Source organism: Manacus vitellinus, unplaced genomic scaffold, assembly GCF_001715985.3.
Source record: "Manacus vitellinus isolate BGI_N305 unplaced genomic scaffold, ASM171598v3 scaffold_79_pilon, whole genome shotgun sequence".
Taxonomy (NCBI): Eukaryota; Metazoa; Chordata; class Aves; order Passeriformes; family Pipridae; genus Manacus; species Manacus vitellinus.
Genome location: NW_021940812.1, coordinates 101753 through 173841, shown reverse-complemented (window position 1 = coordinate 173841; position 72089 = coordinate 101753). Strand labels below are relative to the sequence as shown.

At 41.0% G+C, this 72089-nt stretch overlaps 1 protein-coding gene across 1 annotated transcript; it reads right to left on the bottom strand.

The window, feature by feature from the left end:
- Positions 1–28549: 28549 nt before the first annotated feature.
- ACTR3B (actin related protein 3B) lies at positions 28550–55279 on the bottom strand. Its single transcript, XM_018084950.2, has 12 exons — positions 55148–55279; positions 47715–47770; positions 45775–45899; positions 44683–44793; positions 44233–44328; positions 43963–44070; positions 42555–42698; positions 41777–41950; positions 39092–39184; positions 30621–30746; positions 30101–30184; positions 28550–29491 (listed from the first exon to the last, which is right to left on the bottom strand). Exons 1-12 carry the CDS (start codon positions 55189–55191, stop codon positions 29396–29398), a joined length of 1257 nt encoding a protein of 418 aa, XP_017940439.2. The 5' UTR covers positions 55192–55279; the 3' UTR covers positions 28550–29395.
- Positions 55280–72089: the final 16810 nt, after the last annotated feature.

Sequence of the window (72089 nt, the reverse complement as noted above, 5' to 3'; positions counted from 1 at the left end):
TCAATACAATTTTAATCTAAAGCCAAAGAAAGCAACAGTACACAGCTCTGTGTGTGTGCCCATACATCCCTCTACACACATCCATAAACACACGGGCCATGTGCGTTTTCCAGGTGTGTGGGTTTGCAATCTTCACCAGTGTCTCTGGGCAGATGTATTGCACCAACACATCACGAGCAGAGCAGCACTCTGATTAGGACTTGCAGTGATAGACGACTGAAACCTGGCACTGGGACTGTGAACAGCTCACAGTACTTCAGCAGATGTGTACATGATATCCTGTGTTACTAGAGGAATGGTCAGTACTGGGACAGGTGTAGCTGAGGAGCCTTCAGCAACCCCTACTTTAACTATGCAGTGAACTCTCCAGCCCTGTCTGGTATGGTTACACTGAAAATTTGTCAATATTTGTAATAATATCCTATATTTTCAGGGTGTATCAGGATCACAATCCATATTAAGGGTATGCTCAGATTCTAAAAGGTCACTCAACATTATAGATGTGGCTGTCCAGTGCTCTGACCTCCAGTAACCCTTATTTGGCTTTTCAGTTCCTTTCTGACATTTGAAAGCCAAAATCAGCCCTTAGTAAGATACAACTCCACTGACTGCACTGCTATCACCTCAGCTCCCCATCTCAGACTCAGCTTTAGAGTCCATGGTAACATCTTTCTTGGTAGGGTGAGGTGAAAACTTCAAAAGCCCCTCAATGGTTCCACAGCACGAGGCCCCAGGAGTTACAAGCTGAAATTTTGTGGACTTGAACAGGGGGTCTCCTCCTAAATAATTGCAATGCTTTAGAAAAGCTGCTCTTTCCAGCTGCCTTTTGTTTAACAGCAGGGTCCTCTGTTCCTGCAGAGGTTCTGTTTCAGTTGCTGCTGTTACAGTGCTAGTTAATATAGACAGGGGGGTGGATAAATGGTTGATCTGTTTATTTTGATGACTCCACTCGATGCATCTGGATAGAAAGATACAGAGAATTATTGTCTGATTATGTATTCTTTGGCATTAATCTCAGTGGCTGAAATGAAATGTTGGGCTATTATGAAGTGTGAATGAGCTTCTAATGTGATGGGGAAGGTTAAGATTTGAGCAGTGGCTTGGTTTTCTCATTCATCTTCAGTGTGCCAGATGGTGTGTCACTGGGCTTTTATTGGTTCTTTATCAATTTTATTAGCCATATGATTTGATTGATCTTATTTTGCCTGAGCAAAAAAAATCAATTCAAAAAATATAACTTACAAGAGCAGCTCCCTACCTAAAAGAAATAGAAGAGTTTAACAAGCATTGAAAATTGTTGAAGATCAGCATGCTTAGAGGGGCTCCAAAACCCATACACACATGAACAGGCATGTCATCAGCAGATGAGGCCACCAGGAGAGGGAGGGAGATCAAGGTACTTCATCAGACTGGAGGAGACTGATGGCTCCTGGAGATACAGTGAAAAGAAGCATCAAGGTACAGTAATCCTGCAAAAATAGCACTTCATTGCTCAGGCAGGAGGCAGCCATGACCTTTGGAAGCATCAGCAAGGAAGAAAGAAGCATGTCCAGGCTCTGGTTCACCTCAACAGCATTTCTAGGAGGGCTCTCTTTCAGATGAGAAAATATGAGGTGTCTGGAAAAGACAATTGTCAAGGTCCCTGCCATCCCTTGGGACAGACATCACAGTTGCAGTCGGCAGCTGGGACAGTAGCTTTGTCATCCAGCACTGTCTCTTCTGGGTGCTACATCCTGCCAGGGTCTACGTGGAGACATCTGCCTGTGAGCTCCCATTATATCTCACAGAGAGCCAACTGCACAGTTAGTGAAATCTAGAAAGTATTCTAGATGAGTGTGTCTCATCCTACATTTATGCAGAGCTAAAAAACTCTCTTCAATCTGCTGGCTCCATCAACAGATTCTTCATGGATTAAAGTGGGAGGTCAGGCACCTGGCTCACACACAGCCACCACGACCTTAGAGTTTAACTATCCCTAAACTTAGGACAACTCCATCCCACCAGCATTTTCTGAAATCAGGACTAGAACACATCTCTTTTTCAAAGATAAACCATTTTTCCATTCAGTAGTGGAATACAGTTGAAGCAAATTTTTATAACGTAGACATCCTAAATTAGGGGATACAAACACCATTCAGACTGCTGGCCATGGCTTTCCTACAGTAGAAAATGGGCCCAACAGGTCCAAACACTATTGTGCTGCAAGAGCAGCACCAAACCTAAAGGCAACATGGGGATTTATAAACTGCTACACAAACCTCGCTCAGTGCCAGGAGCAAGCAAGTGCTCAGCTATGGAGTTTTATGCCTCACACCCTGCCAGAGTAGTGCCACTGAGCTGGAGGTTTAGGGATGGAGTAGCTTCTTCCACACCCTAAGAAGCAGGGGCTTTGATAGCACTTGTGAGAGCACATATCCTATTCACAGCCATGTGCTCCTCCAGCCTCCCAGCCTTTGTGAAACACCACCTAACAGCTTCCTGATAAGAAAGCGTTTCATAGTCAAGGTTAAAGCAGAAAATCAAAAAAGAGCACTGCCCTCCCCCCCCAGTCCAAATGGAACAGGGAGAGACACAAATAAACTCCCCAGTCAAGAGGAGGGAGGAAATGCTGATGAACAGGGAGTGTGAGTGAACATCATGAATCCCATTACACTTCTATCTCGTGGAGCAGATTGCTGCAGGCAGGAATTTCTGACGTACAGTCTAACTTGCTGTACAGTCTTATCACATATAAAATTGCAGTAATCATAATGCCAAGGAATGAGACAATGAAAAATGAAAAAGCTTTCAGAAGTTAATGTTCACAACACACTGCCAGCAAAACACACAATCTATTTAATTAGTAAAATGCCATGAGATACTGTTCAATTCTCCATTCAGAGAGACTGTGAGTAAATATGCAAGACTGATATAATCCAACGAGATGGCTACATTAAAGATTGAAATATATGTGGCTGGTGAGATGCAGATGCTGCACATTAAAATAAACACACTGCCTCATAAATTTAACACACTTGACATCATAATGGGCAATGAAAACTACATCACCTATGAAAACAGATGCAGATCCTTTAGAACCAATGGCTGGTCTTGCTACTCAGGTAGTCCAAGGCCACCAGGACAGCCAGGGGTGTAAGGAGAACCAATGGCTCTTGGTTTGGAAGGAGGGAATCAGTCATTCATCCATGCCATGGTGTCAGTTCTGCAGCCACAGCTCCTTGATCCATTTTTTTGGCTCTTCACTTTGTTCTTCGCCTCCGTTTAGACAGCAAATTTCACACTCTAAATCAGATACAATCTCACCAGTCTCAGCCTTTCCTAAATGCTCTTCCCCTTCTTCCTCTCATGCTTAGGGACTTACACATCCCTTGGTCTGTTCACAGTGTAAGTGGAACTAGTTACAATCTCCACCAGATACCACCTGCAGCAGTTCCCTAACACTCCAAGCCAATAATGGTCAGATATTCTGATTTCCTATTTCTTTGGCCACTGATTCCTTCTAGCATCCCCAAAGCCATCACCATGGACAAAAATATTCTTAAAATGCAATCCACACTTCCCAAAAAGTCCTGGAAAGTAGTCTCAGCCACCATGAGCTTCTCCAATCTACACAAATACCAAAGGATAACTTTTATCCTGAGTAAACTCACCTGTGCCAGTGTGGCAATCCCAACTGCCTCTGTTGTGCTGGGCCCAGCTGAGTGTGGAGGATTCAACACAACACTGCTGAGATGCCCTGGAAATGGATGCACTGGGATGAGAAAGTGAGGAAAAGGTCACAATGGTAATAGTCACCATCATTAATTCAGGTTCCTGTGCATATTTTGGGCCATTCTGTTGCATTTTTCACATGCAGCATGGAATATTTAATATTCATGGGACCCCATGTGGTCCTCAGTATGTCTATCCAGCAAACCATATATTCTGCTCTATAAGCAGTAACTTTGATTTAACACTGCTGGTGTCACTCCCTAAATCAGTTCTGATGTCTCCAACTCCATGCCATCATATGTCTGTTTTAGCAGGTGATGCAATGATTCACAGTGAGCAATCTGGTTCATCAAATAATCTATTCCCTCAACTCAGTAATTATTTTTAATGGGTGACTTATGCTTTTATGAGTAAAGCAGATTAAAAGCCCAGCACAGCATATTTCAGTGTGTGGTACATAACTACTACTTCCAGGATGTGGATTTGAGTTCATACGTCTTTCTCAGGTACAGGATTGACTGACACATCACAAAATGTCACTTCATTAGGAGACAAACAGAAATAATCCAACCAGAACAATTTTTATTGATAAAGTGGAGCAGTGAAATATCAGGGTCACTTATCATTTTGTATGTGGGGAAGAGGCAATGAAATCTTTATCAGAAAATTCTCTCTGACAGGAATGCACTTAATCTTGTCAGAGATAACACAGCCACAGTAATATAGAGCTTGATATTTATAAGAGCTACAGTAGATAGCCCTACCCAAACATGCTGTTTCAGCAGTTCACAAGGCTTAAACTACTTCTTGTCAAATGCCTTTGAAGATTTCATTTCTCCCTTTTTATTTTTTGGCCAGGAAAATCCAGTATCCAAGCATTTCTTATGTGCATATTGCAATTTATCAGCCTTAATACAGAGCACAAATGATGCCATGTGCTCTAGATGACACAGATTTTTGCTACAGGACTCTTGCAGCTCCAGCAGCTGCTTCTGCATGACATACAGAAGGTTAATTTTGATTTTAAGAGGTTCAAAATGGTGGATGGGATTCCTTTAACGGGGAAAATGCTTGCATAAATGCTCATACCACTTGTTTTAAAAGTAGCTTAAGCCTTTGAAAATCAAACTGCCTTTCAATTGCTCCAGAAAGATTTATTTCTTCTTGCTGTCACCCCAGTGACTCCTTAGGAAAATGTAAGCACAGTAGTCCCCAAGTAACCTCCACTTGGGGATTATCCCACTCTGGTGACATCCTCAGTTCCAGGGCAGGAATTGTTTCTGTAAATGAAGCTGTCATTTGTGTAGTGTTTTATACATTGTCTTTCAATTTTATTACAATAGTAAAGGGACCTTACCTTTCAGTCACTGAACTGGAAGGAATCTAAACCAGCCTCCTCTAACATATTTGTTGACAAGTACCTCAAACATCCTTCTCAGTAAACCTATGCAGTGTTTCATTACCAAGTTTTTTGTGATGTTGATTTTAAATCCTCCTTGTTGCAACCAAAATCCACCATTTCTCATCTTATCCTCCAGGAATTTGAACAAAAAGTTATTCTTGGTGGCAATCTTCTGTGTATTTGAAGACTAGCACTACTCCTTCTCAGTCTTTTCATATTTAGGCTGAGCAACTGTGTTGTTCTCAATCTCTTCAGATTATATTTTTTATTAATTTTCAGTAGAATTCAGGTCCAGAGAATGAACCTATATTTAAGTGACTACCTATAGCTCTATACCTGGAATCCAGGTGTCTAAGACCCCAACATAGTTAACAGCCACTCAACAAGAGTTTAGAGAATTATTCCATCCAGCGTAAAGCAGACATCTCCAGTGACTGTTTTGCCTTCATCAGCTATGAGAGCTTACAGATGCTTTGCTTGCAGATGCTTACACTGTTGCCACAAAATCTTTGGAATCTAAACCAGATACCAAATGATCCCAATATAATTGTCATTGTTTTCCACTGAACCAGTGAAGTGAAACCTCTGGGGCAGCTTCAAGACTTCCAGCTCTCACCACTTGGCTTTCATCTCTCAACAATAGCATTTAAAAGTTTTCCCCAAAATTAGTTATTTACATCACATATATGTATAATACTCTAATTATAGCACAGATAAACAATTCAGAAGATTCCTGTCCTGACCTGAATACATTACCCTGGCAGGAACTATTCAGCAAGGGATTGTTTAATGGCAGATATCCCAGACCTGGGAATTTAAAAAAGATTCAATGTGGGTCTTGGGAGCAGTTTCAATGCTCCACCAGCCTGAAAACAATTATAGCAATATTAGGAGTCTTCCTGACCCTTCCACAGGGCCAGATGCATCATGATATAAGCAGGAGGACCACACAGCTACATAGCTCTGTCCTTATCAGGGAATGTGGGAATATGCTTCAGCATCTGGTGCTGATCCAGGTGGACCTTTCTTAGCCTGGCCCCTGTAAATCTTCATCCCCAGACGAAGCTCTGAGGAATGTTGTCACAGCCTCTCTCTCCTGTGGAAGACTTTCATGTGGATACTGCTACCCACACAACCTGAGCAGCCTCCAGACTGCTGCCATCATTTCTTGTGCTGCAGAAATGCAGAGCCCTGCACAAACACCCACGGAGGGGCAGTCCCTGGGCAGGCACTTACAGGCAAAACAGACTCGACAGCAACACACAAAAGAGAAAATCCCTGCCAGGTCCAGGATCCCCAGTCTGGGATGAGATCCATATGAAAAAAACATTCCTCCATCTCTTCACTCTCCCTTTCTTGTCCTATACACACATTACCTTGCAGAGTCAGTGGCCAGTTTACCCACTGGGACCAGTCCCAGCTCCTGGCAGCTGCATCTGTAATGGGAAGAAAAGCAAGGCAGTGCATGCTAACTGGCAGCATATTTCTGCAAGATGAGATTGGAAGTGACTTCAGCAACAGCTGCCAACTGAAGCATCTTTGGCTGTTGATAAGGAAGAAAATTTCATTTTCATCTGTGCTCCCCTACAGACCAAAGTGACTGCTCCTAAAGAGCATCTCAAAAGCAGATCCTGCTACAGGACCTTTCCTGCGGGACAGGAAAGGGCAAACCACACCTTGCCTCTCCAGGTTGTTGAGAACAAATATTTCAGACTGTGATTCTGATTTTCACAGCTGAGGTTCAGCATCCCCCACTTCAAGCTGGATCTCCCCTGAAGAGAGAGACAGGGAGCAGAATAAAGCCCCCATAGCCCAAGGGGAAAAGCTCAGCAACCTGGTACACCACTGAGACACACACAGCTCCATGGGGCTGGATGGGATCCACCCAAGGATACAGAGGGAGCTGGTGGAAGTGTTCACTGAGACAATTTCCATCATTTACCAGCAGTCTTGGATAACTGGGGAGGTTCAGGCTGACTGGAAATCAGCAAATGTGACACTCATCTACAAGATCCAGAAGGAGGATCCAGGGAATTTCAGCCCTGTCAGCCTGAACTCAGCGCCAGGGAAGATCATGGAGCAAATCATCTTGAGTGCCATCATGCAACACATACAGGACAACCAAGGGATCAGGCCCAGCCAGTGTGGGACTGTAAAAGGCAGGTCCTGCTTGACAAACCTGATCCCCTTCTATGACAACGTGGATGAGGGTAAGGCTGTGGCTGTGTCCACCTAGACCTTACTACAGCTTTCGATACTGTCTCCCACAGCACTCTCCTGGAGAAACTGGCTTCCCATGGTGTGGATGGATGTACTGTTCACTGGGTAAAAACCTGGATGGAAGGCTGGGCCCAGAGAGTGGTGGTGAATGGAGTTTATTTGAAGCATTTTGAAATGGAAAAATGAGGCAGTTTTCAGGGGCTCCAAAATATTTTATTATTATTATTATTATTATTATTATTATTATTATTACTATTTCTTCTTTTATTTTTCTTTCTATATTTCTCACCCCAACTGCATTTATTTTTGAAATGGAAACATAGAAATGATGTTTTGTCAGATTGTTCCCTGAGAAAGAAGGCTCATGGCAATGGTGAAGCTACACAGGCAGTTCTACCTGACTCTCTGCAAAATCAGGTACTTAACCTAAATCTCTGCCTATGAAAGTCTTCCCAGCATCACCAGCCTCCTGCACAGACAGACCTGGCTGAGACATCATGTGTGGCAGCTGGAGCTGAACGAGCCATTGATTTCCTCTGCACTGAAAAGGACTCCATGCTCCACTTGATTTTAGCGTTGCTTTTGTGCAGGAATCTTTCAGACTTGATACCCATTATGTCCACACACAAAAAATGTAACCTGCAGCCTTGAATTACAAATGCCAATAGTCCAATTTTAAGACATTACATTCTTGGATCAAGGTACAAGCTTGCTGTGAAAGATGTACAGATATGAATCCACCACACACATCTGAGACATTTCACTGTTGCTCCAGCTCAACAAACTGGACGCTGAGGTACGGGGCAATCAGGGAGTTTGTTTTGTCTTTGGCACATTGGATTTCATGGAGGTACTGATATTCAGAAATAAACCAGCAAAATTTTTGACCAGAAAGGAAAAGGGTCACAAGGAGCCTACAAACCCTATAATCCAAGGCATACAGTAAAGGCAGGAAAACAGGAAGGCCTGGGGACTCAGTGGCTTTGCCACAGAAATCCTGCGTGTTTCCATGCACACTGTTGGCTCACAGTGCAACTCCTGTAAACTGGGAACAGCAGCATTGCTGGGCTTGTGTTTGAAAGATAATCTCAACATGGAAAAGTGCTAATTCAAGATTCAGAAAGCACCAAAATCTTTTTACCAAACCCAAATGCGAGAGGAGGGAGAAGCTATGGTAAGAGAAAACCTACAGAGTCTTCACAAACATTTTCAGAAAACAGACATAGAATTTCTCCTGTATGAAACCACAGCTGCAGCAGGAAATAATTGGGGTCAAACTACTGGAGCCAAAGAGTGTCATCCCACAGACAGCAAAGAGCTTTGGGTCAGCTGTTAAGGAGGAAGCATGTGAGCACAGGAGCATCCCATGAGCAAATGTGCTTCTCACTGTAAAATACCCCTTACATACAGCTCTGCTGACTTGAGAATTAAAAATAAGATTTTTTTTTAACAGATATTTGCCTTTCCACTGTAGCAGGAATTCATCATGAGGGAAGCTGAAAAATTCCCCTGTCAGCGTGCCCAAACTTTTTCTGAAGATCACACAGGCAAACAAAATCAACGAAACCCAATTTCTGAGACAGAAAACCTATTCCAAATCTTTAAATGTCGACATAAAATAAGTTTGGAAAACAATAGTAATGACAGGTCAGTGATATTAAAATTACTGTTTAATGAAGAGAGAAAGCACGGCTGAAATAGCACCTATCTTTGTCTAAGAGCTCCCTCTAGCTCATCAAATAGTGTTCAGTACCACACATGTATTTCTTGCACCACAGAGCAACACTGCACATATGCAAGTTGGACTTTACAGAAAAGTATTGCAGTACAGAGTATATGCAGCATGAAAATCCACTTTTCATCACTCCATAGCTTCAGGAACATCAATAAATATGAAGAGGTAAGACACTAAGTTCAGCTTGCTCAGGTGTCACTTTAGAGGTTATTTCCTTAATGTTATATCCAATCTGGCTTAAAAGAATTTTTGCCACTTCTTGTAACTCCCTCAGCATCTTATAATAAAGAAAAAAAAAATCACAGTTCTCAATATTTTTATGTCCACCTAACATAGCTGATGTTTTGTTCTGCAGGTTCACCAGGAGGAGACTGATGAGCAGAAATGGCTCGATTTCCTCTGAAACGTGCCCAGTTCCGGGAGGTGAGGCAGGACTTCTTCAAACACACCTGGCAGCACCAGCCAAAGATGGTTCCCATCTTTGGAAAGCAAGTGTTGAGATTCAGCATCCCCCCATTAACTAGCAGATGGGAAACTGGTTAATTGTGATACACAGCTAGTCACCGGCCAGGAGAAAGGAACAAGTACTCCTCCAGGAAAAGGGACTCCTGGGAATCTAATGAGGGCAGTGTCTCTGCTCCCTTGCAGCCACGCCCATTAACATCATTCTGCATTCCCACAACAGTTGGTTCCACATGCTCAAAATTCCTCTGAATGCTGACAAATTCACGCTTGATTCCTGGTCCATGAGCCAACCTACCGACCAACCTGCTCCCTTGGGCCCTGCAGAGATGGGGCACAGGTCTTACATTATCAGCCTGACTGCCCCAAGCCCCTTCCTGAGCCAGCATGGACCCAACACAGGCCTGAGTCACTGTCTCTGCTTCTTCAACACCCACACACCCAGCAGTAACATCCCTGCAGCGTGTGTGAGGCAGCAGCAGCCATCCCACCCCTCCCACTTCCCTCTCCCTGACCTCAGGTAGGCAGCACCCCAGAGCTGCTGGAGGGACAGGGGAGGTGAGAGAGAAGATGAAAACAGTTCATTTTCCTGAGGGCAAAGAAGGTTACATCCCTGGAGAAAGCCAGATCATGGGGATGGGGTCACACTCCCCAAATCTAGCACTTGCAAGGGTTGGACCATGCTGCTGCAAATGCTGAGTGAGGGTTCATGTTGTGCTTTAATCCACTGCCAAGGAACTCAGAACAGTTTACCAGGAAAATAAAGTACACCTGCCCTGCACTGCTTTACTGAGCAATAGAGAAACTGATTTCTCAGTCAGCTGCATCTGCCTGGGGGTGATGTCTGAACAGAGAGCTAGGTCTGCATATCTATCAGAGCAGGACAGAGCTGTGGTAACAACTGGGAAGGATCCAACAATGGGAGCAGACAGCCTCTTCCTCCTTCTGCATCATGGAGCACAGGCAGTAGCATGTGAGGCCATGATGGGGAGTGGTTGGGAGTCTCTCACACTGGAAATCTGCACCTAGACAGTGCCAGGTACTTCAGTCTCTGCCAGTTTTCACCCTTTGCTGAGTTTCCCCAAACAGATACTGCTTCACAGAAGCCATCACCATTGTTCTTCTTGATTTATGAGCCTTGAAGGAAGGACTGACAAAGGAAATAAATGGAAGTAAGGCTTAGAGTAAAACAATGTCTTAAGACAGATCTATTCCTGCCTACTCCCAACACCCCACCAGCCTCAATTCCGTATTTCTCTTCATTAGGGAAACATAATTAGAATCACCATAAATCTTTCATTATTAGCTTTATACAACTTTCCCTGAGAAATAAGTCCTACTTAAAGAGAAGAAATTCAGAAAAAGAAAAGTTAAATTTATTAATCATCCCAAACTGGATGAAGACACTTGTTTTTAGTTAACAGCTCATCCTCTGTGTGCATGTGCACAGTGCACTCGGTGTGCACTCAGGCCTGCATGTCTCCTTGCCTCCAAAAAAAATCCTGGTTAAATACCTACTCCCAGCCAAGGAGAGCTTTGTGTACAGAATAGCAGTCAGACTCAGAAATTAACTGCAAAGAAGTTTCCTTCATCTAAACTTAATTAATGTGCATCCTTATCAGGTTTTACAAAATGTTGAGAAATCACAAGCACTAGACAAAAAGTTTCTAGAAGAAGAGAGGTCTAGGATTTCCTTTCTGGTAGAAAAAAGATAAAAACCTCCATCTCTATATGATCTCTAATAGTCCAATAAGCTGCAACAATCTGATTTTCTGTTAAATGCCAAAAGGCAAGAATTCAGATAGAAATGTCATCTATAATTATGTTCTGTACATATAGTAATGTATGGATGCAATAAGAAAGTTAATTGGTTTCATGTTGCTTGGAGTGCACATGGAAAAAAATTCAAAGAACCCAATTGCTATCTCTAATTAGAATTTCCGAGGAGCAACATTGTAGAGATGGATTGCCAGCTTCCTCAGGCATTTCCTACTCATGCCAGTCAAATTTATGCACTCCATTTCCAATTAGTACCTTAATTCCCTTACCATAACTAACAAACTAGTGCTGGCTGCTGGTTTATTTTAATTCAGAGATTCACAGGGATGCTACCAACAAGCAGTTGGCCAAGTGGGTAAATTACTGTGTTGTAGTGATGGCCAAACACTGTCACACAGTTTATTTCTATTATGCAATTAAACACGTTACTATCATCACCTAGGAGGCCAGGGTACTTCTGGTTGGAGGAGAAAAGAAGTGGGTAAAAAATACCAAAAACGTTTTTAAAACAATATGGCTGTTGCAAGGCATTCAAACACGCAAGAAGGCTCTCACAAATATCTCTGCTTTACTCACAGGGTCCTTTGGAAATTTGGGCTGGATCTGGTTACCAAACACAGTCTCCTGTTACTGCACTGAATCCAAACAGGAGGCTGTGAGGTCAAGCACAGCAGAAGGGCAGAAGGGACAGCTGAAGGATGGGGTAGGATGCTGTGCAGTGTCAACTCTGCCAGGCTGTACTTCACATTCACTTTCCTGCCTGTCTTCAGCCAGATCAAAACCTAAAGTTTCTTCATTATTCCACTATAAGAAGTTGCAAATTTAAATTATCATCCACCATCACTGCCAGTCGTGTCCTGGGCTGCATCAAAAGCAGCGTGGGCAGCAGGTTGAGGGAGGGGATTCTGCATCTCTACTTCACACTGGTGAGACTCCATCTGCAGTGCTGCCTCCAGCTCTGGGGGCTCCCAACATTGTAAGGGCATGGACCTGTTGGAGTGAGTCCAGAGGAGAGTCACAAAGATGATCAGAGAACTGAAGCACCTCTGCTTTGAAGAGAGGGTTGGGGTTGTTCAGCCTGGAGAAGAGAAAGCTCCAGGGAAACCCTCTAGCACCTTCCAGTACCTAAAAGGGGTTTATAAAAAAGATGGGGGCAAACTTTTTAGCGGGGCCTGTTGTGACAGGACAAGGGGTAATGGTTTTGAACTACAAGAGGGTAGATGCAGTTTAGATTTAAGGAAGAAATATTTTACAATGACAGTGGTGAGGCACTGGCACAGGCTGCCCACAGAGGTGGTGGATGCCCCATCCCTGGAAACATTCAAGGTCAGGTTGGACAGGGTTCTGATCAATCTGGTCTAGTTGAAGATGTCCCTGCTCACAGCACAGGGCTTTGGCTAAATGACCTTTAAAGGTCCCTTCCAACTCAAGCTTTTCTATGATTGTATGGTCATGCGTCCTTTCTGACTACCAAACTATGAGAAAGTCAAACTTATAAAAAGTAGGAAATTATAAGCTAGGATATACAAATTCAGACTCACTGTGGCTTTTTCCTTCCTCCCACTCTTTCCCTGCACAGCCCAGCAAAGCAAATGGAAAACTCCTGCCACTCAGCAGCTTTCCCAGAGTTAACTGGTTCTATTGAAAGACAGAGGGATTCCTAGAAGGGGCAGCACAATTCTGACTATAATGGAGACCTTTCTTGGGACAGAAGATCCCTCTGCCTGGGCATCTGGATGCTAATGAGGTGTTAGATGAGTGTGGTTTGTGTGCTGACAAGTAGCACAGGATGAATATACAACAACAGAGAGGCTGTTCAACACAGTGGACAGTGTGTTCTGTCTGTGGCACGGGACTGACAGACTCTGGGGCAGGTGTAAATAAGAGCTGTTGGCTGGTACACACAGGCAGAACTAAAACATGCTGTTCTACAGATGTGTTGAGCTATTTTTCCCTGCTTGTTTGGTGCCGCTCACTGCAACGTTCCCTGTCCTGGCCTCGGAATTTTGAATTTTTCTAAATGCAGTTTTCCAAAAAAAAAAAAAAAAAAAGCACACCACACCACCCTGCTACCTCTAACCATTTACCAAAGGGTTTTCTTACTATAATTGTTTTACCAAAGATATAACTGTTAATCATAAAAGACAACAGCTATGCAGTCATTCCTGTGGTTGGGAAAAGGTGCAGTGGGCTGTGTGATCTGTAGCATTTCTATGCACAGTGTTATTGTATATGTGACCTAAATGGGATGTAAACTGTAGCTATACATCAAACACTGGGTTGTATTCTAGCTCTTCCTGATTGCACTGACCAGAAGCTGCTACTCACACCTATCAGGTTCAGGATTCTATACAGGCAGCAGAGAAGAATTGAAACCACTCTTTCCCAAACAACCTGGATATTGATCCCCTTGGATATTGAATCCTCTACCCCACTGCCTCTCCTAAACTGTGCTCTTCTGCAGATACAAAAATTAGAAAATGAGGACCAAGCAGCCTTCCCAGACCCAGTTTAAACCACTATGGAACATTTCATTCTGTATTTGATCTCCAGTGGGACAGTGAGCACTGGACAGTGACAGGTGGAATCATTACTGAAAGCTGGGGATCCTGCTAAGGCTGATGAGAGACACATTTTGACTGTATAAAGGGGATACAAAAATGGCAACATCTGTCCATCAGATTCCCAATTATCAACACTGCCTGAAAGCTCTGCTCTGCTGATTCCCACTCACTTCTGAAATGAAGGAAGCAAACCAAGTCCAGGCCCTTGGGTTACCTTCCCACTTCCATCAAGTGCCCCAGTTAAATTTCAAGCAAAGTGCACTGAGGTGCATGACAGCTTTTTTACCATCTCCAAAATCCTTGAAAAAGCATCCCTATTAATACCTGGACATTTCACTATTCTGAGAACTATTACTAACATATCCTTTCAAAATAAATTGTTACAGCATAGAGAGATTCCTAATTCAGCTCAAGGAGAGCTGTAGCAGGATTAAGCACTATGATACATTAAATAAAAATGACCTGGAAAAAAATGGTTGGCAACATACCAGAAGCATTTTACTTACCCAAAAATCAGAGTAATGAAGAAAATTTCTGCCCAGTATCCATGACTTTGCACCTTGTAGGCTAGCCAGAGTGTGTAATCCAGTTTGCTTATACAAATGTTAGCTAAGGAGTAAATGGTTTACATTGGCTAAAACTTCATGAAATGAACTGCCCAAAAGCTTGGAACTTTTTTAAATTATCAAGTGTAATGTAAGGATCTCAACACTACACTAAGGATTTAAAATCACCCAGAAAGCAGAGGCCAACAGGCTAATGAAGACTGTTCATGATGGTAGTTGGCAGCTGGGAAATTTTTCATATGAACTTTTTTCATCAGAACTAAGAAAACTAAATCTGTTGACCATCTCATCCAAGTTAAGCACAACAAATAAATCAACTCTTAAAAAGCATTTGAACTTTTAGCAAGTTCCCTAGGGAAAATTACAGAGCAATAAAAATACTTTCCCTATGGATCACATGGGATAAATCAGTGTATCTTCTCCCACATTACAAAACTGCACAGCAACTCAGGTCCTTGCTTAGGACTGTAGAAGTACTGCAGGACACAATGTAATGCTGTGATAAACCTTGCAATCTCCAAAAGAAGATGGATACAGAATTGGACCCAGCAGGCACAAGTACCTGTGGAGCAAAGGCATGCAGAGAAAACAGCATCGGGTGCCCACAAATGTCAGCACAACCCTCCTCCCCATCTCTCTGTGCCCCACGACCCTCTGTGTTCAAAAGTCAACACAATCCAGACTAACGCAGCCATTTGAGTGAATTAACACTATTTTTGACTCCCTAAGAAAGCTCTTATAGTTATGCCTGATGCATTATAACAGCTTGACTAACAGAATTGCACTGTGCTTCCAAGCAAGAGGATAAAACTGAAACACCTTGCCCAGAACCAGTGAGTGACAGGAGATCCTGTTTGCAGCCACTATTGTTGCCCTTCTATTTCTAGGTTGGAAAAAACAACAGTTGTTTGATCCTGGCTGCTACCTTCCCCCCAGTGCATGCTTTCCATAGGTGACTATTTCCCAAACATCCCAGACCTAGCTGCCAGAACATCTATTGTTAAAATCCTTCCCAGCCAAAGAGGTAAGAGACATTTACCCCCGGGTGCAGGCTGGTGTCTCACAAACTGCTCTAAAGCTGCCAACAAATAAACAAATAAATGAACATTATTCAGGAACACTGATCCATGAAATATTGGTCTGCTACAACCACTGACATCCCATAGCTATTGTGCACTTTCAGAGGACACCATTACAGCACACAGGAAATCCACGTGATGGATTTCCATACATAGAAGGTGGTGTTGTCCTGAAAACATCAATACAGCCCACAAGGACTCTGAGCTGCTTGTGCTGTTTCTGACGTGACTCAGGATGAGCGAGGGCAGATTGAGCTGCTGCAGCTTCCCTGGTGCCATCACAGGGAAAACTTCCCTGCAAGGCCCTAAAAGCCCTGTGATGTGCTTAGCACTCCTAATCAATGCAGCTGAAAGACCTCTTTTACTATAACACCCTACACGTTTAGGAAAGCCAGTTTTATCAAGACACTGTGTGGGTAGTCCAGCAAATCACCCATCTGTAAACAATTTAATTAGAAGCCTGTCCTCAGAGTAACATGCTTGTACAATGGCAGCCCAGAGTAAAAGAATATTAACAGCCCTGTGTGTAAGCAGGGAAAATGCTCCAGTCTGGGTCTGGAGAGGAATCTTTGATACTTCACCACCCACAACAACCCTTTGTGTGTTCTACAGCAAGTCATTTACTGTCCTCTACCTTCGTTCCTCCATCTGTGAAAAGGCCATCAAAATATTTAGTCACCCTGTACAGTTTTCAACTTGCAAAAAAAACCCCCACATGTAAGTGGAAGATGTCATTCCTGTGACATGGAACATGTCGTCCTCTCTTATGAGCCTGCCCTTTCAAACCATACAATTCATGAGGTGGCTTGAAGACAAGGTATAATGGTACAAATAACTGAGGTAACAGCACATGGCTTTTGTTTCTCCAGAGCCATTCTTAATGGGCTAACTTACCTTCACCAGTTCAGTCATGTCTCTGTGATGAGGAACTTGGGATGCACCTCAAAGTTCAGAGGCAGTTGACTTACAGCAGTCTGATGTCAATGGCAATTGCTGTCGTTCACTGCAGAACATGAGGGGATCAGACAGGTAACGACCTTACGAGAACCAAACCCGGCTGAAACAACAGGACACTTGGCAGCAATTTTCAGTGCAAATAGCTGGATATTGTGCAGCTGAATAGCCTGAATGATAGATGGCCAGTGTATAATAACAACCATCACACAGGAGCTGAGAGCAGGCAATGGAAGCACTGCATTCGATTTTATAGCGCCAATGAAAACACGACCAAGCTGCAGTTGACCAAATGTCCTGAACAGCAAGTGCTAAGCTGACCACAGTGGTGCTTCATTTTTGAACTCTGACCAATGAATTTGGCACTAGTCAGTTATAAGTTTTAAATTTTTCTGAAGGGAATTCTTGGGACTTCCAAGTTCTTCTTTACCTCTGCTCGTGCTACACCAACAGTGAACAGATGGCACAGGGGCTTGGGCAGCACCACAGGAACCACAACACAGCTTTTATCAAGACCTTCAGCACCACATCACCTTTGTGGAAGAACACTAGGACCATCGAGCTGGCTACTGTCATTCAAAACCCTGTCAATACTTGTCATCAATACCACAGGTAACCAGAGATGTCAAAACAAACAAGCCAGCTGTTTAAAAGGCTGCCAGCAGCAAAGCTATAGTGTGGCTTTCTTAGAAGCTCTAGTGCTTTGTTTGGAATAGGTTAAAGCAATCACAAATGATACAGAATGAATTCATAAAGCTATTTAGGAGTTTACTCTTTGCTTTCAATGCCAACAAAAACAGACCTAGGAACAGGAATTACAGTCACTGATGGACTAACAGTTGCCTTTAAGATAAGAAGACTGAATTCTGGAATCTGAACTCCCTATTATTGAACTACAAAGCTATAATAAATGCCTTGCTTGATGTCCCTAGCACTTGATAAATCACAATATAGCAAATCATTCCAGCAGTTTGTTAGAAGAAAGGGATGCTGATAGCTCAGTGAAGATAAGAAGCAAAATAACATTAAAAGCAGAATTATGAAACACAAACATGGAAGGACCCAAGAATAGCTACAGTCCAGGAGAAAAATGATTTCAAAGATGTCAAAAGAAAATCTTTAAACATAAGCAGTACTGTCACAAATAGCAGCAATGAGAAATGAACCTCCTCAGCTCTGACACTGCACATCAACCCAGTGCCTTTGAAAATATTCAGACACACAAATTACATCAGGCAGCTAAAATACAGCATCACAAAGCACAACTGAATAATGAAGAAAGGATGTATGGAAAGAATAAACACTCACAGTTTATCTGATTGTGATGGTTACACTCAATTTAGTGGTGCAATCAGCTGGTAATTGGTAAACGGATGTCTGAATCGACTCAAATTCAGGGTAACATGAAAACATTACCAGAAATTTCATTAGGAAATTGCAGGCTCTTTCCCTGCTTCTAGGAGTAAACAGCTTTTCTCAGCCTTTCAGAAGTTTCAGTCCTAACTTGATCCTCTCAAGACTCAATAAAAGCCTGATGTTTCTGAAGAAGAGTTAGCAAATGTCTGTCCTTGTCAGAAACCACATATACCACCAGGAAATTTGAGCCCAAGCTTGTGACACAGATTTGAGCTTCGAGGAAGACAACTCTTCTCATTCAGGTTCAGCTGCATATCTTGATCTAACTGCATGGAAAGAAACAGGCAGTGCCACAGAGTGGTTCCTCTGACCTATTCCAGAATGGTGTGAACTGTACTCAGGGGCACATTCTCTTTTTGGATTGCAAAGGGAGCCAAAACTGATGAGCTCAGGTTCAGGTATCCCAGAATCATATAGTGGAAGAGGTGAATTCTGTCCTAAAAAGCAGGACGTCATTTCAGGATTATAACCCCGTCTTCTCAGCACACAACAGTGAGTTACCTGAATATCTGCTAAGGAATTGAGAATATTGAACGTGAGGACTGTTTTCCTCATTTGACAGCCAACAACCTTCAGGAGAAGGAACAACTGTAAAGTAACAAATTTTTTATAATACCCCCCTTCCAGGTGGATTTGCTCACATCCAGCTCCACCCTGCTGCCCTTCATGGAGCTGGAAAACCTGACAGCATGCTCAACAAGACCAGAAAACAAAGATCTGGAGCAAGAGATGCTCGTGTTGAGCAGTTGTGCCAGGCTGCCATATGTTTGCCTTCCTAGTCAGCACTCACCATTCCCATTCTGACATCAGAGATCATCTGCATTGAAGAATATTAGTATCTGTTGCTAATTATTGCTGTCAAGGTTTGGCGGTGTGCTGAGTCCATCTCTGGCAGTACAAAATACTGGTCAAAATATTGGGCTTTGTGGAGTTTTGCTCTCAAAACCAAAACAGCACTTTGACCAAACTTTCAAGAAGATTTCTCAAATGAAAACTTCTTAAAAAAAAAAAACAGGATGGAAAAACACTAGTGAGAAATCTTGGAAATGCTTGTAGTCCAAGAGGAAAGGAAAACCCCAACTAGAGTAAATCACAGCAAAAGTGCAGCTTAACCATCATATGATTTATAATACTTATGTTAGCATCATTTGGAAAGAACAATCTCAGTTTGGGGACTGAAATATTTTATTTTCCTCACACAAAAAAAAAAAAAAAGACTCCTGTCATGAAAAAGTGCTTATCAAAACTAGTTTTCTGGACTAATCTAATGTGGCTGAGAAAATGCCAAGCAGCTCACCATGAATCCTCCTTAAGTCTTGTTCACTAAATTGATACCACTTTGGGATAGTCAAAGTTAACGAGGTTCTGCTTAAGGACTGTGCCTTTCCCTGATATAACTGATCCAAATTCAACTCCAAGTTGTGCTAATCCAGAAACCATCCTCTTAATTGATACTGCTTGGATATGCTATTGGGAATTTCAGCCGAGGCCAGAATGGGGTGAATGCAGAAAACAGATTATTTTCATTTATTTTAAACTTTCCTCATTTAAAGAAAGGCAGTTTTTACTTTTATGTCCACACTGTACAAGTGCCCTTGCCTGTTATGTTCATTCTCCAGTTCATGAGTGACTTATTACACTTTGCCTGATAATAAAATACTGTAACCAAGCTATTTACAATACTATTTTTTTCCACTCTAGTCAGCCCTTTTCTTTTCTTATATTCATTTAAAAAAAAAAAAAAAAGAAAAAAAAAGGCATAAATGCTTTATTTAGGGTGTCTGGTTCAAGGGATAGCTAGCACTAGGACCTAAAGAACTACCCCTCTGAAGGCAGCAGAAGGCAAAACACAACCCTGAAGAAGGCAACCTGTGAGCACCAACCCTCTGGATGTGATCAGAAGGTACCTGAATGGTGCCACTGTGCTGCTGATCTGCTTGGTGGCTTCTGGTGGTGGCTGGAGAAGATTAAAGAGTAGCTGCAGGTTCTCTTCCACATAATTTATTATTCAAGCGTAAAAGTTTAATGTACCTATTTGAACAATTAAAGTGTGCTCTCTGGAGCTGAGTTCCCTTTTTGCTTCTGAAGACAAAATTGCTCAGGAATTGCTAAGTGCTACAGCCAGGACCCCAAAATGCATTTAATCATGTTGCTTGTTGCTCTGTACACACCCAGGAGCAAGAAATAGCTTTACTATAATAACAGACACCATTAAGGAAGATTTTAAGAAAATTAGAAACCTCACACAAAACTCATTGGGCTTCTGGGACAAATCAGCTCACAGCTGGAAGCCTAATATGTTTAAGGGTGGCTGATCTTTAATACAATTTTTATAAGATTTTTGCAGTCCTGCTATAAAAGCCTGTGGCACAAATCATGATTGGAACAAGCAGACCTTCCCTGGGGAAAGAACTGAGTTGGCTTTGCTGCAGTTTACTTAGTGTAATGTTTCAGATATTTATATCTGTGCAGTCTAACTGATGATAGTAGTGAGCTGTTGCCCAGCTACATTTAGCCCCAGGAGAGGAAAGGGGAATTAATTTCAGCATTACCTTCAGTTATTAAGACTCTGGAGTAATCCTGACCCAGGGTCTCTAACTCACTGGATAGATTTAAATTGCCATTCCGTGAGAGATTTGCTTTCTTTTGCTTTTATTATGAGCATACAGTCTAATGTAGGAAAAAGAAAGTGCCTGGCTTTGAAAAGAATGACACCACTAAACTTGTCATCTGCTGCTATTAAGAATTTACTTCTCAGTGCTGTTCTGCTGCTACACAAACCACAATGGCAACTGCATCTAGCAGCATTATTTAATTCTGTTTTACTACTTCATTAATTTGGAGCCATTTGAGAACACATCGGTTCAAAAGACTGCATCTTGTCAAATACCGAGAATTGCATTCCTTGTTCTGAAAAATGACTATGCAAAGAAACTATTTATAGTAGAGTTCCCCCAAAAAGTCCTCCCCTTTCCACTGAGAAGTGCCATTTTTGTCACAGCCAATCTCATTTGCTAATTTAATCATTTAATCAGAACATCCATGCAAGCTTCTTAGGTCCAAGACAGAAGAAAACTGGGGCAGGGCGGAACAGGGAAAATACCACACAGACACAGAAGGACAAAGAAGAACTTTTACTACAATTTCAAAGCAGTTTCTGCTTGAAGACAGAAGAGCTTTAATGTTCATGCAATGCACATAGCAGGCTGGCACCAGCTGCCAGGCCTTATTTGTGGCAATACTCCAGAACAAATTGTTCGACTGCTGGTTCTGTAAAGCCATGTAAAAGTCAAGCGAGATGGTTCTTCCTTCTCACATGCTCCCATCAGGAGGAAAGATTCTCAAAGACAAACTAGATGCTAGATACATCTCTGTAATGAGAGCTTTACTGAGGTTACACTGTTGGCAATTCAGGCAAAGCAGTGAAATGAAAACACTAAGGAAAAAAAACCTGTTAAACCATGAAAAACTGCGAAAGCTACAAGAAGGTAAGAGTATAAAGCTGACCTGTACTGTTACATATGTACAACCCATACATTTAAATCTTATTCTGACATTAAGAACTGTAACACTGTCTTAAAAATTATTGTATTTTTTCAAAATAAACTGGTAAGTCTTCATTTGTCATTGTTATCTGACAGCCCAAGGTTCACGTTTCTTTGGCAACTATAGCAAAAGCATTTCTCCTAGATCATAAATCAGATTCATGTAAAAAACAGCATGACAAAGATCTGGAGTCTTAAGAAAATAAAACATCCTGTTTGAAATACTTAGCATCATTCTGCTACTGAAAATACACAGGTTCAATTTGTGCTGGTAAATTAAACAGTGCCAAGGAACATTCCAAGGTGCTGGAGTGCCATCAACTACACTGTTAAATTGTAATCATGATCCACAGCACCATTTTGGCCATGGCCAACTGTCACTGAGCCAACTAATGGCAGAGTAGAGCTCAGGAATTAGCACAGTGCAGAGACCAGTCCACAAAGCTGCCCAAATGTGGCCACTTTACTGGCACAGCCAGAGGAGTTCAGTAAGAACAGGCTGTTTCATGCAAGCAGGTCTTGGTGCCAGGGAAAGGCTTTGAGCACGTTTAGTTTGTAAGCATTGCTATAACCACTCACAACTGACATGGGAAACAAGATGTTGCATTCCAAAATTAATACAGGGTTTGATACCACCATTCAAGAGAGCCATCCAAGGTCACAGAAAGTTAAATGGCATTTAGTCTACGCGTTGTAATTTGGCAGAAAGAAGCCCAAGCTTCCCAACCAACAGTTCAACACTGCTTTGCTACTTCAAAGGCAATCCTTAGTTACATTAGCATTCATTTCAAATAGCAGCATTATTGGTTTATCTTCATTGTAACTGAACAACTGCAGTTCTTCAGAGAAGCACTGATTGCAGAGGTTCTTGGGAGTAAATAATTTCTTGATATACAGAAATAAAATGTTAAATCCTACTACTTGTGTAATATGTAACAACATATCATGAAAGCTCCTATACCATTCCATGGCAATGGAGAAACAAGAGCATCTTGGTGAGGTGCGAAGAAGAGTGCAAAAGAGGAGCGAGTTTAACAGTGCAGGGCTGTCTACTGAAGCTTGTCTGCTTTCACTTCCTTAATACTTCAATTTCAAGGCTCTCTACTCAAAATCTGAGCTACCCTGACCAGTCACTGCATGATAAACTCAAGGTGAGTGAAGGAAACAAACATAATATAACACAAAAACATTCCACTGGACAGTATCCTTTAATAACATCTCCCATGAGAGGTCACTAGCTCCTTAAAGCCAGTGAATTGTAAACAGCATATCCATGAACTGCAATGTTACAGGAAAACAGTTTGTAATCCCCCTATTAATCCTTGGCATCAGGGCACACACAGTGTAATTACAGACTGCAGCAGAATAATTTGAAAAGTTTATTCCACAGGGCCATAATTATATCCTAGCTGTAATCCTTTAATTGCCAATATAATCTAATGCATTATAGACATACCACACGACTAGATGAGCAAACATGCTAAAAATGTTGTGCAAGAGAGCCACAGCAAAAGCGAGAGCAGAGCCAGTGATGCAGGCTGTTAAACGAGAGGCACGAGTAATAAACATCAGAATACACAACCTGGAAACATCAGGATTTCTACTCTCACTCTGCATATTTGTTGCAGAGTTGGTCTTCAAGAGCACCTGGATGGACAAGTCAAAATTACTGAATGAAATCACAGAATGGCCCTGTTTGGAAGGGACCTTAAAGATCATCTCGTTCCAACCCCCTGCCATGGGCAGGGACACCTTCCACTACACCAGGTTGCTCAGAGCCACATCCAACCTGGTCTTGAACAGTTCCAAGGATGGAGCATCCACATCTCTGGGAAACCTATGCCAGGGCCTCGCCACCCTCACAGTAAATCTGTCATAAATTACCGCTTAGGTGGCAACCAAGCAAAGGGCAGAAATAAATTTCTATCAATTCTCTGGAAAGGAGTTATGAGGACTTACATTGCAGTAGATGCTGACAGTCCAAAATGCAGTGAAATCACAACAGACCATAAACACAAAGGACTAAAACAGTCATCTTATTTATATTTTCCACACTAACATTGTCAACATGCTGTTTCTACGCTGGAAAATAAGAGCCAAGGACATTGAAAGAGTTTGCTTAACTACAGCCTAAGAGCACATTCAGCAGACGGGACCAGAAAGAAAAAGCTTAAAAAGCAAAATGATTTGGAGCTTAGCTATTATTGCCAGGCAGGTAATGCAGTGCGGAAGAATCTCTTCTCTGATCCAAGCGTTACTTGTAATTTTAGACAATGATTACTATTACAAATGCATAAACAGTTCAGATGTGGAAACTACACTTGCCCACTCCACTCCTGGATGCTAAATCCAGTCTCTCACATCCTCTCCTACTGCAAGAGAGCTCAGAAGTAGAAGAGACCACATCAGCCTGCTGAGATTCCTCAGCAGTTGTTCCTACCATAGGATTAGTACCTTAGAGGGAGGCATCACCTGCCACATTAGAAAAGCTGAGTCCTGTCAAGTTAGAGAACTCTGAAGGAGGGTAACACAACACCACCACAACCACCCCTCAAATGAATGCTGTTTCTAGATCCAAAGTGTCCCTGAAGTACGTTGATGCTCTAGAGAAAGGAGGAGAACTCAGTCATGCCTAGTATTTTCTAGTGGCTGGCTCTGTCCCTGCTCATAAATCAACCTCAGTCACCTTAAGTCCAGATCAGGGGCCTTTATCACCCAGCTGTCAATTCTGTGCTACTCTGTGGGCCAGGGAGGTGCCCCCACCTCAATAACGTATCTTCTACTGTGTTTTAACTAATTTTTAATCGGAATAACCCAAAACATCTGCCTCCTGCACCTACTACAGATGATCAGTAGCAACAGAATTACGAGCAGCACAGGTTTTACATTAAAAATACATTTCTCTTTCATACCACCTGTCAAAGGCAGTGAACAATTTTCCCTTTGTAAAAGTGGCTGAAACTCTCATCATTACCCCACAGGGTGCTGAAAAAACAATAGCACAGCAAACTGCTCAAAAATTGCTCGAGAGGAAGGCAGCCTCCCAGATAAATCACAGTGCTCCTTTATCTACTGATGTGCAAGAGACATAATAGGAACACCACTTTGTTAAGAAGAGATTCACATGATTGCAAAGGCATCATAAACTAAAGGTATATGGTGGCAATCTCTGTCATAAATACTATTTCCTGACTTTTGAAATCTTTTAAAATCCTGACTTTTCCACATCCACTTCGTTTCCTATGCAGACGAAGGGTTAAACACCTTCCCTTACTGTCACTTCCTTGTCCTAATTAAAGTAGAAGATAAACTGAAAATGAGGGGAAAATTCCTTCATGATGTCCCATATATTCATTTATAACATGAGATACCATGTTTGTTGAGAACTGTAAAGTCTTTAATTTTAGAATAGTCTATGGAATTGGGAAGATGTAACAGGTTCCTGGGATCAGAAGCAAAGCAGCACCAAACTGCAAACTAGGCATAAGTAAAAAACAATTACTAATAATATAAATTGTTATGTTCTTGAGCTGAACTCAAGAAGACTTAAAGGGAAATAGCAGTAGAGAGGCAGGAGAGGTGACAGGGAGTTTGTTTCTTTACAGGTACTTATAAAGCCCATGCCTCTCCCCAGCATGACACAGGCTTTTATTGTAATGCACTGGTAAAAAATGAAAGTCTCATTTAAACCCCTAAGAGAGTTACAAAGTGTTCCCTCTTCTTCTCAGCTGCACCAGAGAGAAAGCTGAAAAATAATCCCAATGTCCTGATTTAGCTTGACCTCTACTTCAACAACAGCTGAAGGCAGCAGACAGGTTCTCAGGCTCCTCAGGAGCCTTTCTTCTGCCCTGCAGGAGAGTGCTGCGAGACAGGAAAGCCACTTCAATGCACTGCCTGGAGTGGACAAAATCTCCTTCCTGATCGATGCGACAAGTGCTCGTAGAGCTGAGAAAGCTGCTGCCTCCCCAGAGCCCTGTGCTGAGCCCTGAGATCACAGCACGGCACTCAGCGTGTCCCCAGGCACATCAAAACAGCTGTGCCAGCTCACCCTTATCTCACACGTGAGAAAGCTGCACTTTACCGCAGTTACTCGTTCATAAAAACAGGCAGAAAGTGTAACTAACACATAAGTTGGCACGGTGAGAATAAAGCTGTCAACACACAAGCAGGATGACAGAGGTTGCTCATTTAAACAGCATTAAGGTAAAAATCCTCAAGTCATTTGGAAGCTAAAGCAGCAGGGCAGTATCCGTCCACATTTTTCATGGGTGTAGTGCAGTGACCTGCAACAGCCCTCCTCCCTCAGCCACACTGCTTCAGTGTGTTCCACCCATAGAGCCCAGAAACTAAAACCAGGGTGGGATTTTTTTTTTCCCCCTCTAACTTTGAGACTTTAAGAATTAGATGCAACGTTACAGAATTTTATAGGCAACTGAATGGAGAAAGCACTGCCAAAGGATGAGTCCACCAACTTGTTTCAGATGCATCTGCCAGAACAAGATGACTTGCCCTCAGAATATACATCTGCTACTCTCCTTGAAGTCAAAGTGAACATGTCAGACATCTGCACCTAAGGCTTTGACACTTATGTCAGAGCAGACACACTGGGCACTAAGGTATTGCTTAAGAGGCAGTTCCTAGGAAAAGGTCAGGAAAAAGCACACAGAAATGAAGTGACCTGCCTGAAATGATGCAGACATGGCCAAGACTGACACAGCAAGTGGCAGTAATAAATGGAAAAGAATATGGAATACTACAGGATCAATAATGTCAAAGTGAAGTCTTTCCACTGACTTTGGATCAGGCCCTGAATGTTCACAGGGGAATCGTCAGATGTGAAACAGCAAGAACAAAAGTGGTCACAAAAGCAAGATTTGAATACGTACCTTTTGGCCTCTTTCTTCCATCATATATGTTTAACTTGCAGAAAAGAAACCTAAGAAGTTGAAAAATTATACAGACACTCCCCATCACTACTTTCTTTGTGTTTTTCATTACCTTTTGCAAAAATGCTCTTGCTAAAGACAAGTGTATGAAAGTAAGGTAACTGGCTATTCCTTTACCACAGTTTTGCCTGAGCTTTCATTCTCTGTAACTATCTGAAGGTACCACAGCACTTCTTAATATTATGCAACACACTTTCCAATTAAGCTGGAGGCTGCATATCTCTTGCTCAGTGTCCCTGGTTTTTAATAAAGTTTTCGCTTGTTCCATCTCCAACACTTGTTTGACACAACAGTAATTTTTCCAGATGAAGGAGAACCCAGTGCTCATAAAGAATGAATTATTTACAGAAAGATCAGTGCTCCAGTTCACATCAAGACATCACTAATTGTAGTTAATTGAAAGTACCACACTGAACATATGCTCAATGCTCATCAGGTTCATGAAAGCCTTAAGTGTTTTTAAATACTACTGAAAAAAATGAAAAGGCTCAGAAGATTGGTAGCAGGAAACAACACCTCCCACTTCTACAGCATTGACTCAAATCAAGTCATAGTAAATCAAGGGTAAAACACATCATCTTGTCACTGGTTGATGGGGACAGGTAATCCCTTTTTCTACTGGGCACACAGTATAAACCCTCAACAACGTCAGAAGCCCCAGTTATAGCTATGCAGATCAGAATGAACTTCTTGCTGGAGTTTAGCTTACCTTGGCTCTGCCTCCATGCAGTTCCACCACTGAAGCCATGCCATTGATCTACATCTTCGGAGTGCTTTTCAACAGACTTTCAAGGCATTCTACAAGCCAATTAAAAAAAAACAACAACAAAAAAACCAAACCAGAGGAACCAATTTTGCAAGATTCATTAAGAATGCAGCAGCAAAGCTCATGACCAGTTTAGGTCCAAGCTCATTGTTCTATTCATAAATTTGCAGTTTCACCAACAATGGTGAGCCAATCTAACAGACCACTGCATTGTAGACTATTTTAAACTCACATGGTCTGCAGTGTGGTAGGCAGGTCAGCCTTCCAAAAAATTGAACAACAGAGAAATTCAGCTTCAGATCATTCAAACATTCCGTATTAGTATTCTTACTATCAATGTTCTTTCATGAAGAGTAAACATGAACACATTTCCTCATTTGTTTTCAGTGCAAGTCTTGCTCGTTTTTTGTAATAAGTTTCCTCCCCCAAAAAAAATGGGTGCCCATGCCTTATGTCAGAAGTTTTTAGCAAAAAGTACCACTTCCTGCTAACTTAAAGATACCTCAATGCCTGGACATAACCTTTCAGGCCACATATAACTGCCACTTCTCCAGCATTCCCTATTTTGTAGCACCATAGGAGCATTCCAGTGCCTCAGTCCACACTTCATCAGTGCACCAATCATGTGAATCTTCCTCTGAAGCCTGACTCCAGCCACGTTGTGCTTATGGGTCTGGATTTTCCTGTACAGGCCAAAATCCTAAATAGTCAGCAGTGCAGTGACAACCTTGAAATGCAGATTCAAACACAGACAAGCTGAGGTAACACTGGATGGGACAAACTGAAACAGTACACTTTGTATTAGATTACCCATTTATTTCTTAGTGAGAGATTGAGCAAAGTGTGCTTCAATGTTTTACCCCTGAGAGCTGAGCTTTAAGTTCAAAAGCATTTGGAAGCAGGCTTGAGTCATGGAGTCCCATTTTGTTTAATTTCTAATTTATGCTGAGCAGATAATTGCTTGATCTCAATTCCTCCATGCCAGTTAAAACCAAGTAGATTTGTTTTATAAAATTCTTATTTGGCTACACAAACTGTCCAAAAGCTCTGCTGACAGAGATCAGATAAAATATCGGCACAGACAGAACAGGTAGGATTTCCCACTCTATTAGATTTAACATTGTGTCCATAACAGAAGAACATGCATCCATAACAGGGTAGTTAAGCCCTGGAACAAGTTGCCCAGATGTTCGGGAATCTCCATCCACAGACTCTATACTGGCCCTGAGCAACCAGAGGTGACTTTGAAGTGAGCCCTGCACTGAGCAAGAGCCTGGACTAAAAATCTTGAGAGGCCCCTTCAAATTCAGTGTTACTGTGATTCCACATAGTCTGACATATAAATGCAAAGCTGACCCCGTGAGATGAAGCAGGGGAGTACATAAATCAGGACTACCACAAACATTCATAAACATGTTAACAGCTTTTATTTCACTGGTGCAAGGCCCGTGTGTCATCCACCACTCACCAACATCAAAACAAAACATCATCTCCTATAAAACAGTTTCAGAAAATTCAAAACAAAGTAACAGTGGCTATTATAAACTTCATACAATACTGTAAACCACTTTGTGTCATCCAAACATGAACAGGTCAACTTCTATCATACATGGCTTTCCCCCCCCCCCCAAAAAAAAATACCAGCACAACTCCAATACATGCCTCACACCTGGAAATGCGTAACATCACTCCATGACATTGATAGCTGTTCGTGCTTAGAACTAGTCATCAATTCACCCTAACAATATCATAAAATACAAAATTATATGAAAACCTACATTTACAAAGTACTGTCCCAATCCTGCAATCTATTCCATTGGGGTAGGTACCATTCCAACTCCCCTAAAGGCAATGTGGTATTTAGTGCTCCATTGCTAAAGATTTGATTGCAAACTCAGGGCACAAGTGGGAAAGGTTTAAATCTTTCCACAAGCAGTAAAACACTGCCTTATTCTTCTAGATTCAGTTTCAGTAGTATTTGCACAACCTCCTAAACCAAGACTTACCTATTTTCAATTACCTCACATTTAGGAAGAAAGAAGGAAAGGCTCTGAGTAGTCAGCAGAGAAATGGCTCGTACTGAAATGACTTGGGGCTGTAAGTTGTGCTTTAGTGCACGATGGTGATCCAAATGCTTCCAAGAGTTAATCACATCTTGCTTCAGTATTTACAGTGTCTGTTGCCTTCCTCTGCACTGCATGAGTTTCTCCACCACCAAATATCAAGAGATCTTATTCCATTGGATGAGCACTATGACATGACTCCAAAAACAGGATTATGACGACAAATACTAGGGCCATACTCTTCATAGTCTTTCTTGGTGTGACATACTTGGAAAAACTCCGGCTACGAAAATATAAAACAAATCCCCTCAAAAGCGTAAGAACATAGCAAGTAGAAAAAAAAACAACAAATAAAAATAATGTTTTAACATTTCTGTAAATTGCAGTTTTATGACACGGTAATTACATTTTTGAAATATAATAAAATGAGAAACATTAGGATATGAATACAATTAATTAGGAAAAGTTTGTCTGGTCAGAAACTGCTTTTAAACACAACAATGAGAAATCCCATTTTGGAGACAGGAATTGCTCCCATTTTCCTGTATTTGCTTCTCCCTTGCACTTAAGACCACTGATTTGGATCCTATATTCCTGAAGTGCTAACTATCTCTAGTGCTAACTTTAAGAATAAAAGGACTATATTACAACTATCATATAAAAACTACTTCAGAACTATGTCAAATCACAATATCTTTACGCAAGTAAAACTCCCACTTGCCCTGTACAAATTTTACTGAGATAAAACTTGGGTTAAGGATTCCAGAATGTGACACAGTTTAGGCTGTCACAATGAAAAGTTTTAAAACTTAGTACTCAGATCAAATATACCCAGAATTCAATATGCCACAAAAATTTAAAAATTAAGAAGAATTTTGATAAAAAGACTTACTGTTGAAGCCAGCATGGAACCACCAAACCAAACTGCATAACGCTGCATGTGATGTGTTATCACTTGTACTTCCACTGGTTTGGGCTAAGAAAAACAGTTCATATTTAGTTGGTTTACAATTTCTGGGAAGATCCTTACAAACTTAACATGGTCAGACCCAGACACCTTCAACCCTCCATTCAAATAACTAACTCACACCTATTACTCAGTCTGACATGTTCTCTAGATGACCATGTTGTAAAACTCTTTCTGATAACTATGATGAAGGACACAAAAGTTAAATCCCTCTAGCCTACTGCTAAGGTCCCACATCTCCTAGAAGGGAAAGTAGAACTGCTCACGGTAACTTTAAGACTATTGTAAAGACATGTCATACACTGCAAAGCTACCAATACATTTAACAACACATAAACATATACTATTGATTTTACAAGCGTATTTTCACTAGTGAGGTGCAAATTTTGACCCTTGATTTCCTTCACTACTCATGCAATTATTGCACTTGAGACACTCTACATACCTTTATCCGACCACCACTGAGTTCCTCGCTAAGCCGCAATCTCGCATCCACCACTCTCTTCAAATCCCTTTGCAGTCGTCGTCCAAAGTCCCTGAACATCGTGGATCCTCCTGAGAGAACCACATTCTGTGCAGAAATTAAAGACACGTGCTGTAAATCCAGCTTCAAGCAGGTTTTCCAACAGCCAACACTGCAGAGGTGACTATTTGGGTATTAACATAATTAGGAAGCTGACAAGGTACACGAACACCTTAAGCTTCATCCAATTCAATGGAGCTTCGTGGTCCCCTACTTTCTTTTTTCTCCTTTAAATACAGTTATGGAGAATGTGTTATTACAAAAGATGATTCCATTACAACAGTGAGCTAGTACCCCACATGTACAGAGCAGCAGAAATAAGACACTACATCACGAAGTTTCCCAGGCATGCTCATAATAAGCAGTTTTAGCCCTGACACCAAATAAGTCTCAAGCCTTGTCATACCACCTTAGAACTCAATTTTGTTGACCTTTTTTTTTTTATTATTTTAAGAATTAAACTTCCAAACATAGAAACCAGCAAGGTCAATGATTCCTCAAAAAGGCACCACACCTCCACAGAGGACTGCAGCACAGAGAAAAGTACCACGCCTTTCTCCTTGCCTGCCTGGTATTACTTAGTTTTCAGAGCAGAACCAAAAGCCTCTTAGCCTGGACTTGTACTTGGATTCTAAACAGGGGTTTTAGAATATCCCATCCCCAATTCTGGTAACATTGCAGCATCATAGACTAACGCAGAAGTCATTTCAAAGGTGGAGGATTCGAAACAGGAACACAGAAGATATCACTGGTGGCAGCAAAAATGCAATTCATAATCAGAAAAAATGAACTCCTTGTGACAAAACTGCACATGTGCCCCTGTACAGTGCTGCAACTGCAACCCCAAGTGCCAATTAGCACTTACTAAAACCACTCATATGCCTTAGACACACGTCCACAAGGAATTCAGATTAGGAGTTCATCATACACAGGTCAAAGGATTCTCTCTCAGTAATAGTTTTGACACTGCAGACCAAGACTGTGCATGTAATGAAAGAATCTCTGACCCACTGTTTTCAGCCTGCACAAGGATCTGAAGAGTCAAAGACATACATAATAAGCACTCACAGTGCAGAAGTAAGTGCTTGGAGTTTAAGCAACAGATAACAAGGAAAATCTTGTTTGTATCTTGTAAAGTAAGAAGAAAGCTGTTTGTTTATTCATGAAAAAAATCCCTGCACATCATAAAAACACATTACAGTAGGAAAAACTCATTTCTTCACAGTTTCAGATTCTCACAGTATAAAAGAATGCATAACAAGGCAGGTGTGCTTAAAATAAAACCACACGTCCCCGTAACGTTACTGAAACATTTCCAAAAAGAAAGAGGAAGACAGAGAAGAGAAAAGGAGCCATGGGCATAAGCAGGAGCCAGAAATCACAGTTGGCCCTAAAATTAAATTAGGGGGGAGACTCCCCCTGCTCCCCCCATACATAAGAACATCTCTTCCCCTGCCTCAAAGTGGTCATGCACTCCACATGGGAAAAGAAAATTGCTAATGGGGAAAAAAAGACAACAACCAACCTGAGTGATGAAATAGCAATTAAAAAGATGCCATCAGAAAATATTACCTGGAGGTAATGAAGCTGGCGAAGACTGTGAAAGCAATAACTCTATTCAAAGCAAATTAAACTTCCAGCATACTCCATAAAGTGGACAATGCTACCACTAAAAACAGATTTCAGAACACACACGAGAATATTTTTTCAAAGACATCTGAGACCAACTCATGCAACTACAGTCAGCAGTAACATTGGGATGATCCTTCCAACCAGTTAGTTATCATTCCAGTGTTAGAGGCTAAAAGGTTACACCTTCTTCAGATTATGATTACTCAAGTACTTCTACACATCGAAATCAGTTCAACAATACACTGGCCAAGATGAACAGGAGCATCAGGGTCCACATGTTGAAAAGAGGAGTCACCTCACTCTCACACATCTGGACAAGCCAGGCCAAGCAGGGTTTTGGGTATAAGTAATTAGGTGACATCAACTGTCATTACAGGATGATTAATTATACAGTCACAGTTCCCCAGTTCCGTGCACTTCTTGTCAACACTGGACCAAATCTGTGCTAACTCTTTAGTAAAAGACTTTTCACATACAGGTTTTAGTAAGTTTTCTCAATTTGGCAGGTTAAACTTCTCAGAGGTCTGGTACTCCTCACTTACAGTGAAAGCAGAATCCATATACACTCCCCACCCCTCAAGCACCACACCCACCACTTACAAAGGACAGGAGGAAGGCAGGAAACAATGGTCAGATTAAAAAAAAACAAAACTAAACTCCCAAAGACAAGAATCTACCCCCCGCCCTCACAGATATCTTCTCTAGAATAACTGAGTAATTCCAGTTATTAACAAAAAACCTAACAATTGAGCATGTTGAATATGTCTGTTGAGCAAGCTTACTAGGGATGGTTGGGCTTTCAGCCTGCCTGGGAATTCTCTGGTCTCCCAGAAAAAGACATCAAGGAAATTAATCTTTAAATATCTGTTTCCAGCTGATTCTTTTAGAGGAGGTTTCTTCTGATCTTACTCTGCTCAAACACACTTTGGCTGGTTTAACAGCTCTAAGCAGTCCACATATCTCTCAGCTAACACCAATTATCATACCTGCTGATGGAAAGAATCTCCAGATGATTTTTACTTTTACAGCTAACTGGTTGAAAATTAAAGTTGTTTCAAAAGAATGTGTTCCCTCAGAAGAGAGAGATGAAGACCTTCCACACACCTCACAAAATTAACCACGAGAAGTAAATAATAAAAGTGGGCTATTTCTGGAAGGAGACCAGGGGAGTGGATAGCAATCATAGAATCATTAAGGGTGGAAAAGACCTCTAAGATCAATGAGATCAACTCAGAGGGCTGGCAAGAAATTTCTCTCTTCTCATCCCTATCCTTTGCCTCTCTTATGAACTCTGTGATACTGAGTTTCTCTCTGGACACCATTTCTGGTATTATGCATATACAGCACAGCCTTGCAAAAATATGAAGTTACTCAACAAAAGCAACCCAGTTACTGTAACAAAAATCTCTAGCTAAATCAAGTTTACATAAGATTTCCAAAAACTTAAATTAGCTTCTGCAGAACTCAGAACTACCAAACACGAGGTGTTGAACTGGTTTGTGCATCTTCACATTGTACAGTGGTATAAGCACACTCTCAGCTGGACACTTCAGACTTTGCAGCACCAAACTGAAAAGCATCCACTGCTTTTTTCTGGTAAGTAAGAACAACACAGCCCAGTTTCACTTCCTTACAACTGACAGCCTAAAATAAAGTTAACATGACACAACCAGTCCCCCAGAGACATGTAATGAGAGGAATATATGACTGTTAATAAAAGTTATTATGGGTAAAAACTGGAAGGTTCACAATTGAGTCAAGCACATTATTAGCAAGAGAATTAATTAAGCTACACACCTTGATTATTTGGTTAAAAGGTTTGCCAGCATAATACAGAGAGTATAAGGAGAAATATTGTACATATCAAACAAGAAGTAAATGTATTATGAGAAACACTATTTTTTCATATGTTTACTTTTAATGATAAAGAAACCATTTCTTTTTCCCTAAAATCATGATTTTCAATGCTTATTTAACAGTTCAAGTAACAGCAAAAGATTTCAGCATGACTTATGGTCGTGCTGTTCCGCAGCATGGACATAAGGACACAAAAGGAACCAGAAAATCCTGCAGATGTGTTGAGCTACTGTTAAACCACCTAGCAAGGGTAATGTTATAAATGTAATTACAGCTGTGACAGGAATAGACAGGGTTTCTCCTCAGTACTCCTGGGCTTCACTGACACGTTAATCAGTTGGGGCTTCCACTCGAAGCAGCGGGAATACCTTTCCCACGTCCTACCATCGGTGCCAATATGAAGTGAATCCCCTGGCCTGGAAGTCTCTCAAGCTTTTCCTCACCCTCAGAGCCGCCTCACTCTGCCCTGAGTCACTAAGTCATTGTGCTGGAGCACACATGGGCAAACCCGGTTGAACAGTGCCACCTACCCACCACGCTGCGCAGCTGGAGCTGCTTTCACACCAGGTATTTCTATTTACCAGCAGCTCAGGTCAGAAGTGATGTGAGGGGGATGTTTTACCACCCCGTTAGCCTCCCGCACCCCAGATCTCTCCAGGCTTTGAGGACGGGCTGTTATGAGCTGGGCAGCCGACAGTTTAACTTGCTGAGTGAATGCTGACACAAGTTCAGTCCAAATCTTAATTGTAGGAACAAGCTCAAGTTCACTATTGCCCACAACAGCTGCATACCCAGTCAAAAAGTCACCTTCTCTGAGGAAAAGAGCCAATATTGTTAAAATCCTGCCCCTGTGCACCTGTGCTTCCACAGAAAATCTGGATGTTTCATCTAAAATAAAACACCACACTTGCCAATACACTACAGTCCCCACCTTAGGCAGTGTTTTCAGCTTGAGAAATTGGCTTAAAAGTTGGAGATCAAGGATGTTACCACTTGATCCGCCATTAACTGAATCATGAATATTTTAGCAGGCTTGGCTAGGATTTGTCAGAGACACTTCTGATAGAATTTACCTGGTTTCAGACGCCATTTATCTTAAATTCTTTCATTCATATATTTGTGCCAAAAACACAGCAGAGAAAAGCTGAAAGGAGTCAATTGCTGGAACAGCCAGCGACCCTACACTCAATATGCTTTGTACTGGGAGAAGGCACAGACCTCAGTTAATACTGTTCTCATCTAAACTCTGGAACAACCTGGGGAGACACTCTGGATGGGGAAATGGGAAGATGAAGTAGAGTGTGGAATAAAAGCAACAGTTTCTGAACCTGTTACTAACAACGAAAAAAAAAATCTGCTTTTATTGGAATACCAAGAAGTTTTTAGAACTTTTGAAAGCCCTCTGCCCACCTTTAAAGTTATTATAACTATATTCACTAGGAGACTGGTTTTTGACACTAAGTGTCAAAACTCGTGCCCTAACTGACAAATGTTGGGACAAGTTTCAGAGCATTTCCAGGCTGCAAAGAGAATTTTAAACAGCAACTAATCTTGAAAATTTCCAACACTAGCACCTTCTGTGGCTGTAGCACAGAGTAGATATTCACCACTGTGTGCAGGAGTTACACTGTGTTCAGTAGGGTGCTCACAGAACTTGAAAGCTGGGGAAAGGACCCCGTTGTTGTGCAGACCACAGTCCCTGTCGTGCTACTGCACTCTCCCTGTAATTTCTCTGCATTTCTGTGATATCAGTTGTATTCTACATTATATTAATTATGAGAAAAGTATAAGTAAAGGTTGTGCAACAATACTTTAAGAAAAAAGGAAGCTACAGAATTCTCAAAAAAACCCAGAACTAGATGAACTGTACACCTTTCTTCCCAAAGAATGCCAAGGGTGATGCAATGCCTCATTGAGCCCCCCAAAAGCAGCATTTCTAGCTGCATGCAGGATGGGTCATTTTTCAGTGGAATTCAACACACAGGAACAATCAACACTGCCAGAATGTCAGATTATTTCAGCCATGTGGTAAGATCCAAAAATTACCTCCTGCATAATTTCATTTGAGCACTCACTTTGAATTTCATTCTGTTTTCTGAAGATTTGAGTTTGCTAACAAAAAAAAAAACCAACCAAACAAAAAACCTACAAACAAACCAGAACTACCTTTTTTCTTCAAATTTCAATGCAAGTCCCCTGGTTTCAAATCCAACAGCCTATCTATCTTCTATTTTGGCAGAAAGGAACTCATTCCAAGCAATCCAAAACTCTCAGCTCTGTCTTAGAGAATATATATCACTTTTTTCCAAGCAGTCACATTAAGATGGTTTAATCACAGGAATTAGAGAGTGCAATGCTGGCAACCATTATACAATTAAAAAAGGCTTCATCATGTGTGAAGGGATGGTTGTGCTTGGTATCGAGCAGCTGCAGGCTATGGGATCTTGTAGAGGCACAGAGAAGTTGACTTCAGTTGAGGGATGGATTCTGGTGGTGCATCCCTGCCACCCCAGGCCCCACTATGACCTGAGAAATGTTCATTAGGCCACAGCCTTGACAAACTGCACTTGGACTAAGCCCTTCCTGAGCTTAACAGAAACACTGTCTGCTCCCAGGAACTAACAGGTGTCTAAGGAGCACTTGTTTTTTAACAAACAGCCTTGGAAACTTATTTTTCTTGCCTGAATAACAACCCAAGTGGAATAATAATTTTTGTTACAGAACCTTCAAAGTTACTGACTCAAACTGAGGTCAGGAGGGAAAACTACTATGACTACAGCCCACTCTCTGATGGCCCTATAAGCAGTGGTCCAATGTGAGATCCTTTTCTGGATCAATGCTGAAACCAGGACTGACATCCCTTCAGCTGGATCAACGCTGAAACCAAAATCAGCATCCCCTCACCTCAGCTGGATCAACTCTGGAATCAGGACTGGTGACTTCTTTTTCTCTCTTTTTTTCTCTCTCTTTTTCTCTTTCTTTAATTCAACTCTCCCACTTTAATTCTTCTCTTCCCTTTTACCCGACCCCTTTATCCAAAACCCACTGCTGTGTGCTCATAGAGTAGGTCAGGGACTAACATACTCAAGTCCATGCCAAGTGTGTAATTTACTAATAAAACTTTCTGATTGCTTGCAGACCCTCTGACCTTTGTCACTCCTTTCAGCCAACGAGCATTTACAAATCTGAGGTGCTTCCTTCCCCTTAAGGGTACGCTGTCACAGATCTGGCTGAAGAAGTCAGTCTTATGAAAGTTCTGCTGGTCCAAACAGCAACATGAGGTAAAATAACTGGCCTTGTAAGAGAGATGTTGATCAGACTGGGAAACAGGGATAGTGGCTATAAAAACTCAGAAAGAGAAATACCACAGGATGTCAAAAGATGGCTTGTGAAACAATGATTCCAAGGCTACATGCTGCATAAAATCTGCAAGAAGTGTACTCTTAGGTATTTTCTGCAGGAACACTGAGGAAGAATCCAAATGCATCTGATGGAAAGCCAGCTCCAAAGTACAGGGCCTTGGCTGGCCACCATGCAGCACCTGTGGGCAAGTGACACTGATACAAACCCCAGAAGCTAAGAGAAAGTATGAGTGGATAATTTCTGCATCCATACACTATTTTAAACAGTGAGAACAGAGATGCTCGTCCCTTTGCAATGACCTTGCTTAAAGAAGTTGGCAACTATTAGCATTAATAATCACTCACATCTATCATTACATTCAACAGCTAATTGTGCAACGTTACTTTAATTTAGCAAGTAAAATGAAAAACAGAAAATGAAAAAAACAAAGTCTCAATCAGTGGCAAGCCAAGGGAAAGTTATTTGTCTGCTGATTATGGTGAGCCAAGAGTAACTTAACCTCAACTTATAAACACCACTTTCTGGAACTCAGTATTAAACCTCACCCTACCAAGCAAAGAAGCTGCTGCTCTAGGGCAGCTTTGGTCTTTTAGGTAAAAAGCAGACACAGCACAACCACACATGAAGGGTTTCCTAACCTCTTTTGCTACATATCTGAGCTTGAAGCCACTGAAGACATCTACTGCAGAACTCACCTCACATAAAAGCCTCTTAAATAGTTTAACTTCACATTTTAACCTGCCCCACAGATTTGCTCTGTAGTGCTACATCTCACTCTAGATTACAGAGCATGTGAACCAGACAAGTAAAACAGACTGCAAAATTTTAACAGTTACAAATTATCCTGAGATATGACTTCATTGGAACTCAATGGTCATTCTAACTGCTGAGGAAAACTATCCCCTTTTACATGAGCAAGAAAAACTCTCCATGCTGTTGCTTTATGCCATTATTTCCAAAAGGGCATTGCTGCTGCACAAGCAGAAAAACGGGAAGCAGAGGATGCGCTGCCAATACAGACAGAGCTTGCCATGGACTATGCACAAAACTACCTTACTTTTTACTTAAAGATTCAGGGACTGAAAATACTCTCTTAGACTACAACCTGGGCAGGTTTTAGCTGGCCTAATTGTTGTCTCATGTATTTTATCACTGGGTTCAATACTGGCTAAAACTGCAGACAGCGGACAGGTACAAGACAAGACTATAAAAAAAATAATTTATTTGAAACCACTACTTAATAAAGTAAGGGAAGAAGAGGAGAGGGGTGAGATCATGTCCTAACCCTTAAAATGGGCAAAAGTCAAAGTCCTTTATGCATAAGAATTCACATTACAAATGTCAGATACAAATAACATCCCCCTGCCTCAGTTCCTCATGAACAATACTTACCTATGTATCAAAACATTACAGATGCTCTTCTTTCAAAAATAAAAAGCAGCAAATATCGACTGGCCTTTGGAAGTGGCACTTTGTTTAACTTGAATTTTATTTCCATAATAATAACAGATTACATTCATCTCACAGTAGAAAGACCATACCTTATATAATGGACGCCGGACATCAATGGGACAGTTCTGTATAACTTCATCAACTACATCCGAAATGGATTCCATGAAATCAGGATTAGCAAACTAAAATGAAATAGAACAGGCATTAGATTTTTTCATCCAAAAAATGGCAAAACAAAAAGGCAAAAATGAGACTGTGGAGAAATTTTATAAGAGGGGACAGGTAGGAATCAGTCTTGCTCCCCACTTATTCTACACTGTAACAGATATATTCCTGTACAAGGGAAAATTCCCTTTTCTGCTGAGAAACTCAGATTCTCTTCCCTGGCCATAAATTCACTGTCTACAATTTATGGACTATAGACCTTTTAACGAGTTTGAGTTCTCCTGCAATATTAAAATACTGTTACTGTGCAGTGTGTTCCTGCCTTTCCTTTTAAGTGAGAGAAAAAACATAAGTGTGCAAATTGGAATGCTTCCCTGTAAAAAAATTTTCAATCCTACTAAAATATTTCGTTTAAATTCTCACCAGAAAGTCAGGGTTTTTTTCCAAGAACTAAAAGTCTGTAATATTAAAAAAGGCATAAACAGTCTACGGTTTTGAGTGGAAAGTCCCATCAATGCCAACATCAGTACAGTACTAATGTAAATTTCTGCATTTATAAAGAGAGAGAGTCAGAGTAGCTAATGCTAGAAAACATTTTTAGCCTAGTGGCAACTTTCCACTTTAAATTAATGTGATCTTTGAAAGAAAGAACAGTTCATAGATGAGGTTTTGTCCTTTCAGAGATTAAACCCTGAGAAATTAAATGAGTTCTCAATACATAATAATGTTATTCTAAATATATTATTATATTCTAAATATATTATTATATTCTAAATATATTATTATATACCTTAAAAACCTTTCCTATAGGTGTAGAAGCCACGTGGAGACTTGCATTCTAAACTCATCCAGTATCTAACTGGATGAGTAACAACAGTCAAACACATCAAACATATATTGAACTGAGTGAAATTAGCCAAAGAAGTTGTCATGGAGCTCAGGAGTCATAAGGATGATGGGAAAAATCCCCAAGAATGCAAGCTAATTTCCACAGTAAGAATTAATCATGGAAGAAGCTAAAACATGAAGCCATGTAAATTAAAACAGAAGAAAGCAGCAGTGTGGCTGCACACAGAGTTCTCATCTAAATGAACTACAGCCTGAAAGCTCCCGAGCTCTCCATAAAGATACTGATGGAACAGCAGGGCAAAAGGAATAAGTAGAAATGAGAGTTATGGCACCTAAAGCAGAGTATAACATGCTTGCTGAACAGGGACAAGGGAACTGACATGTGATATTGGAGTCTGCTAGCCAATACCATATGGCTGGAGAACAGCAAGTAATATACCTAATTTAAAAAGTAGCAAAATAATCTGGATAACTACAAACCCCAAGGCCTAACTTCAAGAGCATTAAAGACTTCAGAAGAAATTCTGTAAACTGAAAATAGGAAAAGAATACAAGACAGCTTTACCAAAGGCAGCTCTTACCTAGCTAATCTGATACCCTTTGAAGTGAGGACTTAATCGGCCCAAGAAGAAATTCTCCTTGGATGCAATACATATCATCTAGTGTGTTCTTCCTGTCTAGAAAATCAGTTCAGGTTTGGAGGTTTTTTTAATACAGAATCAAGAAACTATCAGGAAATGAAGAAAATGGAAATTAGTCCTTTATCCTGTTCCCAATAGTCTTTGTAGAGACTATGGAAAGAGGAGCTCTTAAAATGATGTCTGACATGGGATTCAATGCCTCTATAAGATCACATGGATAAACAGCAGGGAGGAGAAACTATTTAGCCCAGATTTAATACTTGCATACTGGCAGAAGATCAGATGGCTACAAACTGACCACAACAGATTAAGGCTGGAATTTAGACAAGAGGTGTCTGAAAGAGGTTTTTTAATAATCTTCTGAGATGAAGGGGGTAGACAAAGGGAAACCAGTGTTAATATGGATTTTAATAACAGGATTTAATAGTATTACAGACTATGAGTGCCTGCAATAAACTCAATGAAGTGTGTAGGAACAGACAGGACCTTCTCTGCTATGCTGTAATGTACTGAAACTTGACTCTTTCCCCTTCACAATATCCTGAAGCTCACTTAAACTAAACTACCAAAAATCAGACAGAAAAGGTACTGTAATGTTTCCCAGAAATGTACATGACCTATGACCACAACAGCAGATATTTCAATGGACTTCTCTCAAGAACAAATTTATCATGCTTTATAAATTGACTCAGCATCAAATAATTAGAGTATTACCCCTGCAATGCCGTCATGCAGAGTAGTGCCCAAAGAGTAGTGCCCAACATAATCAAATACTCAGTATAAAGGCAGACTGCTTTAAAACAACGCTGAAAGAAAGAGGAAAATATTCTATCAAAACTGTAAATTCAAACAATTCCTTCTCAACTTCAGATTGCCTTTAAAGAAACAGAACAAGATGTTTTCAATGTTACATGGGACATTAGAAAAATAACTCTCTGCTGTGCTGATACTACCTGAGACTGCACCTGGCTTGCAGTCAGACTCACTGGTACCTCCCTGCCACGGGATGGCGCACAGGCACCGGGAATGACGGACCGGGAATGATGGCACTGCTCTCTCCCTCCCTTCTCTCACTCACTGGAATTTCTGTAACTTCACATTGCTAGTTCTTATTCTTACCTCTGGATGGAAGAAAATTTCAGGTCCGAGGAACCTTTCATAACCCACATCTATAACAAACTTGGTTTTGTTGATCGCATTGATGCCAGTGTATTGTTTGATCCACTTCCGAGAATCTCCGTCGTACTTGGCAAATTCTTTCACTATGTCAGGGCAAATGTAACAGTATTTTTCCTGTTAAAGAAAATGCCACGCATTAAAAAGAGCCAAAACAAACATTACGTCGGTGAATTAATGTGTCAGAATCAGAAAACAAAACTATGTGAGCATTTTTACAGATGGGGCTGTTCAAGAGACTTTCTCACCCCAGTGGCTACTGCAGACTCAACCCCTCAAGCCAAGGCATGTGGCCCATGTTTCCATAAGGCTGACTCAGCTAGATTAGTCTCCCTCAAAAGAAAAACATCACTGACTGTAGGTCTGTGACAATAAAGAAGTTCAAGAGCAAGCTTTCACTGCAAGATCAGACCCACACAATCGCCCTACATTACTTTTTTTTAAAAAATTAAATTACAAAACCAGGTTTTAAGCAAATCTGAACTTTAAAATGCTGATTTAATCCGTGGAACATATTCACTGCAAACAGTCTAGCATGAATATTTACTTCCTCTTTCTCTTTCCCCCACATTTGATTTGATAAACCACCAGAAGTTGGTGTAATTACAATACACTGTCTACATTTGCATTTTTAAGAGAGCCACTGGCAACTTTTAAGAGCCAAAAAATTAGCTCACAGAGATTTATGTATGTATTTACTAAGAGATAAAAATGGGTGTACCTTTATGGCTTTCGCTGTCTCCAGAGATTGTTCAGGAGGAATTCCTACCTCCCTTTCCCTTAGGAGCTGTTGAATAAAGTAAGTAATATCTCTACCTGCAATAGGAATATGTTTGATGCAACTTCCAATTACATAGCCTTCTGCCTGTGTAGAAGGAGAAGAAAAAAAAATATATAAGGGAAAAAACTATTGTGTATCAATAATTAACATTCATTTTTATAATACCCTTTTAATTAAAACTAAAATCTTAAAACTGTAAAATTACTATAAAAATGTGCACTCCACTGCAAAGTGGGTATTATTTTTATTTAGAAGACCTTGATTATCATATATAAACAGATATTATCTAATAGATACACAAGTAATAGCCAAAGTCTTGCACACATCAGAGTGAGATCAGATTCCTTTAAGGAGTCATCTGAAAAGCAAATGTAATATAAATAGACCACTTGTATCCTGCTTGAGAGTGAAAAATCAATAGAATAAAAGTACAAAATGTATTAAATTGCTCAGACAGGAAAAAAAATCAAATGAAGTAGTATCTAACAATAAGGACAATAAAAATAAAAAATCTATTTGTTGAATTTTTTTGGGATGCATTTACTGAAAACACTGCTGCTGCTGAGCCACATTATTTCTTCCCTTGCTTTTGTTACAGTTTTCAGAGTTTCATACAGTAAATGCTGTTTGTTCACTGCCCATATGACAGAAACACTGAGCAGACGAGGTTAATACCAAAATGTAAGATGAAGCTAAAGGGAATCAAATTTTCATTTCTGAAATGAAACCTGATCATTCAAGCACATTACATGCTTCAAAAATACACAGAATGACATCAACAGAGCAGATGTCACTATGCACAGACAGTTCTGTATTTTTAACATCCTCAGATAATTAAACTGATGAGATGGACCATGTGCATGAACAGGCATTTATAAAAGTTTGTAGTTGTTTCCATACAAGCAGAAACAACAAAACACAATAAAGCAACAAAATGTGGAGACAACAAAATAAAATCATACAAAAAGCATGCATTACCAGCTATAGTAAACAATCAAAATGCAGGACATCCAGAAAGTTAGGACATTTCTGGATGGTGGCATGCAGAAGACCCAAAACCATGATAATCATTGATATTAAACAGAACTGAGGCATCACATTTATGTTAGACCAGGTTTTACACAGAAATAGACTTTAAAAGGTGGCCTGATGGTTCCTTATGGTGACCTTCCTACAGTCTGCAAACTAAACAATTACATAACTAAGCTCACATAATAAAATACACACTTTTTCAAGAAGAAAAACCCAAAACACTAAAAATTTAAAAACACGGTTTCTCTTGACGCTTCCTGTTTAAATCTATAGTAAATAAACCACCACTAGTTTCAAAGTGCATCCTGCTACACACCACAGGGATGACATGGGTCACTCCATCACCACTGTCGATGACAATTCCAGTCAACGTACGTTCCCCAACCTGCCGTGACGTCCAGGAGGCAGCCAAGGCCAACACTGCCTGCAGCAGGAAGAGTTTATAATTAGAAGCAGACAGAGTGCAGAGTGTGCTAATTTACAGTCTCAGAAAGTACTGTTTCAAACATATTAGACATGTGCATACAGATGACTATCCGTTCTGCAGCTACACTGCACTTCAGAAGCACACATTCACTTTGTTCACCTGAACAGCAATGTAAAGTCCTGGGATGTTAAATGACTCAAACATGATTTCTGCAAGATACTCTCTGTTTTCTGGTGTGTTCAGTGGAGGCTCTGTCTGCAAAAACAAAGAGTTTTGAAAAAGTATCTCAATAGAGTTCTTCATTGATTAGCCTGGTATGGTAATCAAACTTAAAATTCTCAGTGCACTCAAAATAGAAAATTTCAAATGGAATTTAAACTGTTTGAAGCTTTTAAAAAGCAGTAGCTGACCTGCAGCAGCCTGCATCAATAAATTAATAGAATATAGTTACAATGCAGTTTTAAAGATTACTTTTCTCCTCCCACCCCACTCTCATTGCTGAAGAAATAAAAGACATAGAGAGAAACATCCTCCAACAGAGCTACTCGTGCTTGGAAAATTAGTTTTCCTCTTACAAAAATATTTTCTTACCAGGTCTCACTAACTCACCATTAAAAAATAGTGATCCTCAGGCTCAGCTCGAAGGTATTTAAAAATGACCTGCTCCATGAACCTCTCCATGAGGTCCCAGTCTTCAACAATACCATGTCGTATAGGCCACTGCAGCAAGAAAATGTGTCAACACTGGATCATACAAGGATAAACAAACCCAGGAACAGGCTACACCCCCAAACCCTTACATCTTCTGAAGCAATGAAAACACCTCATCTCACTGTTATCCTATCAAACCCTCCATTCTGACTTTAATTTAGAGGCATGATTTGAAGTTATCTCCTGCTCCCAGGTACTTCAAAGTACAATTCTACCTTGCAGGACTAGCAGCCAGAGTCCAGACTCTATTCCTAATACTGCTATTAGTCTGTTGCAGAACTGTGTTTTAATCTCTTTTTGTATAAATTTCATAATTTGTAAAGTTGAGAATCATACTTGGCTCCAGTATGCCTTCCAAACTATAAAAAGAAATAAAGACCATATAGGCTATGTATTTTTTAACAAAAATTCTGGCAGGGATGATGTTTACATTTTGTTCAATGTTAAGAACACAGTTGACATTTAAGTAACACAGAAGGATGTATAAAATATGATTTTTTTCCACATAATTCATAAGCCAGTAACACTTTGTAAGTACAAGAAGTCCTTTACTAGGGCATGGAAAATATGATTCACAGAAAAGCTGCATTGAAGACAGCCCTTCACAAAACAATTGTGATACTCCCTGAAGCAAAAGTATCCAAGATATTTCCCAATTCATATGCCATGGTAAGAGGATACACTTTTAGCAAGAATTTAAATATTCAGTGTATATGGCTATTTTAATAGCTCATAATTTTGAAAACTGAACAGCTGCACTGTATCAATGGATATTTACACAAGCACTAACCCCACAGAACAGCACTAGTAAAACAGACATTTAAAAAAGGGTAAAGCCAACGAACTCCATCATGCAGTTTTTAAAAAGTAACAAAAACACTTTACAAAAAAGCAAATGTGTGTTTCAAATGGTTCTCCAGAAGTCCTAGAACATTTTATAATAAAAATGTGAAACCTGGGACAGACTTTCTAAGAACTCTGAATGCTCACCTTTGTAGCATAGGTAGGTTTATCTATGGCTTCATCTCCTATGAAAAAGTCCAGATCATCAACACCTTTCATTACCCTCCTCTGAGCCTGGTCCCCTACTTTGGCCGACTCTCGGATTGCAATACCTTAAAATAAACCCAAAAGCCACATAAAAACAAAATTAAAACAGCTAAATACCAAATGATGAATGTTTATTTACTTAAGGATTATTTTCCTGAAATAAAAATTGAGATATAAAAAGTAGAAATTATGTAAGTGATCTACTGACAAGCCAATATAGCTGAGTTCATTCTCACTGCATCTCACAGGATTCTGGTTCCCCATCTCTAAATAATGCAAATAATAACTAAGAGATAATATTACAAATGTATTCTGTTAGAGACTACAGCTGTCACTAAACCTGTACAAGTGCAGCACTCCAGTAAGCAACATGATTTTCTGAGTTTCAACTTTAGAATAAAGAGGAAGAACACAGGAGAAGAAAAAAATAAATTGTGTACTTCAAAAATAAGTACTGGAGTCATTATCTTGGTTGGTGAGAAAGAGGGAAGAGGGAGGGGAGAACTCAATTTGCAGTGCTACAGAGAAATCTTTGGAGACACTTATGCTTCCCATTAGCAGGCTGGAACTATCACTGAAATTATCAGATGATGGCTGCTGTAGGCAAGAAGATGAGACAGCAAAAATCAAATCTGGGGCAAGCTAAAAATAAAAATGGAATCAAGTACTGGTAAAACATAACCTTATTTATATACAATTTTCTTTTAATAGGTCATAATCAGGATCTAAATAACATCCAGCAGAAAATGCAGAGTAGACTGGCATCATCCACAACACACCAAATACTATTAGCACCAAAAATTACTCACAGGCAAACAACTCTTCTGTAAAAACATTCACACCCCAGCAGGTTTACAGTTGTACAAAGGAAGATTTATAACAAATTCCCAGGAAACTCCTGCTATCCCACTTCTTTAACATAAGACATTTAAATCTTTACCAGTGGTTTAGGTTTGAATTTTTTTACAATACTTGAAATAGTGAGACTATAAGCAGTACTGCAGCTACACCTGGTAAAGAACACATGTCCCCTCCACCTCTTCAGTCCCCAATTACCTTTATTTCCTTATTTTTATACTTCCTATCATGAGTACCTACAATGCAGTCTTGATCCATTAATAAATAGTTAATTGAAAAAGTTTACAAAAACTAAAAGGCAGTGTTTAACATAAACTGAGATAACAGATGCTATTATAGATGTAAATACATAGTGTTATGATTTATAAATATATACAGCATGTCAGAGAAACTATTAAGATGACAATTAAAATCAAGAACACCAGAAAGATATATAACATTTTAAACAATTTTAACATTTAAAAAAAATTTTAAAGAGTAAATCTGTTCAACAAAAGCATGTTAAATATGCAAGAACATTTTAATTGGTAAACACACACACAAAAAAGAACATTTTCTAATAGGAACAACTTTTTTGAATATTACACTGTCTACAGTCCCAGACAATGTAAATAAAGCAGACACCACCTGCACTTTAGTACTTAATTTGATTGGAAGCCTTCCCCAGATTATCCGGGCTGTAACCATGGTGTCAGGTAGACAGGAGGTAAATTGCATTCTGTCTACTCAAGAGTCCTGGCAGAAAAATAATGGAGATAAAAAGGAAATTGGACTGGAGTTCTCTTCATCTTTGTCATAGCAACCAGGAGCTGGTTTAACGAGCAACACTCCTGGCTAACTGCAAACAAGGAGTTCTGTTTAGCTACACTCCAGCCAGAGATGCCAACTCAATGAATGTCACTTCCCAGATGGACAAGGGACTACAAAGGCTGAGTTGGGAGCTGGAAGCATGTCATTTAATTCTGGAAGTGCTCAGTGACAGCACTGTATATTAGCATTTGGAGGGACAAAAAATTACTCACATGATGGGATGATGAACTGAGGTTCTGTATTTCCTGCATAGCCAAGTTTTGTATACCTAGGGGAAAAAAAATTATCACAAGGTCATTAGATGCACTTAGGTGCAAAAAAATAAAGGAAAAAATACTTCCAGTTCACTCCATTTCTTGAAGTGAAGGCCAAACAATCACATGCCATGTCTACATTTTTTTTTATGCTTTCAAGTATCATCCTGCTGAGAAGAAAACTCAGAAGTGGTAAACGTTTTAGGTGTTATTTATTTTTCAGACACCTTCAGCTTACAAATTTTGGTAGTGGTTTTTTCTGAACTATCAAATCTGAAAACTCAGCTCTTACTTTCTCCATCTTGTTGGAGACCAGCTATGACAAAGGACTGCCAAGCCACATTCCAACCTTTGGTACAAACAGATCTTACCTTTCAGACAGCTACCATGACCAAAGATGGCAGACTTTACATATTTGTTTAATATTCTCAAACAAAGAAAAAAAAATAAATAGCACATCTCAAGTACAAACCACAATTGAAAACTCTCGTTACAATCCCAACAAAATTCCCTTTCATGCCTTGCACAAACCACTCACTTCGTCACAGGTATAGTATCTGTGTGTGATAAAAGACAAATACTACAGCAAAGCCTGCACTGATGAAACGCTTTAGAAATGGGCAGCAGATGGTATGAAGCTTTGATCATCTCTTTCAAAATACATATAATATCTATTTTAACAAGTAAAGGATGAAGAGGAAAAAAAAAAGAGGGAAGAAGAAAAGGAAAGAAATTTTCACACAAAACGTAAAAATCTCTACATGGTGAGAGTGGCTGCAACTACTCCAGGACTTCAGCAACTAGAAATAATTAACATCCCAGACTATGAAAAACTTCCTAGGGGAAGGGGGGGAGGGGTGAAGGGAGAAAAAACCCCAACAACAAACAAAGCAACAACAACTAAAAAAAACACACATTGGAAATAGTTTAAAAAAAAGTAAAAAAACCAACTAAATCAACTGAATGCCTGCAGAGACTGATGTCTTTCTTGAATATTGTCATTAGATTGAAACAGAAGTACAATAGCAGCATGATTTGAGGGAATTAACATTATTCACATCCATTTTTACCACGAAAACCTAAAGCCATGACATTCTTAAATGAGACCAATCCCAACCTAGGTCCAAATGGGAATTTAAGGTCTTTATCTACATCCTACTCTCAATATTTGCAAACAGTATTATGCCAAACCCCTAGGTCGGCTTCTTCATTAGCAGCTTGAACAGTAGGTTACCTTTTATAGAGCATTTGGTATAAAACCACTCATTAAGAGTCAGTTTGCTTAGATAAAAGAATTAAAACTGATTTAGCACTGACCTTGGAATTAAAATATTATATTTTCAACATCTCTTCAAAGCTATAGACTTCCAAATAATAGTTTAAAAGCCATTCTCCCCAAGGCTAAAAAGACAAGGACTGTGTTTTGGGGGCAAGGGTTTGTTGGGTTTTTAATCATCATTATAGACATATGCTTTCAGTCCAATCCAAAGTGTTTACACATACTTTCTGTGGCTCTCAGAAAAACATAATCAGGATGTTAAATTAGACTGATTTGTAAAGAAGGTCATTAGTACTAAGAATTCTTTTTATGATTATTATTGCATAGATTCTTCACATTTTAGAATGAGGCCTACCTAGGGAATATTGTTAAAACATAACAGGCAACAACAGGAGTTACATGGGATTTAAGACCCATTACAGGATACATCCTCTTTGCTTCTATCTCAGAAATGAATTTTGACTAAATGCACACAGTAGAAACCAAGGAAACCATTTTCTGATTCAAAAGACCTAGTTCCAAGGCCTAGAAATGGCAATTAGGCAGAAACCTCATAAGAACAGCCCTTCAAGCACCAGTGACAAAAACCCAAAGACAATATATACATATACATGCACATACAAGCATGTAAATTTGAATATATACTTTTTATACCATTTTTACATAAGTGTATGCATGTACAAATTAAAAGGTCCCTGCAATCTAACTAGAAGTCATTTCTTAAATTAAACTCTGGTCAAGAGGAGAGTTCAGTTTGCCACCTTTTCCCCCTCAACACACATGCTAAACTCACCCTCACTCATAGTATTAAAAAACACCCTCTAAAAGTCAATTTGGGCTACCAGTCTGTAACAGCTTTACCTTCCTTCTCAAGTAGGGATTGGATCCCCCTATTAGAGTAACTTGTAAAGTTACCAAACCCCTATAGTTCAATATTTTACAGACTGATTTTTAACAAAGGTTAATTCACCTAGTGACAAAACGACAAGATAAGTTTATTTTTCAGTGCACAACAGTTCTCTTCAAAGAACTCATCTCACAGAAGATAGCATCTAGAAAGATTTCTTTTGCATGCCATTAGTCTACAAAGGACTAATACTAGAACTATGAGAATAACTAAATTCTCAGCTCAGTGGTGAAGCAAAGAAGTGGGGGGGAAATCTGTTAAAAAAAACACCTATTTAGGATCAAACAAGACACAGGCCATATTTAAGGTGTTTTGACAAAGCCAAATGGAAGGGAAACTGAAATTTCTCCCAAAACCACTGAGGAGGAGAAGGAAAACAGATTATACAGTCATGCTGCTCTTATCCAGCAGCCTGTTCACTCAGGACATGGAAGACTCAGTCTCAGACTCCTGTTCTGCCCAGCAGGACCCAAACACATTCCACCTCTCACAGCCATACCCAGGAGTACATTAAAGTGTTTGGGTGACCCACTTCCAGGACGTCCTACAGAAATTATTCCCTTTCATACAAGATATTTAAATATTCACTGACCAGAAAGGCTCTGGACTTAAACAGTTAGAAAGGTTGCCTGGTCTCCAGTCCCTTCTCCAATGAATATTTAAGGATCTAAAACACAGTTTTAGATCCTAGCAGACTAATGGTAATGCAACGTCTTATGATCTGTGAATTACAGAGACAGCTGTAGGGAATGTGTAGATAATCAGTATTCCAACTTAATTTCATTAAAACTAGCAGATTTATTGCTGGTGAGACAGAAACCTACTGGAAGCTGCCCAAAATATAGGATACTGGAGACTGCATTAAAAATGAGCAGAAAACTGATCCAGTAGACAAAGGCTATTCCATGCAAAGGGATTTGGAGGACTACTAGTTTTTTAAAAATCACTGGAAATTATATATTGTGGAAACAGTTTCTAAAAATAGCATGGTCTCCTGCATACTATCTTTCCAAGGTGACGAGTTCCCACACAAGTCAGTTCTACCTGCTTTTGCATGAGGATTGGTCTAACCCTGTTCCCTTCTGAGGTCCCACTATGGAAAAATGGAAAAACTTACATCAAGAAATGACTGCAAAGATCTACAAATGGACTGAACTTGGAAGCAGATACTGCACCCTTAACCACTTTAGAGAGTGGAGATATATTGTGGAAAATTCTTACTAAGGCATGAGATCAACATAATCTAGGTATTCAAAATCACAAACTCATGCAGTTGCTTTATCCATCCGAAAACAAAAGACATCCAATTTTTCTCTGGACAAGTGTGCAAAAGACCCAATCCCAGAGATGGATATTTTAGCATTTCCTCACTTTCTACTGCTTTTTGGCCCAGATCTTTAAAACAATGTATTATATCCACACACACCCCAAAAAAATCTCTGAAAAGATAATTTGATGTGATTAAAAACAGCAAAAAGCTTTAAGAGAGCCCTGTAAACACACAAATAATCACCTCTCTAGAGAGAACACTTTCTCTGACAGCTAAGAGGCTGCATAACCAAGTGATTACTGTCAGAACATCTGTAGTGCCACAGTGCCATAACAGACTCTATTATCATTATTACAAATATGACTAAGAAACTTGCAACACAAGTTCTTTGTAAAGATCTGGAAAGGCACGCTTGAAATGAAGGAGAATGTGATGAAGGGATGGGAACAAAGAAGGGATGAAGGAGAAAATATCAAACAGACAAAATTGTCTGCACAGTTTACCCAAGAGCATCAGCAGCCACTATAAGAATAAAAAGTACATTAGAGCCATTGGGTTTTTTGAGGGAGTCTAGCATTTTACAGGACTGAAGCCTGTGATTATAAACAAGAATTAATTATCTCAGGCTCCTTAGACCCAGAACAGCAATTACAATAATGTCTGTTCACAAGTCTCACGTGTGAAGAGCAGAGGTAATACCTGGCTGAAGCAACTCATTAGGTTCTGAGGTTCCAGATATCTTTAATAGCTCAGCAACAACATCAAAAAACACCTTAAGCTTCAAGACCAGTCCAGCTCACTTCCCCCAGAAATCAAGTATTTACCTCCAAGCTGATCAGTAAGACTTTGAAAAAGTAATTTTTCTTTACTACAAGAAAAATGGAGTCGCTTCAATAAAATAGACCCAAACTAGAAGTACTCCTCAGCATCTGCAAATACAGAGACTTGAAGAGAAGACAGGTATTTTAAGACATCTTTGTTTTGCACATCCACCTACTAGTGTTCTGATGTCCCACAGCTAAATGCCAATTAATAAAAGTAGTTTATGAAGTTTAAAGCTACTGAAAACAGCAACTCCCAAAGGCCTGGTAGTCCTAAGAAACTAAAAATAGCATGCCCTTCTCACAAAAGGAGTGGTAGCAATGTGTAAACTAATCACGAGGAAAACATCATGCAGAGAAAATGAAGACGTAGTGCATCAAAATTGCAGTACAAGTAATTTGCAGATACTAATGGAAAAGATTACAGCAAATTATTATCACTGTCTGCAAAATTTGTGAATAAAGAGTGATCAGCTTATGACAACAAAACTTAAGTCATCTATCCAATACATTAAAGGAATGTTATCCTGTCCTGCTATGACAATATGTTTCTCACTGAAGGTCTGTACCTATTTTCTATACACCTGTTCTTCCTTTTTTTGAGAAATTCCAGGATTTGCCAGGCCTCAGCCCTGTGGCTGCACATAACAGTAAATTAAGCCAGGCTCCTTATGCACAAAACAACAGTGAAAAAAAGTGTCCTTTAACAAACTGTTTAAAACCCCTTACATTAAAAAAAAAAAAAGGGATTAGTGCCTGGACAAAGCACTTCATTGAGTACCAGAAATGTAAGTAGAAAAGTGCATTTTATATGCACAATATTCCACAGTGCATGTCTGTATATACCTTTTCATTTCTGCTATGCTCTTCCAAGTTTTTAATCTCAAAGCCCTTTCATGAATAATTTGAATGAATTGTTTGAAGCTTGTAACCCAAAGTAGATTCATTCTAACAATAAGAAGGTTTTCAGCCCACACAGAGGAAAATTCCAGAGCATCAATGAGTCAAGCTACTTGTTCTGGCTGCTTTTGTTCAGTGTCTTATTTCTTCCTGAATTGTGCAAGATAACTTATTTCACATTCAATAATCTCTTTGCTGGAAAGTCTTCCACATTTGAGTGCCCTACAGCAAAGTCAAGCAGAAGTCCCACCAGCAGAGACATCATGTTGTCTCCTATGAATTAAGATCAATCAGAGGCACTGAAATTCAAATGTTCACCATTTGGGAACTACCCAAACCCTTCCTGAAACAAAACTGTACACACAAACTCTATCAGTTTTACCCATGTAAGCACTGAATAGACTTTAGAAATTCTACTTCAATTAATATTTATCTGAAAGGACACAATAAGCCATTTCCTACCCTTATTTATTTTGTACAGCTGTTGGTCAGCAATATCTACTACCAGTGTAACACTGGAATTACTCCATAAACTGAGAGATAAAGGCATCTCCTGCAAAAGACAGACACTGCATTTAATGCATTTTCTGGATTTTATAGTTTATACTGTATCCTTTTTAAAGGATCCACCTAGACCTCCCATTTCTCTCCAAAACTGTCAAGTAATGATCTTGTAACACAAATAGTTCTATAAAAACAGATATTTACAATAGCTTCAGCAAATAAATAGAAGGAAGCTGGGAAACTATCAAGCAGTATTTGATGCACAGGCAGAATTACATGAGATGGAACCTGGTCTCTATTCCCCTCCTAAAATTTCCAGCTGTGGACTCCATTATTCCCAATGAGGGGACAGAGCTGATTCCTGGTAAGCTAAGGTATAAACAGAAACAGGTCAAGAGACTTCTAAAACTTTTGTGACAGTTTAACAGACATATTTCAAAATGGGACACATTTTTCCAGGGGAAGGCAATGTGACACCACAACACCAGAAAGTGCTTCCCGCAGTTATCTAGGGATTGGAGTTTCTTTATTTGGTTGGATTGGCTTTGGGTTTGGTTTTTTAAAGATTGTTCAGTTCAGGAAATTCTAAAGATAACTCTCCAAGTATTGAAGAAATTAAAATAGTGTTGCCAATTCCCTGTAGAGGAAAGGTCTATTATTATTGGACTAATTTAATGCAATCAGTGACAACAAGCCTGACAAGTAAAACTACTGGATGAATAGTTACTTATGGACAGTTGTCTCATCTCCTCCCCTTCTCAGACCTGTCTGTAACTGTTGGGCCAAAGGAAAGATGTTAGCAAAAGCACACCACAGATTTAGTATTACCTTCATTACAGCTCCCTCTGACACCTCCCACTCCTAAGACACAGCTGGACTGGTCTATTGGATGATGAATGGATTTTCTCTAGCCACAGCCAGGTAAGAAAAACCCATTCCTGAAACGCCTTCCGAGCACAGCCTCTGCAATTCAGGTTTCGTTTTTGTCCTCATAGATGTGAGTTACAAAAAAACTTGTGGTTGGGGCAAGTGCAGAATAATTCTCACACTGATCTGACAAAGGCGAAGAGACGACCTAATGACCAGGAACACCAGGTGTGAGGCAGCCAGCTCCCATCTCCCCGGGGGCAATACCTGGAGAGGCTCACGAAGATGCACAAGCCAGGTGCAATCTGGCAAGGTCCCTGCGGTCGAGGTGCTGTGCATGGACACACCACAGCCCAGCGAGCACAGCTCACCTGCCTCTGGACCACTCTCAGCGCTGGTTCGTGGCTCCCCGGCAAAGCGAACGCGTGTGTCCCCTCTCTCTGTTTGAAATGAGCCGTCCCCAGTGTTAGCGTTTTAACCGCGCACTAGTTAAAAGCCAGAGGACGCACACAACAACTGGACCCCAGAGGAGAAAAGGGCACACAGAAACACACCATCCCCCGAGGCACACGGCGGGGGCACGGCGGGGCTGCCCCGCTCCCAGCTCCGGAGCAGAGGAAGGGCAGCAGGAGGAGGAGGGCAGCGGGGAGGGGAAGGAAAGGGGAAGGAAGGGAAAGGAAACCCTCGGCCACAGAGGCGACAAGTCGAGAGGGCACCGGGACACACGGCGGGAGCCCGGCCCCGAGCGACGAGCCCTCGGCGGCAGCGGGAGGCGGCGGAGGGGCGCGCGCGGAGACACCCACCTCCCAGCACGGCGGCAGCCGGTGCCTTCCCCGCACTCACCCGGTGCCGCCGTCTATCACGCAGGGCGGCAGGCAGCTCGCCATGCTGGGGAGCCGGCAGTGCGGGCCCTACGCCTGCATCCAGGCGGCCGCCGGCTCCCCCGGCTCCCCCGGCTCGGGCTCCATGCGGGCGGGCCCCGAGCGGCCGCCCGGCAGCGCCGCCCCCGCGCCTGCGCCGGCGCTCGGGCCGCCATGTCGGTCAGGGCAGCGCCCGCGGGCTGGGGAGGCGGGCGGGAGGCCGCTCCGGGCCGTGTGTGTGTCGGTCAGCAGAGCCGTAGCTCAGGGCTTGGCGGTGTACTCAAAATCACCGGATCCATTAGGTTGGACAAGACCATCGAGCTCAACCTATGTCCCAACAACACCGTGTCAACCACATCATGGCATTCAGAGCCACTTCCAGTCTTTCCTTCAACACCTCCAGGGACGGTGACCCCACCACCTCCCTGGGGCAACCCATTGCAAAATGGATTCCCATTCCCTGAAAGAGATACCTCTATTATGAACCATGTGTCCAACACAAATCGAAAATATAGCCACTAGCCGTTGTGAAGAAAATTATTCCAGCACATTACACCCCTTATTCCACACCATTTACACCATGTCCAGGTCCCACACTCTCATGTTTTCTAAGGGTGCTCCTTCACCCCCATGATCCAGGGCTGGCCCCTGAAAGATGGCCTGGCATGACGGATTTCATCAGCTTAAAAGCTGCTTAGGTTAGATATTGGAAAATTTAGGCTAGATATTAGGCAAAGGTTCTTTGCCCTGAGGTTGGTTGGGCTCTGGAGCAGGCTCCCCAGGGCAGTGGTCGTGGCACCAAGCCTGACAGAGCTCAAGAAGCATTTGGATGATACTCTTGGGCACATGGTGTGACTTGGCACGTTCTGTGCAGGGCCAGGAGTTGGACTCAGTGATCCTTGTAGGTCCCTTCCAACTCACTATATTCTGCGATTCTTTCAAGCTGTGTTTGACCACAAAGGTTGCCGCACGTGTTGGGGGGGAAGAAAGGGTTCACCACCCCCCAGCAAACACCGCAGATGCTGCTGCCCTTCAGAGCAAGACCTGCCTCGGTTCACGTCTCAGTGAAGGTGGGGTTTGCCGCAGGAAAAAACACCAACGTGGAACCAGTCAGTTGTAAAAAATACAAAGTGGTGTTTCTTTGGGCGCAGGTGGCCACGCTACAGCCCACAGATCCTCCAGGCTGGCTGTAAACAGGCCCAGGATACAACATATTAGTACATTTGAACACTTCAAACGAAAAATAGGCTGCAACAAACCATCACCTGCAAAGTTGTTGACACCTAATTTGCATGCAGGATAATGATGTGTGACTAAGCCCTGGTCATACTGTGAGTGCATGGCAAAGCCAGAAATAGCCCCTCCAGATGCCTGGGATGGAGCATGAACCACAAGAACAAGTGTGTTTCCCATGAGGGGGCAGTTTCCTATTGCCTGCTCCCAGCTTTGCATCACTACACCAGGAGCTTGTGCTGATCGAGGGCCTGTATAAGAAAATTAATAAGATGTATCCTCTGGTTCTCATACCCAGCATTGGTGCGGTGGCTGTGGACTGTGCATATGTCCCGGGGGGTCGTTCAGCCATTTACCACAAACTGAGCACACTCGCCCAACATATTTGTTCGCTCTGTTCCCCTTGGAGATTTTGGAAGATGAAAGATTTTGCGTGGTGGAAGGCAGCCCAGTTTGCTTGTTGGATGGGCTCCCTTATCAGTGGGTTGAAACAGCAAACACTCAGACTCTAATAAGTAAGTTCTAGAGCTGCAGATTGAAGCTGGATGGAAACTGTCTGCCCCCCTCGTCTGGCCAGTCAAATCAATGGCACACGGAAGGCACTGCTTTAGCATCCAACAGATAAAAGAAAGAATATGCTTTGACTTTCCTGGCCAAAATTTCCCCTCTCCCATGCTGTTGCACAATATGCTGCGCTGGGCTCAGATAATATCTGTTCATATGCTGTATGGGCACATCACTGTAAAATTTCTTATCACTCTCAACTTTCTTTTTTTTTTTTTAAGAACTCGCTAGTGGTTACAGCTGAGAAGAACATCTCATCTGGAAAGAGAGGTATTGCCATAGCTCACGTGCAGCTTATAGTTCTGTGTAGAGGTTCAATTTGCAAACAGCTGCAGGGGTTTAAAATACTTGTGCCCTGCCCTTTTCTTTTCAAGCTGTTTATAGGGTCCCTTGGGCATTGATTACTACCCCGGCAGCTCTCCCACCTGTTTGTGTGAGTTTTCCCTAACCCACTTCAAGCAGAATCAGCTGAGATAGTTCAAACAATTTAAATAGGAGCCATACACTAACTCTGTTGATTGTGCCTGAAGTGGGTTAGGAAGCACTTAAACAAGTTGCTTTATTAGCAGAAGTGAGGGGAGGGGTAAGACTAACATCTTGAGCTGTTCTAGGAGAGGATATCTCTCTGTAGTCTAAATAACATAGAGACAAGTCCGTGGAGCACCTGGAACAGAAACTATGATGACAGACATCAGCTGATGCTCTTACAGCAAAGACAAATGTGAAAAAATTCATTCATCCCAGTGATATGTTAGAAATCAAGTATCTAATGATTATTTAAATGACAATAACGATAAGTAGTAATGATAAGTAACAATAAGTAGTTCCTTTGGTAGAAAAGTAAGGAGGAGACACCTGATCTATACAGTGAATGATAGATTCTTCTGAAACCATCATCATGCAGTATTTGGAGGATAACCTGGCTTCTCTCTCAGAAAACAGCCCTTGTAATTGTCATTTCATTCTCTAAGCTCCCAGGCATCATTACATCCTTCTGCTCCCAGCACCATATAGGCCACCAACCTGTTGCCAAGTTTAAGCTGTTTGGGAAGGGAAATGGACTCAAGGAATGTACTTGGTCTCAGTTTGACTGTCTGTGGAACCTGCCACGAGTTACACAGCTGAAGCTTTGTTGTTTTACGTTGGTTTATCTACACCCCTTTTCACTACAGCATCCAAATGCCTTCCAGGAATATGTTAAGTGATGTGGCTAAATATCTGCCACTCTTTCATTTCAGGCTCAAAGGCAGAACTGTGTAGGCAGGAGAGGATTGGGGGGTTACTTTTAATTTTAGGGTTTTTATCTTAAAGTGTTGATGTTGTGTTTGCAACAAAGAGGGTAATCTAAGGGAGTAGAAAGTGTAGCTTTGATAACCCTTTACTCCCATGAGAATTTATTGTGCACTAACAGAATAGCTCCCAAGAAACTCAGATAACTTTGAAAAAGTGAGCTTGCACTTGGCTATGAGAAGCCAGTATGCAAGAAGAGAGTGCTTGTGATGCATTTATGCTGGCTTTGTGTTATTAAGAACTGCATATTGTGTTCTAGATCAGGCATCTTCAAAGGTGATAGTGTCATACCCAGCTATATCACGTTGCTGTTTCAGAGAAGGGGTAGTGGAAACCCAGTTCTGGTTACATATGTAATCTACCAGGAGACAGGGGCTCTTAAAGAAAATGCATGGACAAGCTTAGTGACAGCTCAGAGTCCAGGGCCATCACCAAATTAATTAGCAGGTTAACCAATTGTGCTTGCATACCCTCAAAGAACTGAGACTGCAAAAAAGGTTTTCTTTGTTTACATAACCTCTCCCCTGCTTGAGATCAGGCTTCAGTCAGCTTTTCCTCGTTGCTGAGCTGATCTGTAAAAGCACAGGTATCTCAGTGGTACTGATAACACCTCAGATCTGTTGAAGGACTGTGCTGCTAGAACTTAGCTTCTTCACATTGCCTAAACAACTTACCTGCAAGCCATGTGTTCATGGTGAATTCTAATAGAAGGAATAATTGTAAGGGTATAAATCACTCTTTATTTAGTGGGTACCTTCATAGAAGCCCCAAGAACATTCTCTTGCACCTCTGCCTCCTCACAGAGAGGTCACCAGTATCCTGAATTGTGTAACTTGAGGGTGAGGGAGCACTATCACACACGCCCTGAAGTTTCTGTGCTGTCCAGTTATCATGCTTCATCCAAAATAATTGCTTTCAAATCTGAAATTTCCATCTCTAGATAAAGTGGCTGGTCAGCACTCTTTCTTTAAACTTTGATTTTTGGTGTGGAGAACTGTTATCAGATCATATTCAGTGAATTACTTTTGAGTTAGATAAACTACACCCTCTGACTTTGTTCATCTGCCCAGCCAAAACCAGTGCTCATAGTTTGGTCACAAATACATGACTGAAGTCTCAGCTTGTTTTCTAACTATCAGAAATGATGACAACATAAAAAAGACTCAATTCAGAAGCTCAGAAACTAGCAGCAAGAAAGACAGGGCTTTAATCCCTTGATGATCGCAAACTTGAGGCTGGTTTAAGGGCAGCTGTTACCCAGTTGTCATCGTACAATCACTTAGGAAAGGTCACCAAGTAATGATGTTCACACACCAGCAATCACAGAGTATTACTCAATAACTAGAAAGTAAATTGCTGGAGAAACTAAGCTTTCCCTTGGCTGCAAAGCCAAAGAAAAAAAAAAGCAGCAACACAGTGCAAACTATTCATACAAAGATATATCTGTAGAGCACACATTAACCTACTGTATATTTATACAGGTCTACACAGACCTGTGCACAGCTATTTCTAAGACCATTCCTCAGCAGGGTTCTTCAGTCTAGCTGCCATTTAAAGCACATGAGTAGTCCCACTGAAAACAACAGAACCATCCATCTCCCTGAAGTTTTATGTCCTTTAAATAAGTTTGCTAATTGGGGCCTTTAATTCCTATCAAGCAGACCTTAATATATTGTGGCAAAAACTACAAGCTGCTTATGCAAACAGACTAAAAGAGTATGGCTGTCTTTAAATTATATCAGGGTCTTGTGTTACAAAACAAGTTAAAGAATGTTTGGTTGATGGGGACCAGAGATGTATTTTGCAGAATGAGTGTCTTATTTCTGAGTGTCTTTGCTAGTTGTGCATCCCACTGTTGTGGGATCCTTTATGGGGGAATGTTGCCATTTCTAGCACCTGTCTGTTCAAAGAGGTTTTAGTCTCCCAGGTAAAAATCTTCGTGTGCTTCTCAAGTTTCTAAAACATCTCCTGTGTCTGTTTTTTCTGTGCTAAGGTTGAACAGAATCAGAATCCAATACTCCTGTTGATATTGTATTACCAGCCATGATATAACCAACTGCTTCCTACCTTCCTCTTTCTAAATGCCACTCTAGATTTACTATTGGTGTGTATTTTCTTAAATTTTGCACAGTGACTTCCTACTTCTCTTTCTGGAATGGGCACCGTTAATTTAGATCTACTCAGGAACATTTTGGATTCTATCTAATCTATTTTCTATTTATACCACATTCATCACCATGGTAGCTGAATGCCTTAGAAAGTGCCTTTGAGGTAGAGGCTATGCAAAGCTTATTTTAAACCACTCTGATTCTTTGCCTTTCAAACTGAATTCTCACAACTTCAGCTTACCCCAGCTGAGAAATTGCCTTTTTGCACTTTGCAAGGAACAGTCTCAAATTTGTAGCCAGTCCAGCATGACATAGGACCCATTTTTAACTGAGAATATCAACTGCAGCAACTCTGATGTATATAATACACTTATATTTTGATACTTCTCTGATTCAAAGATAAATATTACAATATAGAACATTCATAAGTAATGAGAGCAGCAGTTCCTCAAACTCAGGCAAAACTAACAGACTTGCAGTAAAGTCTTATGCTCACTCTTACCTATGTTAACGTGTCCATCTACGTTGAAATCTGGTGATTAATAACTATACAGTCAAAGTCTGCATATAGATGTGTATATGTATATGTAATGACGTAACTGTGTCACCTGGTTTTAAAACAGAATTTTGTTCCATATACTCAGTTCTCTGTACTTTGTGATGCTGCACCATGGAATTTTCCAAATTTTAAAAATAATACACCAGAAACTATGTTTTTATACCAGGAGATTTTATACTTGCACTTCTGAAGAATTCTGGAAAACAACAGAAGGTCTAGCCATTACCTAGGGAAGGTCTGAACTACTCCATTCATCCTCTCTTGCTTAACAATCCCAGCAATTCACTTAGGAATTGTAAATCTAAGGAAGGAAAAAGAACTCTGCCCACACTGAACATGGGAATAGCACAGAGTCAGCTGTGTTTGTCAAGTTTTTATATTAATTGTAGTATTCACTTTCAAATCCCTTCTTTGGGTTTTCAGTTCGGCGTTCTTAAGAAAAAAGTTTGTATTATCTGATAGTTTCTTCTGTCTCTCCAACCTGAACTCACTGGGCAACTTAAACCCAGCTCAAGTCAAGGGTAGAGGCCTGAAAGATGTAAACATTTCCACGAGTTGTGTAAAGAATGTCGCTGAGAAGCTTACAGGGAAAGGCCAATATCACCCTCACAGAGAGATTGCAGCATCAGCACAGCTCTATTATTAGACAATAACAAATTAACACAGCAGAGGCAACTTCCCAGGTGCCACAATCTAAAGGCTATTTGCTTAATTTACCTGAAATCGTTACAGAAACCCATCAGAACAGCACAGAATGCAGAAACACGGCAATGACTTTGTCATTGTTGGAGCACGTGTGGCCACCCAAATAAAAATCACAAAAAAGAGAGAGATTTAAGTTCCTGCAGGGGTACTCCAGGAGGCAAACAAGAACCCAGCTCCATGCTATGTAGAACCACCCCTGCTATGAGAAGTGCGTCACACATATGTGTGTGCTGAACCTACCCTATGGTTCCATCCTTAAATAAAATCTCCTCTTTCACTCTAGCTTGAAAGCTGCTCATCTTGTCTCCTTTGCATTGAATGGAATATTTTCTCCTCTTACTGGCTGAGTCATTAAAGTACCATTCAGATAACTTTTATGCAATGTAGTTTTTATCAATATCAAATGTGCTCGAGTTTCGTGATTTGGTAATTTTCCCACGACATGCTGTTCATAAAGCATAGATCTGTTTGTCACAACGATGCCATATGAAACCTCATCTGAGGCTGAGAAGAGCTGGTGGTAACACAGAACTGATTTCTTCATACAGACCGTGAGGCAAACAAGGGATCACAATAATCTGATGAGACGATCTTGACATCCTCCAGCCCAGCCTACCTCTGCAGATATGTCAGTAGACTAGTTTGGACAAGCAGTTTGTTGTTTGTTTTCTTTTAAAATACATCAAATGAGTCAACACATCAACAAAGCAGCAAAATATTTTTCCAGTTACTAAATGCATTTGTTAATCAGCCAAACCAGAGATACCAAGAAGCCTCTTTGTGATGAAGTCTTTGGTTCTCCAAGTCACCACAGAACTGTCACACACAACACAGACATAATTTTGATCTAATCAAGCTTTAAGAAAACATTTATTGTAGCTGAATACGGCTGTCTAAAAATCATAGACATCCAAACTGCACGTGACAGGATCAACCCCAGAGGCACAAAACAGGATCTGACCAAGCCTTGCCACTGTAGTAGGGCACTGGCTGGTCTGAAGCACCATTAAAAGCAAAATGCCATTCCTCATCTCCAAAACTCCTGCTATTTAGACCAAATATATTTCCTGAATCTGTGTTTAACTTTCCTAAGCAGCAGAACTATTTTTAAAAAAGGCTTTTGAGGAAAAACTTGTGAATTTTTCAGGTTGCGACAAGTCACACACCAGAAGGGCTCTGAGGCTGGTACTGGCACACACCACTTGGAGGTGGAAACCCAGCGCTCCACAGAGGCCAGGGGCTAATTCTCTTGAGTAACATGGAAATCCTGGCATATTCTTTTTGCCAGCTATGGAACAGGCTCTTTTGTTCTCCAAGGCCTTCCCACAAAAAGATTCACAAAAACTGGAGCTGGACCTTCTAACTCAAGCAAATACACCATTACTGGGCATTTGCATATTCAAAATCCCCAAAACTCACTGCAGGTATTCATCCATTTAGCAGTAAAAATGCTGAGTGTGGGGTGTTGTTTTAACTCTAAGTTCACACATCCAGCATCCAACAGCTGTCACCTACTGCACAGTGCTCAAACCTATGGTATTTGTCCTACTGTCCTACTATATTGATTTGCACCTTTTTTTGCTCCTCTGCCTCAAGCACCATAAAGGTTTATGCCAGCCTCAGTGGTTTTAAGTTGTATAAACGCAGCCACCATCAAAGCTTAATATTTCTCAACATAAGATATCAAGAGAAACTCATCTTCCCAAAGCCATATTTTCATCTTCTGTTATAGGGACAAAGATAATTTTCTCAAACACTTTTTTGTTGCTTCTTCCACCTCAGCTCCTCCTATGTCTCCGCTCATACCTCCCTGCATCCACCTCCCCTTGTTTTGGGACACTGAAACATGTATTAACTAACAGACAAACTAGGTCTTTTTCATGAAGTATAGAATTTTGCTAATGGATTACAACATGTTTTGATACTTCTTCTGCTACTGTATAAAGGCAAACCCCTGTGTTTCAAGTCTCTGATATCACAGCATCAGCGTTTGCGAAAACAAAGACTTTCAAGTCTGTGGACACCTGGTTTCACACAATACCTCCACGTACACCATAATGCAACAGGTCTGTTCTGCAACTGGAAATAAAAATACAATTGCAGCACCTGTAAACATATGCAAACTGTTCCTAATCTGTATATCTCAGCTCTGGGTAGCAGTGACGAGGCAGCAGCACGGAGTGGGCTGTGGGTGAATAACCAAGTGGGTGGTGCTTCCATTGATCTCTTCACCCTGATTGTTGCCCAAGCAAAATAGATCAAAGTTAAATTAAATGTACTTACCCACACTACAAGCAGACCCCCAACTGAGGCAGATATGTATGGCCACTATCCTGTGAGTCCTTGCATATCAGATTTCCTCTTGCCTATATACTCCCACTCCGAGAAACCTTAAGGTTTGTAGCAACTTTTTTGGAGCAGCTAAGGAAGAAGTACATCTCTGGGACTTGTGTGGGTGCCATGCCTTTCCTCAGCTTGTTTTGGTTTTTGTGGGGCTTTTTTTTTGCATAAAGTCAGCTCTCATTACAGCAGCTCAGACTATCACACCAAGATTTCAAAATAAGGAAGACTATCAGTAGATGCAAACAGTGAGGTGAAGATTCAGTACTAATAATCTCAAAGCCTGACAAGAGGAAAGTGGGAATCACACACTGACAAAATAAGCAGATGTCATCAAGCAGCTGCACCCTTTACAATACAAATCTATTTATTGCAGACCCACTATTACTTTTCCACTTTGCCAGGCACTCTGGCTCCCTCAGGAAAAGTATGGAATTAGCCTGAAAAAAAATAGGAAAGAAAAATGCTTCGTACTGTTTGAAAAATGTATTTGGTTCACAGCTTTATAGATGAAATATGAGATTCTAATGTAATTCAGGAGCTCAGAGTTCCATAGAATGAGGCAATAAAGATTATCCAGCAGTCACAGTCTGCCCAGCACACTGCAGGAACACAGTCACTGCATCATCAGGTTGTGCACTCTTACTTACTTTCTAATGAAAATGTCATGGGTCATCTGTGTTCACCACACCCCTGCCCCCAGCATTCGTGCTGGAATGAGAAGAAAGTGAAATACCAGGGGCTTGTTCTATATTGTAATTCTCTAACACAATTCAGTTTTTTAAAAAAAGCCTGCCTGATTTATTAAATACCAGATCTTCCCCACTTACCTCACCAGCAAATCAGCCAGTTTGGGGAACTCAAATAGTCATTCTGACCACTTACTGAAGTACCAAATGACTTCCAAAGGAACTTAAGGTATATATATGTGTGTGTGTATGTATATATATATCAACTTCTGTCATCATTTTGGAATGCAAACTTAACCTGCGGTCTGAAAAAGAACTAAAGGCTGCCTCAGAATTTTACTTCCTGCAAAGCTCCCTGGAAAAAGTAAAGTAAAAACTTATCTTAGTATATCCAAGTGAGCCTTACATGGGAGTTCACTAAGGGTCATGGATGGAGATGCTGGTGGTAGCCTTTTGATCATAACTCAGTTTCTGTAGCACACTTCTAAGATGTTAAAGACCCAGATTCCTCTTTCCCACTGCTCCCACTTCTCTAGCAAGATGTTCCAGCCATGAGAATATAAAATGCTCAGTCCCACTCCCATCTCCTATGACAGCTGGTGCACTGAGCTGCAAAGAGGGCAACATTCAGTGGGCCAGTGAGAAACAAAGCACCAATCTGACTCCTTACTGATGAACACCTCCAGGAGGCAGGAATCTGGTTCCCACTTGGTGACTGCTTGTATTTTTCCATTTAAGAGTCCACCTATCATAACCTACCTTCCTAGACCTCAGTATTCTTGATCTGTAAGGGACAGAGACACCCCCTAGGCAATCCCAAGTCAGGCAGCTTGTCTCAGACTCATCAGCTACCCCATGAGCTTCTCCCTCAGCCCACAGGCCTTGTCATCTCATAGGCTCATTATACACAGAAGGAGAGCTATTGCCTCCAGCACGCTGACATGCCCTCTGAGCTATCTGTCTTCACCTGGAATCACTGCCTGATGGCCGGGACTTAGTTTTGAAGCATTATTTCACTTTAACTTAGTGCCTGAAGCTACCGAGTATATTCAAGTCCTTGGTCGTGTTTTCTAAAGCACTTGTGCAACCTCAAGTTCCCCAGAGTCACTCTCAAACTGACTCATTGAAAGCATTCCCTACAACCTCCAGTTATCTCCAGAGGCCAAGAGGTAACTAAGATTGAAAAACAAAGCAGGTAAGGAGATACATATAAATATATATGTGTACATAATGATAATATTAAATATCACAATAAAAATGCATGGAAAGATATTTTATAAATTACAGAAACCATTAAGTTTTGGAGTACCTATGAGATACTCCGGGATATAAACCAAGGATATGTTTCCTTTTCATTATATGATTCTCTAATGTTCCAGTGGTTTCCCTTATCAATGCTTTGAAATAAATGGCAGTTCCTCTGTTTAGAGGTAGCGAGGTTCAAACCATGAAGAGCTTCAGTAGTTAAAAACTGTTGTTTTAAACTGAACTATATGCTAAACTAGAATACAGATCTTGACTGTCACTTGACAGTCTCTTCTGAACTCCTCTTGGATGCCCAGTTGGTGCCCAACACTTGTAAGCAGGTTATTTCCTCCCCATCCTCACCAAGCAAACTGCAATAGGGCTGTTTTGTCTCCTTGCAGGTGGCAGAAAGAAATTATCACAAAAAGGAAATCCTATCATAGCCTGATGAGCATTATTTTCAGCAGCTTTGTCTGCCTAAGGAGTCCCTGCTCCTACACCGTTCTTCCTTGTACCTCCTAGGTTGCTGCAAATAAATCAGAGCAGGGAGCTGAGCTAGATAACCCCCCACCTCTTCTTTTTCAGCCAGGGTTTTTTTTAAGCCAGATTAGCTCTCCCTTTGCACTTCACCACATGCCCAAGTGCTTGTGCCAGTGTAGCAGAAGGAGGAGTAAGTGAGTGGGAAGAAGTTGCTGGAAGTAGGAGGAGGTGAGGGAGCAGAAGGGACTTCTTCAGCAGGTCTGAGGCCTGCAGCCTGAAAAAATAACTCCCTCACTGGAAGCAAGTACTCCTGGGGTGCCCTTGTGAGGATGGATGTGCTCACTCCCTGAAATGCTTTGCCTGATGAATCTAGCAAGTATCTGTTTCACTGCAATGAGGATCTGCCACTGAATGCACTCATCATTTTCCAGTGGGGACATTACCTGTAACAGACAGAGGGATTCAGGCAACCACTGCCAACATCTCCCTCAGTGTGCTAGCCTTTGGGCTTTTGTATGTCTTCACCTTTGTCTCAGGGCACTAAGCAGATTCTCACCTAAAGCAACATTGTAAGCAGGCATACTGTTGCCTGCAGATTTCACACAGCCCACAGCACAATCACAGAACCTGCAAGCAGCTCAGATATATTTAGAATCCCACATTGTCATTACTTTCATCCTGCAAAGCGGAGGTGCGGGGGAAATAAAGGACAGAAGCAGATGAGCAGTGCACAGCTGGAGAACGTCAGCAGACGTTGCAGCACTGGCTGGGCCTGGTTCACCTCCTGTTTGACTGGAAGGGAGTGGAAGACCCTGAGAAAAAGAAAATCGACATTTACTTCTCCTGCCATGGCCAACACCTGGCTGCCCCTGTGAAGACAGTGTTCTGCTAACCTGCAAACCATCATTTTCTGTGCCAAGTCACTGCTGCCACTGTGGAATGAGCATGTGGGAAAGGACATAAGTCAAAGAACTGCCTGTGAAGAGGGGAGCACGTGGCTGCTGCCTGGGGATAGAAATATCCCACAAGCAAAGCACAGCAAGACAACAACCCATAGGGACAGAAGAGACTGAAAATAAAAGGTGATAAAATGATAAAAGAAAGCAATGGCACAGTTCATCTGGCCATACAGAGGTCAATGCATAGTCATATGTAAGCAGAGATGCTTGTAATTAATGATTTAAATCACAGCTGTTGGTTAATTCCCTTGGATTGTGAAATGGGATATTTTTTCCAAAACAGGATCCCAAGAGAAAGAAGACAATATTTAAGATGCAGATAAAGTTTGAATTCTACCTCTGAAAGATACTTCCACCATCACTCAAACTTATCAGGACTGTCTCCTGTTCATTCTCCAGGCCCCTAATTTATGTCTGTGTTAAAACATGAGCAGAGTTACTTCCAAAGGAAGCAAGCTGACCTATTTGTGTTCCCTTTCACTGCTCCTGAGGCAGCTTTATATAACTTCTCAGAGACACCTTGTTTCTTGAGAGGGTGAACACTTGCTCATACAGCTGTAATAATGGGTAAAATCACCCAGATTATACCTTTATTTTTTTATCTTCATGCAACTTTTTAAGATAATTTGTGGGGTTGGGGATTATTTTATTGAAGGCTTTGGTCTGTCAGGGCTTTGTTTGCCAATGGCAAGAGGGAAAAGGGAAAGGAGAGAAAGGTTCTACCTGTTTCATTTTAAGCTACTTTTGAAGGAACTACAAGGTTCACTTTAGAAGAGCAGGCAAACACAACAGTCAGCTGCAGCCTCCAGATTACAGGCTAAGAAGAGCTTTTCCAGGTCCCCATAACTCTGTCACCCTCTATCTAAATAATCCATGTTATACTTAATTTCAGGGAAAAAAGTCAGCAATATTAGGGGCTGTTGTGCTCAGTTAGAAGCTGTGGTGCTAATCTCAGAGTCCTAACCATATCAGCCCCGCTTCCCCTCTCCTGCAAACCAGCCCCATTTTTTCCTAGTCCTTTGCTCTCAGCATCCTTAGTACCAGTCAGACCAGTGGTTCCACTTAAGTGATGCATGTATTTTTCAGATGTTTTGTTCTCCTCCTACAACTGCATCCCTTTCCTAAGAAGCAGTTAACATAGATCAGATTGTGGGATGCCAGCTGCAACAGGAAGATTAAATGGAAACTACAATGGTATCTTGGAAATCCAAGAGCCTTTGTTGATAGCTGTAAGGTGTCAGAAACCCTGCTCTTGTTGCATAGGATCCTTGTAGTAATTTTTAATATTTCAGTTAACTTCTGGTGGACATGGAGAGGTTCTCAGAAATCTGCAGTAATGGGCTGTGCAGCTCCCACAAGTCTGCTACTGTTTCCCAGCTTTCCAAGTTGTCCTAGGTCCTCTCGTTTGTTGTTGACCATGCATTTAATCAATTCAAGGTAGTGCTTGCATGTAGGTCTTGGGGGAAGCACTGTAACATACTGTTTGCTGCAGTTGCCATTCCTGTAAAAACTCTGCTGCTGTCAGAGGATTTATCCAGAAATTGTTTTAGCCTACAATCGCAATTCCCTCACAAATGAAAGGGTAGAAACTGCCCTGTGTTGGGTCAGGTACAAAAAGAATCTCTGGATGGCCTGGCAACAGGGTGTTTTCTTCTGGACACTTCATTTCATGCCTCAGAATGTCAGGCTTTGTTTTTCACGCCGTTCATCTCACAAGGGATAAATTAATCTTTGAGATTAATAAGTGCTTTGCAACTGCAGTCTCTTTTGGCCAGCATAAATATAGGCTGCCAGCATGTCCTTCCCTCTCTCACTTCTGGCTTCATTTTGCCATCTCCACATCAGGGAACTGAGCACCAAAACCAGGGGTAGATTCCTTCCTCTCACCTCCATCAGGTCCCAGCAGGGTCACAGGGCTGAGCTGGTTCAGTGCACAACCACCAGCACAGCCCAAAGGAGGCAGCAAGAACAGGCAGCCCAGAGAGGGTTCACATCTCCCAGGAGCAGCTTGAATTTATGTTATTTTAAAGCAAACAGGCAATTGCAGCCTTAGCCTAAACACTGGAAATCTTACATTACTCACATTTGGTTTAGTGAAGTGCTTAATGTTTCAGTAGAACACTTTGCACTGCTGCACTGCTTATGAAAGATTATGGCAGTGAAAGAGGTGACCATATTTTCATAAGGTGACCATTCTACATAAACTGAGAAAGTATGTCAGGAAACCCCATTTGCAGAGAAAGGATGTTATCATATACTTTTCCATCAGGGACTACCATTACCAAATCTCATTTCTAACCACTTTTTTTCAATAGTTTCTGTCTAATAACTCTTTTTGTAATTTATCCCTCAGCAAGTTTGTTGTAAACATTCATCATCAGAAGAGTCAGGCCATCACTGCTTTTGTGAGTGCACAGATCATACAGTTGATGAAAAAACTAAATTGTGGTTTATATATTTATATAGGTATTTATTTAGAATTCATTTTCTGCAGATATACTTGAATGTTGTCTTATAACTTTGCTGCTTCAGAGAACATTCCTATCAGCAGCTTATTGTGAGGGCACGTGCAGAAAATCGAGCATTGAAATAGGTATGAATGCAAGCAAAGTGAATGCATTTAAAAATTAGAGAAATGCTACTTATCCCAAAGTGACTTTTGCAAAAATGTCAGGACACACTGAATATAGGAAATTAAAATACAGGATGGTGTTCCCAGGCCACAACAAGCCATCTAACCTAACAGAATGCTAGATGGCTATTTTCTTTAACAAACAGTAGGAAGAGGTTTCCTGTCCTATGGGAGTTTCAGTATTTCAAAATACAAAGAGCAAAGTCTTGTACTCTAATTCACCAGTGAGCCCACAAGAACATTCTTCCATTCAACTATGGCTTTTTTTCATTCAAATATCATAGTGTAATTAACTTTAGGATCTATCAGGAAAATAGTTTCACGGGGCAATTTTCACACAGAAAATTGCTAACTTATGACATCTTGACAACTTCCAAAGAACTTCCCCCTGAAGTTTTTGAAGCTGAGAATTCCATTCAACCCATTTTTATTCAACCAGGAGAGTCCACAAGAACTTTTTGTTTTCTAATAGTCTGTATTCTCTGACAGGAGAACTACAGATCATGAAACTGTTGACTGACTCAATTCTGCGTTGCTCCTGTGACCATCTTCCGTCATCATGACAGGAGAACCACGAGCATGCCAGACAACATGGGTGCAGCAGGTTCTCTTTGCAACACTCCACGTGTGCAACTTCACAGCAGTTACTGAAAGTTGTGTTACACAAGAGAATCTCCGAGGCTGATGTAACATCCCTCATGGAGTATGCAGCTTTCCAGAGGACCAGAAGACAGAAAGGCCTCTGAGAAAGTCATTGCAAAGCCGTCTTTGATCTACACCTGTGGTCACAGATGTCCAGTTTGCACAGATTGGAACTTCCAAGAAACTTCTAAGCAAGGAAAACCTAACAGACGCGGGGAGGTCACAGGCAAACTCACTTGTCACTCTTCTAGCTGCAGTGTGGAAACAAGGATTGCAGAATCAGAGAAACAGGAATAAGCTCCTGAAGGCCATCTGAACCAACCTCCCACTCAAAGACAGGCTGTCACCAACTATAAATCAAATCAGCCATGACTTTATTTGGATGAGTCTTGAAAACCTTCAAGTACCGAGCTTTGTACAACTCTTCTATAATAGGTATATAATGTATTCCCGTGTTGTACTGTCCTTCTACTGGAGAAATTTTGCTAATGTCCAGTGTGAATCTCCCAAGATGCAAACTTTGGCCCTTGCCCTCCCATTTGCCCTGAGTTTCTGGTTGCCACAGTAAGTTCCCAGTCTGTGTTGCTGCATGAGGTTATTCTGCTCCAGGTATGAACGTTCAAACACGATACAGAATGTCTTAACCTCCAATCCACAAGAGTTTTAGGATCTGTCTGGACTGAAGCTTTGTTGTTCAGGGTGCTAATCATTTCCCCTAGTTTAGCACCACGCACAAGTTTTTGGAATTTGCATTCTCACTGATCACAATGAAAATGCTGAACACCAGCAGCCCCAGTACCCATCCTGGGGTACACAAATACTGAGTTACTGCTGGTAACTGTTCTTCAAACCCTGTTGTCCAGGCAGTTTTCAGCTGATCTAGTAGTCTATTCATCCAAGCTGTACTTCCTCATCTTCCAGATAAGAATGCTGTGGTGTCAAAATCCTTACTGAAGAGAAGATGTATTACATCCATCACTCTCATCTGTTTAGCCAACCATTTCACCATAAAAAGCAACCAGGCTGGTCAAGTACAATTTACCACTGACAAATAAAATCATCCTCACTCTTCCTTGCCATTACCATCTTTTTGTTTGTAACTGGATTCCCAGAGGATGTGCTCCATGAAGAGCAGACTCAAGTTTTAGTGGCAGGGGCAAGGCCAACATCATACAATACCAACATTTATACACAGATATCCAGATATTGGGGTATGACTGTTGCAAGCACAGCAGTACAGGTGTAGTCAGGTTACCTCAGACCCCACAAACAGTTTACTCACAGCAGCACAGACTGCAGATTTACTGACCAACCTTATGTCAGGGCTTGGAGCCATGGTGAAATCAGACTGCCACAGAAAACCTGTCTTCAGTACCAAAGATGGACATTCACTGCAGTCAGTTTACCCCAGTTCTTTCTAACAGAGGGATCTCACAGACCATTCAAGCTCAGTTGTAGGTCTCTCCAGGGTGGGTACAC

Bases quoted from the DNA above. Each gene is read 5' to 3' on its own strand.
- ACTR3B (XM_018084950.2), bottom strand. From the start codon at position 55,191: ATGGCGAGCTGCCTGCCGCCCTGCGTGATAGACGGCGGCACCGG. The intron at 47,771-55,147 runs GTGAGTGCGGGG...TTTTTCCCCTAG, and splicing joins GTGATAGACGGCGGCACCGG to GTATACAAAACTTGGCTATG. The intron at 44,329-44,682 runs GTGAGTTAGTGA...TTGTTTTTGCAG, and splicing joins AGGATCACTATTTTTTAATG to ACAGAGCCTCCACTGAACAC.